This window comes from Mesocricetus auratus, unplaced genomic scaffold (assembly GCF_017639785.1).
Source record: "Mesocricetus auratus isolate SY011 unplaced genomic scaffold, BCM_Maur_2.0 Super-Scaffold_100004, whole genome shotgun sequence".
NCBI classification, from domain to species: Eukaryota; Metazoa; Chordata; class Mammalia; order Rodentia; family Cricetidae; genus Mesocricetus; species Mesocricetus auratus.
Window position 1 is genome coordinate 3,446,661 of NW_024429189.1, and position 71,305 is coordinate 3,517,965.

The 71,305-nt window shown below is 50.0% G+C and overlaps 2 long non-coding RNA genes across 3 annotated transcripts in view; both read left to right on the top strand.

Moving 5' to 3' along the window:
- Positions 1-13,274: 13,274 nt before the first annotated feature.
- On the top strand, positions 13,275-56,482 carry LOC121140157. Of its 2 annotated transcripts, none has more exons than XR_005876964.1 (4): positions 13,275-13,316; positions 18,865-19,033; positions 51,119-51,278; positions 55,759-56,482. It is a non-coding gene; the product is annotated as an uncharacterized LOC121140157 (long non-coding RNA). The 2 variants fall into 2 exon arrangements; XR_005876965.1 differs by having other exon boundaries at positions 51,155-51,278.
- A 10,310-nt stretch (positions 56,483-66,792) lies between these two features.
- The window catches only part of LOC121140312, a 15,897-nt gene continuing 11,384 nt past the window's right edge, over positions 66,793-71,305 (top strand). Inside the window, exon 1 of the long non-coding RNA XR_005877090.1 lies at positions 66,793-67,681. This is a non-coding gene — a long non-coding RNA (uncharacterized LOC121140312). The remainder of the gene's footprint in view (positions 67,682-71,305) is intronic.

Sequence of the window (71,305 nt, forward strand, 5' to 3'; positions counted from 1 at the left end):
ATCCTGTCAGCACTGAATCAGTACAACTCCTAGGGTCTGGAGTGACAGCTGGCACCCCCAGACTAGAAACCTAAGAAGCATCAGCTCCCAAAGAATTTTAGGGGAAAATATTTGAGAAAAAAATGGAGTTTATGGGAATGATCACTTCTGTCCCATGTGTTACTGAAAAAGTGGATCTAAAAACTGCCAAGAGAATTACCAATATTATGAGACAGAAGAGAGTGTGCAGGCTGAGCTGTCCCAAAGTCCTTGCTGAGTGAGACTGTCCCCATGGGCTTTTGACTTATCTGGCGACCCATTGGGCAAGCACTCATGCACTGATCCCAAACTAGGCCTCATGGCTCTCACAGTCATACCTGACTGGCAGGAATATACTAGGGATTTGGGGAGTCCACGTGGGTCATAGCCCACTGACCCAGGATCTGCCTGGTTTGCTTTTCCACCAGAATTTCTCCACTGCTAGGGTGTGTGGGTATCTGAAGGGCCACACCCTGTAGAGTCCTGGGGAGATGAGATGCAATCCTCCCTCAGGCACAATCTATCTATAGGTCCTGTTGTTAATATAAATTGTCAGCTTGCCTGAAGTTAGAATTACCTGGAAGAAGGGCCTCTGGGTATACCTATTGGGGACTGTTGTGATTTCTTTGAGCTTGGAAGAGTTGTCTGCTGTGGGTGGCATTATTCCCTAGTCAGGGGATCCTGGACAGTATAGGAGTGGAGAAATCTGGGCACTTGCATTAATTCATTGCTCTCTTCTGACTATGGATGTAGTGTGATCAGCTTCTCCAGGCTTCTACTTGCTTTGACTTCCCCTCCATGATGGGCTGTACCCCAAAAACTGTGAGTGAATGTACACTGTTTCTCCCTTGGGTCGTTGTAGCCAGAGTGTTTTATCATAGCAACAGGAAAAGAAACCAAGGCAGCCTTAGAGACAGGCAAGTCTTCTCACTGCAGACAAACAAATGATGTAGGTGAAGCATAAACTTGGAGTTTAAAACAGCAAGTGGGTTCAGGCGTGTGGGACTGGGCATGAAAAGTAGTCCCGACTCGGCAGTGTGTCGGGGAGGTGTAGCCCTACAGGGCAGGCAGGCCCTGTGCCTCTCCAGAGGGAGCTAAGTTGGCTTTGCCCTTTCCTGATAGAGATAGCTGATTGAAGAGGCCACCACTGTCATCATCTGTCTCTGGACATGGCCTCTGCTACAGATTTGTCACACTGTTTCCTGATATCTGGGACAGGGAGGAATCTTCCAGCAATGGAGGGTGTGTGTGTCCAGAACCAGGGACTAAACCAGACTTTCTCAGTTTAGAGGTGATAGAGGTGATCAGGGTGGGGTAGAGGTAGGAGGAAGGGAGAGAGAGAGAGAGAGAGAGAGAGAGAGAGAGAGAGAGAGAGAGAGAGAGAGAGAGAGAGAGAGAGAGAGAGAGAGAGCAAACCTCTTCACTTATAAAGTCTGAGGTGGAATGTGCACATGGGTGGGTTAGGATACATGGGAAGGTATTGCCCATACTCTCAAATGTCCACACTCCCTGTCATGGCCCCTAGCCTTGGAGTGAGGGGAGGACTTGTGGGCGGGGCATTTTGAATCCAAGGGAGTGGCTAGGAAGTCCTAGAAGGGAGGCCAGCTGGGTCTCAAAAAGGCACAACCGGTGGTCCAAAGGACCTCTAGCTCTTCACTGTGTTGTCACACACGGCTGCCCTTTCTGTCCTCTCTGTCCTTGATGCTCCCCACTGCCTGTTTCTGTGTTGTTCCTCTCTCCTTCTGGGGTGCTTTGTTGGTAAACTCTGTCCTAGTGAGGTTCAGGCCTCAGTCAGTCCTGCTGCCCCTTCAGGCCTCTCTGAGCATCACATTCAGAATTTATGGTCAGGGCTCTCAGATTGGGTGCAGGGAGCCATGAGTCCTAAACCAGATATGTAACACAGTAGGTGTGCAAGAATAAATACCTAACTGGGGTAGTGTCACACGCCTTTAATCTGAGTCTCAGGAAGCAGAGGCAGGCAGATTTCTGTGAGTTTGAGACCAGCCTGGTCTACATAGTTCCAGGACATTTAGAGCTACATAGTGAGAATCTGTTGTGAAAATAACCAACTAACCAACCAACCAACCAACCAACCAACCAACCAACCAACCAACCAACCAAAGACAACAAACAAAACCTCAACCCAACCAAACGGAGCATAAAAGAAATAGATAACCCAATAAAGGAGAGCCCATGGATTCGACTCTGGTCCCCAAAGGCTCCAGGTTCAAATACACTCTATCCCTGCCCAGTCCTGCCTAGGAATTTAGAAGTAGGGGTACAGAAAGATAAAGCTTCGGGGGATACAAGGCTGCCCAGAGGACATGAAACTCTCCATCTCCAGGCTCTGCTCTTCTCTGTTGTCCTCCTCTGTCCTACGGAGTCCTGCTGTGTCCCACCCTTCCCTGTGATGTTCTGTATTGTCTCGTTAGATACCCTGGGAGTAACAGGTGCGCCTGTCAGAGAGAGCGTGAAATGGATGTGGGCTCTCCAGGGGGACACACAGTGCCACTCGCAGAGCTGACCCTCACCAGGTTCTCCATCACTTTAACATGATTCTTTAGTAGTGGACTCTCTTGGGACGGATCAGACCTTCCAGACTCTAGGGGTCCCCACTCCAAGGTGCCTCTCTCATCCCTCCATGGGGCAGGAGTGAGCATTGGACAGGGGTGGGGTGGGATGGGAAGAGGACTGTGTGGCTTTCACAGCAGAGTGCTAACCTCCACAAGGAAAGGAGAGGGCTTTGGGAAGGAAGAGCTGGATGGTCACAACGCACGTCTTTCCTGCGGACTGGTCTCTTGCAGGGCAAAATGGAGTCCGCACCCGTCTCTTCTCATTCTCTCCACGTCCAGCGGCATGGGTAGGTTGGAATGAAGTGGCCTGGCCTCCACAGGCTCAGGACTGACCCCTGCTCTGTAACCCCCATGGCCCAGCCCCCCACTGTGACCATCAGGGTCTCAGATGTGTGATCTTTCGGGACATTCTCTCCCTTCAACAGGCTCTCTGCTCACAGAGAGCCTCCATGACCTTGCTGTCCCATTTGGTGGCCTCCAGAGTCATCACAGTTTGCAAGAGAGAAGACTCCTTCAGCCCCGTCCTCACGGAACTTCCAGGCAGAGCTACTTGACAACTCTGGAGGGACTTGGGGACCTTAGCAGTTCACTCCTTCTTGATGCTGATGAGATGTCTCTCTAGGGGTGCCCAATCTCTCTAGGGGTGCCTAATCAATCCAGGGGCACCCAGTCTTTTCTAAGGGTGCCTAATCTCTCTAAGGGCAACCAATCTTGCGGCAGCCCTTCCTTCCCACCCCTGGCAGCTTCGAGACAGTAATGAGGGAGTTGGGTCTTGTGGCTATGATCATATCCAGCGGGTTACTGTATGACTCAGAAAGACCCTCACCCCCAAGCCTCAGTTTCCCTTCTGAGAAAAGGGTAAAACCCTCATGTGGGTGCCCTGGGACCTCTTTGGGTAGGGCACCTTTGGCTGCACTGGCTGCTCCCGCTCTTGGTGCAGGGGCTTCTCTAAAGGACAGACCAGCAATTAGTGTGTCCTGTGAGGATGGTATATATGACAGCTGCTGGCTGCTGGCCGGGCGCTGCTTGCGGCTTCTTAAAGGTCCCGGTGATCTTGTCTGGCTGCTCATTTGCAGGGTCTGTAGAGAAAGCAAATGCCAGCCTCTGCCGGCTTAGGCAGGCTGATCACAAAGTCCTAATTAGCAGTGTCTGAAATAATGAGGTTTCCCTGTGTTCTCATTACATGGAAATTACTTCTGGAAAGCAACTTGGAAGGGCATGGAGGTGTGAGGCAGTCTTTTCCAGAGGCCATTGGTCACTGGACCAGTGGCCAAGCGCTCTGCCTTGAAGGCCACCAGTGGAGAAGCCCTGAACTGAGGGGAAGTACCCACACCTCGGCCCTGGGGATGACCGCAGTGGGAGGAGACTGAAGGAGGGATATGGGTAAAGGAGGCCTGAGAAGTCCAAGTTTGGGAGACACCCCCCTTCTTCCTGCATTGTCTCACTTTGGAGGGTAGTGACTGGAGTGCCCAGTCATAGGAGGAAGGAGGCGAGAGGAACAGCAGGTCCTATGACACAGCCCCAGCTCTAGCCCGGAAGCAGTACTGCTTGCCTGCCAGTCAAAACGACGCTCTTTGGCAGACAGCAGGATGTCTTTAAAATTTCATGGGCTCCCCTTGGTGGAGGCCTGTTGTCCACAGCCTCGAGCCAGGCCTGTTCAGTGTCCACACGTGCCGCCCCTTGGCAAGCCTGTCTCCTTGAGTCGTGGAGATGAGCGATGGCTCTATGGCCGGTGGACAGGTTGGCGGGGGCCCCGCCTCTTGCTGGCTGGGAAGCTGTCATATTGAATTCACTTTCCAATAATGCATTGTTAACATGACTATTAAATGCTTGGGACGCTTTTTTGTCTCTAAATGGTGTTTTAGGGCCAGGCTTTGCCAGTGGCTGTGTGTATTTCATCAGAAAGTGAGCTCTTGCTGTGCCTGCATGTCTCTAGTCACTAAGGCCGAGCTAGGTGACGGCCTGGCTAACTGATGGAGTACAGGGATCCACCGCAGGCGTGATCTAGCCCTGGTGGCCAGGAGACTTCCAGTGGGCTTGCTGGGCTGCAGAGTGTGTTTGTGATCTGTAGCATAGGCTGCTGTCTACTTTGCCTGAAGCAGTTCTGAGCTGTGCACACAGACAGATAGATATATGCATGGAACCAGACTCTTCCCCACAACAAGTATGTCCAGTCACCCCAGAGGGTCCCAGTTGCGCTGGAAGGTCTGTCCCTACGCATCATGAGTAATCGCCAGGGTTAGGTGTGCTTGGAATCCATTAGCACAGTGTGTGGTCCCTGAACACCTGAAAACACGTATGGATGGGAGAAAATAACAGGTGGACAAATGTGAATTAGTGAATTAAGGGTCCCTGCATGATGGCTTGGTCTCTGCCCCTCAAGAGGCTGCTGGCTCCTATGAGGGTGGGTGAAGGAGGTTACTTACCCCTCAGCGGGGCTGGGGGCTCCACAAGTGACATAGTCTTTCCTCAGCCCCATTACCCATAGGACAGGTGGCTCAGTGGGGTGGACGGATCTACCTGCTGATCTTGTAGGCTCAAGAGTCCAGCCTCTCTCTTGGGGGAGTGGCTGACCCTGGACATTGACAAAGGAAGGGGCGTGAGGTGGGCAGTGAGCCTGTCTGCAGGGCTGGAGGGCTTCCTGGAGGAGGAGCTATCTCAGTGAAGATTGGTAGACAGATGACTTGGCTGGGTATCAGTGAAAGAAGGGGCAGAAATGTGCTGGAGAGCTTTCTTGGGACACAGACCAGTAGGAATTCATTGGGGGTGGGTGTTGTAGTATGTTCTGGAACATAGGGGCTACTTCATGCTCTGAAAAGTCAGGCTTATTGTTCACTGTCCCCGACTGGATACCACTGGAACCATTGGATAGTTCCATGAGAGTGTGTTGGAGCAGGTCTACCATGGACTTGGACTGCTGGTAGGTGATGATCAGGTTCCCTGGGTTTGTTCCAGATGGCACGACTCGAGCTGTTGACAGCATTAACTGGCGAGGGAGACTGTCCTGGATTTGGCCCTAAGTGGTCAGGACCAGGATGCCACAGGTGTTCCCAGCAGCCAGTCAGGGTGGGAAGCTTCTTGACATACTCAGAAGTCATGTTTCAGCTGTGCTTATGAGATCTGGGGACGTCGAAGGGCCAGCGAGAGAGTTCAGTAGGTAAAAGTGCTTGCCACAAAGCCTGACAACCTGAGTTTGATGCGTGGAAACTCCATGGTGAAAGGGAAGATTCAGGGTCACTGAGACACCCAGCCAAAGAACTGTATGGAGGGGGAGCCTTGAGGGCTGGAACGGATGGAGCCAAGCCTCACAGGATTGTTGCAAAATATTTGCTTAACTATGCAAAGATGTGTTGCATTTGTTTAACTCTGTAAAGATGGATCTTATTTGTTCAATTTTGTAAAGATGTGTTGCTGTTTTACCTTGCCTGCCTAAGGCACCTGATTGGTCTAATACAAAGCTGAATGGCCAATAGTGAGGGAGGAGGTATAGGCAGGACTTCAGGCAGGGAGAGTAGGAGGAAAAATTTAGGTTGGGGTGGGGAAGAAGGAAGAAAAAGAGACACCAGGGGCCAGCCAGCCAGACATGGAAGAAGCATGAAAGTAGGTCATACAGAATGCAAGAAAGGTAAAAATCCCCGAGGCAAAAAGTATATGAGTAGAAACAGTTTAAATTAAATAAAAAGATCCAGTGGAGCAAGCCTAAGCTAAGACCAAGTATCCATAACTAGCAAGTCTCTGTGCCATTGTTTGGGAGCTGGTTGGTGGCCCAAAGAAGATTTCAACTACACAGGATCAAGGACCAGCTTTATTCAGGGTAGAGACTCAGGGTTCTTGCAGGCACCAGCATCAATACCATGCCATGACTTAGGTCTCGGTGGTTAGTGTGGGAAATTGGTGAACTCCCGCGGGCTCTGGGAGCCTGTACACCCACAGTCACCTGGCGCCCTGACTCCAGTGCCACCCTAGGCCCTTAGGATCTTAGGTTCTGTCTGGGCCTTTCAGACCTTAATTTACATAGCCTTTATTGTCTTTTTCTTTTAAGGTTAAAAGTTACACTCTAAAACAGGCTGTAGCTAACTGGTGGGAGCAGTGTGGTTGGCAGTTTGTTAGCTTCTGGGGGTCAGGCTCCACCTATTCTCAGTGCAGCTGTGCTGGAGTCCAGGGAGGGCAGCCTCACTGAAGCTTGCTGTCAGATTCTGTGGATGCTCCTCTGCCTTGGACCCAGCCACAGACGACCCAGCCCCCCTCCAACTGCCCCTCCTTCCACCCCCACTCTTATTTTCCTGTAAAACCCAGAGGAGAGTGGAATGAAGGAGACCATGTTGCTTAACACAGCTCTCCGTGGCCTCATCTCCTCCCTCAAGGTTCCCAGGAGGCAGGTCAGGGTTGCCTCATTTTAAAAGGAAGCTCCAAGGGCCCAGTCCTCGACACTGGGTGAAGGGTATCCTGTGCGCTCTCCTGTGCGTAGCAGTGCTTTGATTCGGCTGCAAACAGCGCAGACAGGACCTCATTTGCCAGGACTCCTTGCTGTGCTGTTTTGCCCATGCGGAGGGCATTTGGGGGGAGTCATTTCATCTTTTCAAAAGGGACCTAGTGCAGGAAGCAGAAGGCAAGGGTGGGTTCAGGGCTCCCCTCCCCAGCAGCCCTGACTTCCTGTGCCTGGTAGCAGCTCCAATTAGCAGAAGCTTACAGTGTGTCCAGGAGAGCCCCGGCGATTAGAAGGTCATTTCTGAGCTCCTTTTCATTACGCTCTGATGGCAGTACAGCTACAGCCAGGGACCATCTCTGGCCTTCGGGAATACATCCGTGTGGCCAAGAGAGAATTTGTATGCACGTGGCCCTGATGTAGGCACGGCCCACTCTCCTGCCACATGGCTAGATGCATCCGTCTAGCAGCTGCCCAAGGAAGGCGCTGTGTAGCCCCTTGAAGCTTTTCCTATGCCTTCCAGTGACTGTCCATCCAGGCCCTGTTTGCAAACAGGGAGCCTAGCCCTGAGCTGTGAGGAGCATGGAGGAGTTCTTCCTGAGGGGTACAATGGTTCGTGAGTCAGCATTGCACCTGCATAGTGGTGTTACCATGGAGAAAAAGCTTGCTGACATGGGTGATGTTATCCCCACCTGTACTCAACTTCCAAAGACTTGGCATCTTAGAGCTGGGTGTGATGGTGCATGCCTTAATCCCAGCACTCGGGAGGCAGAGGCAGGTGAATCTCTGTGATTGCAAGGCCAGCCTGGTCTACAGAGGAAGTTCCAGGACAGCCAAGGATACACAGAGAAACCCTGTCTCACCCCTGCCCCAAAGTGGTATCTTGGTTTGGTTCCTGGAGGTCTGCTTATCCTTGGATGCCTAGCTGGTGACAGGAAAGGGAGAGGGTGGAATCTAGGTGACTTCCAAAGTGGCTACGGCATGCAGAAAAAAAACCTACCCTTGGGAGTGGAGAGGTTGTTTAATTCCAAGGTCTACAGTGTACTTTACTGTTTGTGGATCTTGGTCCAGGAGGGTCCTACCCTGAGAGTCCTGGTTGATGATCCTGGGAGAACTGTTGGGTTCCAGCCTTAATTAAACTCTTCCATGGAAAAGAACTCATCAAACGCTCCTCAAGTTGAGGTGTGTGGATGGCTGTAAGAGGGAAGAAACTAGAACTTGAGCCTTTGGTCACAGACTTGATGTCAGAACACAGGGGGTCAACAGGCAGTAGCATAGGGGCAACGGCTCACTCAGATAGGGTTTGGCAGGGCCCAGACATCAAACTCCAAGTGAGCATTCCTGTCAGAGTCTGGAAAGGTGGTGTGGGGCATATTTTTTGGGGGGGAGGAGGGTACTATCAGATCCACAACAGCAGGCAACAAGTGGGACAAGCTCTTTTGAGGCTCTCCTGCCTGTGCTCCAAAGACAACCATCCCCCACAATCCTATAGCAGCCCCTCTTGTGGGCCTGTGGCTCACTGCCTCCCTACTTTATTTGAATTCTCCATGGTTACTGCCGTGTGGACTTTTGTCCCTAGAGGGCAGTTGTTCATCCTATTTTCTACAGACATGCCCAGAGCACAGTCCAGTTCATGACTGGGGTCAGTTAGACCAAGACCAGGGAGAAAGGTCAAAGTCAGCAAGCCTGACCCACTTCCTTAGTGCTGTGGTAGCTTCCTGGGACCAGTAGTCTCACACCTGCTGTGTCAGCAACACTGGGCAGAGCCCTGTAGCTCCAGGGTTCATTAGCTCTCTTCTCTGCTTGCTTGTCCTCTCTCTGCTTGCTGCAGATTACTGAGCAAACAGTGGACACTCCAACCCTCCTGAATCTGTGAATTCCAACAGCATTTCTGTCATAGCTGATGGGTAGCAGATACCTCTCTTATGGCTTCTAGGGAAACGTAAGTAATTTGCAATAGAGAAATAACTATTGATCAAGGCAAGAAGTTACTGCACCGTTCCATCTCTTGTTCTCAGTCTCCACCTGGCTCCCCTCCCTGCCCCCTGCTGCCCCACGTGGAGGCTCCTGGGAACTTCCCACTTAGTAGACATTTCTTGGCCGCTAATTGGCAGAGCTTGTACCAATTCCACTTTCCAGCTACAGAAACAAGGTCAAGTGGCTTCATGCTGCCTTGCCCCGCCTACATCTTAGGTCTTCCAGCTCAGAAGGCAACTGATGTACATAGACCTCAGTATGAGGTAGTTTCACTGAGGCTTTGACCATCATGGTTGACAAGGAAGGTCGGACACACATGTAAATGTGCATACTACAAACTGTTGGGGGAGACAAATGCACAGTGGGTGATGCCTATTGCTGATGGGTTTGTAGGTCTGTAGTCTTATATCGCCCGCCCAGGCTGCTTTGGAGCTCAGTGACTTCCCTGTGGATAGGTGTGGGGAAGAAGCTTGCTTTCTGCCCAGCTGGGGTGGCCCTAGTCAGTGCATCATAAAGGGGAAAACACTTGTTTTAAAGATGCAATGTGCTGGCCCAGCAGGGCGGACTCTGAAAGGAGGAGCTCCTGGTAAGGGACTAGGGGGTCTGTCACCATGTGCTTTGAGAATTCCTTCCTTGGGGAGATATATGCAATGTCTATCTACCCCTTCCTCCTAAGTTCCCAATGACAAACAAAGGCATGATTCCACCAAAATTCATCCTGGGGAACCAATGAGTTTATGGGGCTTCTTACAGAGCATAGGTAAGTGGTTAACTGTGGAAGTGTGGGTGACCCCACAACAGCCACATTGTGGTCTCCATCCAGTATGGAGATGGTTTCCCCATAGCCACATGGAGGGGCTCCCCTCTTCAATTAACCTGTCCAGTTTATACACTTTAGCACAGGGTTCTCAACCTTCCTAATGCTTTAGTTCTTCCTGTTGTGGTGACTCCCCAACCATAACATTATTTCTTTGCTCCTTCATAGTTAAATCCCCATGTTGAGAACCACTGCTCTAGGACCTCCCAACCACTTAGACCGTGTGTCCTTAGGGCAGAATTGCATATAAATGGCTGAGTGAAGGTGTTGGAATCTCAAATGAGGGTCCAGTGACCCTCACCATCCCTCTTTCTATGGGGGGGATGTTAGTCTAAAGGCCCGATGATGGTGAACATTTGCACAGAGGCTCAGCTGATCTGATGAGGGTGGCAACTGTTTTGTTCAAAGGGCAGAGTTCTGCAACATCTTGGATGCCAGCGAGGGCATGGGGGTGACTCAGTCCTTCAAATGCACCAGGAGAGAGTAGGGTTCTCAGGTGCACACAGGCTCTGCGGTGTGGCAACCACTCCAGGAAGTCCAGGAGCCACAGGGGCTTGTCTCCTGCATTGAGAGCTGGGGAACTCGCTTTGGCCCTAGGTGTGACAGGGCTGATGTGGAGTCTGCTGGCTCCTGACCCCCTACCCCTGTCCTGCAGTGAACTGTGCTGCCCAAACAGCCACTCTTGCTGCACACACCCTCAGGCACTAAGACTGCAGGGATGCAGATGCCTGGGCTCCTAGTGTCAGTTTTAGACAGTTTGGGGAACCATCTTGTATAAACAGACAATATCACTGTTCCACAGTATGGTTAAGGGGGAGGTTTTTTTATTGTAGATTTGGAGAGAGAACACCCAGAGGCATCTGAAAGAGTCCAGAGCAGAGAGAGAAAGTAGACTGAACATGGCCAGCAGATTCTGAGAGACAGAATAGCAGGGGATAGAGAACGGAGAAAACATTGAGGAAAGCAGGTGCTCAACGGGGAGGGATAGAGAGAAGAGAGGTAGAGAGACAGACACAGAGAGAAAGACAGACAGAGAGAGACAGAGAGAGAGAGAGACACAGAGAGACAGAGAGACAGAGAGAGAGACAGAGAGACAGAGAGAGAGACACACAGAGAGAGGAAACAGCAAGAATAACAGGGTTATAAGGCTACCGAGTATTTGGGAATTGGGGGAGGGAAGCCCATGAGCTGGAGGGAGTTTAGAATAGGGGAAGACGGGAGAAGGGCTAGGATGCTAGCCTGGACTTTGAAATGTGTAACAGGTATTTGTGATACTGGGGGAACCTGGAGGCCAGCTTGCATTTTGACAAGCTGATAGGTGCCACAGGTAGCCATATGTCCCTTCTGCCAGAGGCAAGGGAAATGACTCCTTTTTTCTTTTTCGCAGCTGAGAAGCAGTTTCACAAGTTCCTGAGGAATGCTGGCTTTTATCTAACCATTGGAAATCCTCCTACAGTCCAGGTTGTACTCATGGGACTGCCTTTTGGAGTCTGGAGAATTGGAGTTTCCTTTGGACCTAACACATCTTAGCTTGAAGCTGCCACCCTTACTCTGTCTCAGCTGCTGCACATTCCTGGAGGGCCGGGAGTTCTTTTGCCTGAACTGGTTTTCCTCAGCATTCATGGGCCCCAGCTCCATACAGGCCTGAGCACTGGGTAGTCCTCCTGAGATTGTAACCGCCATCATCAAGGACGGGCCAGATGCTTTGAAACTTTAGCTCAAAAGCCTCCCTTTCAAGAATCCCTTGCCAGGGACGCCAGGTGACCCCTGTTCTCTTCCAGGCCTGCCCAGACCCCGCCCACCTACTGTTTAGGCTTGCCTGCCTCCTGGGCCTGCTTGTTCTGGGACACAAGATGTGCGTGTGGTGGCGGGCACGACCCAGCTTCCTCCTTGTCTCCCTGGTGGGAAGGAGAGCCTGAGGCTTGACTCTCACGCCATCTGGAATCCTGTGGCCCAGGCAAGTCCACTCAGTTCTGAACTCATTACCTTCACAGGCACCTTAGAGCCCAGCATCTGGATTCAGATATCTTGGTGCCCTGTTCATGGGTTAGCTAGGCCGGAACAGTTGCCATCCTGAGTCCCGGACCTTCTCTGTAAAGGAGGGCTAGCCTGGGCTTTATGTGAAGGGTGTGCCAGGTTCTCACCATCTCTGTGGCCACTTCACAGCCTATGCACCTGTCCTGGGGGTGTCTGGGCGGCAGGCCTGATTTTCAGTCTTACTACCACCGCTCCAGGCTGGGCCAGCACAGAGAGGTGGGGGCGGGGGGGGGCTACAGGCTGGGCTGGGGCGTCGCCACCTCCCCTTGCTTGGGCTGTGAGCGTTCATAGGGATCTGTGCCAGGCTCCGAGCACTTCTTGCTGCTCAGAAGCAAACAGATGGGGCTGTCAGCTCTGCTTACACCCTGTCTTCCCAAACTCAGTCAAGCATGCTCAGAACAGGGGAGAGGCTCCTGTGAGCAGCTGGTGGCATTCAGGGCCAGCATCCCTCGGGGTGTGTGACGCTGATTAGCAGGAAATAATGAGAAAGCCAAGGGAGCAAGCCCTCAGGCAACCTCCTGGCCACTGCTGTGTCCCTAAGAGACTGTGCAATGAGCATCCAAGGCAACTTCCACACCCATGCCCAGCCGCCAGTCAGGGAGCCAGGACTGTGAGGGGAACTTTTTGATTACATTTTCTGTAAGAAGGAGGCTCTGAGAGGACCACTCCCTCTCCTCTCTGGCACCAGGGGCCTCTTCTGATCTGTGCTGGGGTGAGGGGGACACACTGCTTTCTTCTTAAAAACAGGGGTTAAGGTGTACATTACTGCACCTGATAAAACTGTTAAAAAAAGCATTTGGCTGAACAAATCACTCAGGCCACGTTAGAAAGACCAGCGAATCCTCAGAACTGAGAAAAGAGAAGGGGGAGGGGAGGGAAAGATTCACTATCTCTGGATTGGGAAGCAGTCCCAGTGATAACTTACTGTCCACCCCTCCACACAAGCAAGGCATGCGTCACTGTGTAACATTCGTACTTGCTGTGGGTGACCTTAATTTCACTGAACAATGTGTCGTGAACACTTGGATATGTCAGCAAATGCACCTCTACCCCAGCATCATATGTCACTGTCTAGAGTGTTCCATTGCACTCAGGCAACAGGATTAATTCAAACCTCTTTCGTTGGACAGCTGTGTGTGTGTGTGTGTGTGTGTGTGTGTGTGTGTGTGTGCTCATTTAGAGGTCAGAGGACAACTTGTAGGAGTAAGTTCTATCTTATCATATGGATCCAGAGATTGAACTCAGGTTGTCAGGCTTGGCTTCAAGTACCTTTACCTACTTGAGCAGTCTCTCCAGCCCTAATGTGTGCTGATGGGGGAAGTCCTGTGTATATGTCAATAAAGCACTGTTGGCCAATAGGGAAGCAAGATAGGTGGGACTAGGAGTCCAGGAGGACTCTGGGTAGGAGAAACACAGGAAGTCAAGATGTAACTGCCATAGGGGTAAGAAGCCTGGAAACTTTGCTCCGGTAAGAGAAATACTTAGATTAACAATTATGGGGTAAATACTTAAGTCAGAGCTAGCCAGTAAGAAACAAGCAAGGCCACCAGCTTCATAATTAACATAGCCTCCTGTGTGTTTATTTGGGACTGATGTGGCTCTGGAACCAGGCTGGCGGGAAGGCTTCTCTTTACAGTGTGCATTTTGAAGACATCCAGTACATGTCGCCACACAAGGTGCCTCTCCTCTCTCACACAAGCTGAGAGTGACCGCTTTGGTAGGTTGAGTGAGTCTCTAGTGGACAATGCTATTGACTCTGAGGGGGCATCTGTGTTGGGAAGGGGTGGACTGATGTGAAAGGTGTTAGAGATGACCACAGCTCCTGAAAGGGAGATGGCGACGGCCAGGCTGTCAGGGCAGTCTTGAAAGAATCTTCAAACAAGAGTAATTAGGATTTATCCTAACAGAAAAAGCAACAACATGGAGCCTCTTTCAAGATTGCTGTCAGAAAAAAATTGACGTCAGTCTCATAAAATCTAACACACAAAAAGAGCTGATACGTTTACAAAGGTGTGGTTGCTATAGCAACATGGGAAAAGGCTATTAATATTTATCACACGGGGGGAGGGCTCAGAATCTGACTCCCCTTCTTAGGTGATCCCTTGTGTCCAACTGGCTCAAGAGAGCTGGCCCTCCTCCCGTGGGCTCACAGTAACCTCAGCTCTTGATCCCCAGTGCCTGGGGTTTTACCCTCTGCCTGTCTTGTCCAAGGTCACCCTAGCCAGCCTTCCTCTTGACTAGGGATCCTGGTTTGCCCTGCACAACTCATCTCCAGCCTCCTGCTCAGACCTGACATTCTATTGGGTTCTACTGAAGATTGAAGTACTAAGATTCAAGTCACAGCCCCAGCACAGGCTCTGAGCTGGTTTCCATGTATCCTTCTCACCTTGTTCCAGGCAGGAAGCAAGGCTTGAGCAGGGACAGAAGCAACCCCAGGCTAGGATGCAGGCCTCAGCTGAGTTCGTTCTACCCCGGATCACCATCACCTCTAGGAAGGCAGGCGTTGTAGAGAGGAGCTGCAAATCCCGGGAGGCCAGTCCATGATAGAGGATTGAGCTGTTAAAGACACTGCTGAGATAGAGAGGGCATCCAACACTGGTCCAGGGAGAAGAGGCAGGACCTGGCTCAGAGATACTTTGGGGGTCTTGAGGACTTTGTTCCAAGGTATGGAACACTAGATTAACATTCATCCAAGTTTAAAGATCCTGGAGGCCCTGGGATGAGCAGTCCAGATGGAGACCAGCTGAATGTCAACTAAAAGGTAGATCTGAAGCCCCCAGCAGGCTTCAGGCATCATACAAGTTGAAACCCCCCAAAAGGGCTGGGGCTGAACTCCCTATACATAGGGATTTCTAGAAATGCAGCAAGAAAAGTGTCACACATGTCACCAAACACCACTCCTGCCCCCACGGTACACAGTATATCACCACGATACAGAGCTGGTCTAAGGACCTCCCTGCAAGGGGGTGCGTCTTTAGTTGTGGCTGAGGGCCACAGCCCCTGGATGAGTCTGTGGCTTGTCCCTGGAGAAAGGCCCCATCTGACATTTGGTCATATAAGAAGAGGTCAGAAGCAACCTCTTGCCTTCTAGTCCGGGCTTGGGTGCCATTAATATTTCATATCCAAAGACAGCATTGACATTTTTGCTGGATGGCTTCAATTAGCTAAGAGCCTCCTTCTCAGGCTAATAACCAGCCTGCTTATCCTAATGGTTTATTAATCTACTTCGCAGCATGAAGGCAGCGGGCACACACAGATACCGCCTGCTGCTGCCTTGATTGGGTAGAAATGACTCAGGCCTATGATTGTGTTCATTATAGGGGTTGAGTCCTTGCAGGGCTCAAGGATAGGGGGTAGGGAGGAGGCTTCCAGGTCTAGCTCTCTGAGAGAGCCCTTCCGTTGAGAGCATAGACCCTCAGGGGATGGGATGGCGTGTGAGGTCTCTTGCTTCCTCTGGACATCACTCCTTTGTCAACTTTACTGGAGGTGGCAGAGACACTACTGCCAGTTTCAAAATAACTTTTCAAAAGGAATTTTGATGTGGAGTTAGGCAGCAAGTTAGGTGATGGATGGTAGGCTCGAGGGGTTATTGTTAGTTTTTTTTTTGTAAAGGTATTTTTTTTAATGCCTGGGTGCCCATCTCTATATTCTATAGCCTTCTATCTGGGCCAGGAGTGACAGCCATTGAGGGATTTACTAACGGCTATGAGTTGGCCTAGTGATACAGCACAAATCGGCAGGTTCTTCCTGCCTTACCCCAGCTGTGGTTTTTATGTCATGTGGTGTACAGAGTTGGGAACTGGTGGAGGGTATGGTAAGGGAAGGAATCATAGACAACAGAAGAGGTGGCCTCAGCGGGTGGTTGACAACCTGCTGCTTTGTGTCATGTGAGTGCCAGCTCTGAACAGTGCCTCTCCGGTGGCCATGGCCACTCCCAAGAGCTGTCCTCAGTTTCACATTCCTAGCCTGTTGTAGGCAGGTGATCCCCGAGGCGCTCTGCTACTTGGAAAGAGAAACAGCAAACTTGCCATGCTACCTGCACCTCTCCGGCTGGGTTTTGCCATTCCCAGCAGGTGTATGTCCCTTGGGGCTTGCTGGCCTCCCCAGATGCTCTCACCGTGTCCTTTTGTTTGCCATCTCTCTTATTCCCTGGTGGTCTGCTTTTGTTTGGGACCACCGTTCAGCACTTCAAGTTTCACAGCACCCCCAGTCAATAGGGTTGGGGAGGCTGGATCCTCACCTGCTCTTGTTCAAAGATGAGAGTCCAACTGTTGCTGTGGTCCTACTGAGAGCAGTGGTCAGGACATCCCTGTGGGAGTTTTTTGTCAAGTTATAGGCGCAGAGAGGGTTTGTTTGCTGATGGTGACAGAGCTCTTTCCTGTTTCCATTTGGTGCCACTCGTGGGAGGAAGGGCATCAGGGCTGCATGGGTCGTCTGCGTGTGGGATGGCAGAGCTGAACAATGTTGGCTGCAGCAGAGCCTGGCCTGCAAATGTGGCCAAGGAGGGTAACCTGTAATTTAGTGTAGTTTCAACACAGACTGGAAAGTTTCAAAATAGGACAGAAATTTTCTGCATATGCTTTACCCAACGTCTCCTGCACAGCCAATCACAGCACAGATATGCAAAGTGAGCTGTTGGCACACTTTGCTGGGATTCTAGTTTCCACTTGTGGTTTCTCATGTTCCAGGATCCTACCCAGAGGCCACGCTGTGCTTGGTGACTAGGCCTTCCTAGCTTCCACCCTGTGACATCTCCTCTTCCTTGGGATAGTACTGGTCCCTTATTCCGTAGAATGTCTCTTGCTTTGGGTACACAAAGTGTTCTTTTTCTTTGTGTGTGTGTGAGTGTGTGTGTGCGTGCGTGCGTGTTCAGGTGTGGAGGCCACAGGTCAACCTCGGGTGTCACTCCTCAGGTGCCTTCCACCTTGTTTTTGTTTATTTTATGTGTGTGTATGTCTGTGTGCCAGGTTGCATACATGTGCATACATGCAATGCCCTTAGAGCCCAGAAAGAGGTGTCAGATCCCTTAGAACTGAAATTGCAGATGATGGCTAGCTGCCATATGGTGCTTGGAATTGAACACCAGCCCTCTGCAAGAACAGAAGTGCTCTGAATTACTGAGCTTTGTCTCCAATGCCTTCCACCTTGTTTTTTGAGACAAGGTCTCTCACAAGGACCTGGATCTCACAGATTAAGCAAGGCTGGTCTGATCAAAGAGATCAGCCTGTCTGTACCTCTCCAGTGCTGGGATTATAAACACATGCCACTAAACCTCCCTAAGCTTCATTTTATCTGTCCTGGTGTTTCACCCACACCTATGCCACTGCACCTCATGTACAGCAGGTGCTTATGGAGGCCGGAAGAGAGCGTCAGATCCTCTGAGATAGTTACAGGTGGTCGTGAGTCACCTTGTGGGTGCTGGGAAGCAAACCCGGGCCTTCTGAAAGGGCTGTCAATGCTCCTAACCACTGAGTCATCTCTCCAGCCCTTGACACTCAGCTTTTTGCACAGGTCTCGGGGCTTAAACTTGGCAAGCCCTTTACTGTCTGAACTATGTCCTCAGTCCCAGGCATTTTTCATAATTAGACTGAATATAAAGGTTTTGAGGAGGGCTTCAGAGAATCCTGTGGACGTTCATAATGAGGGCGGTCTTAGAGAAGTTAACCTTGGTGATTGACCGCAGCTGGTGCCTACAGAGCCTCTTTTCTGTAGAGTTACTATTTTTTCCTTTGGAATTAATAAATATCTTGCAGGAGATACTTTGTGACTATGCAAATATACTGTTCCTCCTCAAGCTTGCTCTCATTAATTCCTGCCTCCTCGGTGGTGGTTGTCGCTGGCAGCGATGACTTCTGTGGCATTCTAATGGTGGCATTTTATTTCCCTCAATCCTTCTATACTCATTAATTAGGATTCTTCTCAAAGACGCCCCTCTTTCCCATTTAATGATTTGCTCATTTATTTATACAGTGTGGGCTCATGGACATTTATGTGGTGTTTATTACTGCCTCTTGCTTTGGTCGTGGGAACCCTCTAGGTTAGCTCCCATGCCTTTGACGTGCCAGATGCACTCCAAGCCTTTCCCACTCCCTGATACAGCTGGAGGCTTGGCTGTCCATTGCCAGCACTACCCTGAGGGACATGCTTCTCCAAGAGACAGGCTTGCCTGAAGACGGCACCTGAGTCTTCCCCCGTGGTGGCTTTGTCATCGGACAGAAATAAGACCTGGCTCTCCAGGAGGATGGAAGCATTAAGGGGTGACAGGGTGGCAGTCCAAGCTTGTCCCTGAATAGTCTCAGATATAATAGAAGACATAAACAAAGAACGTCCCTTGGGCCCGGTGGCGGTGGTGGTAGCACACACCTTTAATCCCAGCACTTGAGGCAAAGACAGGCAAATCTCAGTAAGTTTGAGGCCAACCTGATCTACAAAGCAAGTTCTAGGACTGTTTCCAGAGAAACCCTGTCTCGACACACTCCCACCAAAAAAAAAAAGAAAAAAAAAAAGATTGTCCTTTGGGTTTAAAGAATTCTGCATTGTCAGAGAGGATGTGGTGGGCCTGAACCTAAAAGTCCCTAGCTAGAACTGAAGGCACTAGGGTCTGGGTCACAGAGCTGGGTCTCACTTGAGTCACTCCAGCCTCAGTAGCAAAGGGGGGAGTGGGGAGCACCGAGGGGGCAAAGGATAGAGTTTTAGGGGCTTCTGCACTCTCGGGCCAGGAAATGGCTTTGCCTCTTCCTTCCATCTGTGAGCTTCCCACCTTCCTGCCTTGAAGAAGGTGTGAGTGTCCTATGGAGGACCATTGGCAGGAGCCCAGAGCCCAGACACCTATTATTAGAGGTATCTCCCTCATGCCCAGTACATGATTCCAGGGCTTACAGGTGTGCAATCCAGGCAAGGGGCAACCCGGGTGAGGCCCTGGGGTGGGTCCTGAGGATAGGCAGGACAGGTGTGGTGGCTCTTGCTTGACCTCAGTGACCTCTGAGACCTGGCTTCCTGCCTCTGCTCCTATCCAGTGTTCTTACAAGACATCTCACTGAGAGGCCCGGAACCAGCAGCATCAGTGGCTCTGGGGGATTTGCTAGAGACGCATTCTCCATGGAGTCAGGACCTTGAAGGACCCAGCACCTGCCCATGCTGACCCCTAAGCTCTTCTGAGCACCACTCTGCTGCTTGGCTTCCCAGGTAACTCACGGGTTCTAGCTCCCCATGGGCTTCCCTGGCAGGAAGGGCAGCAGGGGTATTTACCAGAGCTTATGGAGTTGGGTGTGTGTGTGGCATCTGTTCAGGGGCTGGTAAAAATTCCTGAGAGTAACAAATGAACTCTATGTGTTTCTGCTTCCCCAGAGACAGAGCCAATGGTGAAGCTGCCTTTGCTTTGTGTACCCCACGGCATCCTTAGGGCTCCAAGGCAGAGAGAGCAGAGCTTACTGGGTATCCTCTGCTGCAAAGAACTGGTGGCCCCCCCTTCTGCCCCTGCGCCAACTCTCACCCGTGTGTCGCAGGATGATGGGTTTAGGGCTGCGTTCTGTCTCCCCACAAAGCCTGCAGAGACAGCCCCACACCATCTCCTTGATGTTGCAGGCATTTAAATTGCCATTTTATTTAAATTTATGTCCGGAGATACAGGCGGAGAAAGGGCCATTTCAAAGTCAGTTTCTGCTTTATGGCTTTATGGGGATTGTGGCCAGCAGCTGTCAGAAATATCTTCTGTTCTGCTCCCAGATGGCAGAGAGGCACGTAGGCACACGACTGACTGTTTCAAGAAGGGATTTGCCTCTTGGCCATCTAGGAACTCTTGCTTAATACCCCAATACCAGGCTGAGCCCTGATGCTAGTCATGGGCCAAGTCTTGTCTTGGCTTCAGGTTGAGCCTTGAGCAACCCTGACATGGGCTACTGTTGCTTACAAGGATGTCAGGTTCATCTGGACTCCTACAGTCTCAAAGTGTCTTTGGGTGGATCTGCCCAATACGTAAAAAAACACACACCATGGCCCTAGGCAGCTGGTCTTCCCAGCTGGAGGAACATCTGTTCACCTGCCCCAGCTGATGGGGTAGCAATAGAAGGCTTCTCCCAACATCCTCATCAGACAGCAACAGTTTCAGTCCAGATCACCCCTGTATGGCTCCTGGAACCCCAAATAGCCCAATTTCTAGCTGTGACCTTAACCAAGACTCCTAATTCAGTTTAGGTATCTCTTTATCATGAGGCTGGGTTGCTCCAGCCTTGTAACATGGTTTGGAGGCTGGCTGAAACCCTGAGTGGAAAGGCACTTTGGGCTTTCCACTGGGGCTTCCAAGGTGGAGAGCCCATTTTGGGGAGTTGTTAGACAGGACTATCCTGTTGAGCCAGATGGCTGGCATCTTCATGAGTTCAGCTGCACTTGTTTGCAAAAGGTCCCACATGGCCTTGTTGACAGTTGACATTCCCTCATAGAAGGAGGGGTAAGGAAGGACATAGGACCCTTATCTGAGTATCCAGCTATTCGTTCTAAACAGTTGCATGCAATTCTGCATGGGCCTTGTGACATCAGAGTCTTGCGGGGGAGGTTCAGCATATAGGCTGGAGAAGATTCGGGGAAGGAGGTTCCTCTTATGGGGAAGCCATCATCCATGACCAGACCGGGAAGAGGGGCCAGAGGGTGACGGGCTCAGCAAGCATGCTGTGAAGTGAAGACTTCAGTGCATTTGCTTGTGGTGGTGATGAGGTCCCCAAACTCCTGTCAGTAGTCAATACCCATGCTTTGTAAGCAAGCCCAATGGACTCATTGGTGCCTCATGAAGAACACTGGGGGACTTGAACTTTGGTTTGTCACTGGTATCTGAGAAGTAGGGGGAATCATCTGGGGTCAGTGTGGTAGGATGTGGCCAGCATCCACGTAGGTGGTCACATGTTGGAACTCAGCTGGTTCTGGCCATTCCTGGAGAAGGCATAACGTTTTGAAGGGGTTCACCTTATTGCCCCTATCTTAAACTGATCAAGGCCTGGGAAGATTTATCACTGGCTTCTGTGGTCCCCATAGCCATCCAGTCCTTTCCTTTAGTTTTTGCAGATAGACTGAGCGTCTCTTTAGTGCAGGACCATGAAGAGAGGAGATTTCAGGACAAGAAACAAGGAAAGAAAAAAAAAAAAGGAATCAATAAAGGAGATGACTTGTGAAGGACAAGACAGGGTGATATGCAAAAGGCTTGCCCCCCTGGTGGGCGGGTGCTGTTCCCCAGGGTTGAGTCCCAGTGCCTTTGCAGTGTGATGTTGGAGTTAAGAGTTGAGCAGTAAAAAGTTTCCTGGGGGGGAGTGTTCCAGGCAAAGAGAAGAAAGGCTGAGGGCAGGCTAAGACCTCCCCTCTGTGCTTGCTGCCTCTTATATGAGGAATTAAGGGTTTCAGAGGCCAAGGTGCCGGGGACGTATGTCCTAGAGGTCTAGGCTGGCTGCAAAACCAATGAGAGCCTCCTGGGAGCAGCCAGCACTGCCTGACAGCACAGGTGTCCGTCATTCCTGATGTCTGCTTTGACTCTCCCATTGCAGACATCTCCTCCACGATTGCTCGTCAAGAACAAGCCAAGGCCTCTTCAGCTGGGAGTCTGGCCCTTTTGGTGGGGGTGGGGTGGGGGTGGGGGTGGGGTGGGGGTGGGGGTGGGGGTGGGGTGGGGGTGGGGATGAGGATGGGGGAAGGAGTGGGGGTTCATGCAACTTGTTCATTCAGGGGAGGGATCCCTACAGTATCATCTTATGCTATTCATGGGACAGTAATCCCAACTCTCCCAAACCTCTGTTCCAAGAACCCTGGACTGGCGGCCATGCCAGGAGCCCTCTTCAGGGAGGGGACTGTGGTTGACATTGCAAGGAGATGATGTGGGCCCCCTAGTGGAGACATGGTGAGTTGTGCTTGATGAACTGCAAACACAGGTCACCAAAGCTCCCAGGGGCTGTGACACTGGGAGCCCGGAGCCGGTAGAAAGCCAGGCAGCTGTGTCCTCTAGAGGGCGGGCACACGCTGGGGACTTCCAGTGGGTCTGTAGGGTGACAACATACATGGGGAGGTGGGAGTGGAGACGGAGCTGTCAGCTGGAGTGGGCCCCAGAGGAAGGCTGGTGGTTTCGTGGCGGTGGAGTGAGAGGCTCCCCAGTTCAGACAGGGTACCAGAGTGGCTCAGGACTGGGATAAGAGTTGGGGCCCTGGGCTGGGAGGCCTTATGTCACTCCGTACAGACAGCGAGGTGGCCAGACCGGGAAGAGGGGCCAGAGGGTGCTGTCCAAGCTCACACAGACACGGCTTCTGGAAGGGAGTGGCCAGCAGCTATCTTGGGTTGCAGAGGCGTGGAGTGAGATGTACACCAGGCTCCGGTGGTCCTGAGGAGCCGCGGGTGGAGAACGCTTTGGCTTTGGGCGCCAGATTGGAGGAGGCTGTGGAGCTTGTGGGAGGTGAGAAATGGAGACAGTGGGTGCCACTGCTGCTTCCAGCCTCCCCTCCCTGTGTTCTACTGATTTATTTACACAACCTGTGCGGAGAATGTTCTAGAATGCCAGCTTAAATCCTCAAATGGAACATGAATGTAAGAGACCAAATGCACTTATGAAGCAAATAACCCTGCAGGGTCACCACAGGCAGCCAAGTTCGTGGAGCACACCGGCTGCACGGGAACTCCCAAACTCAGGGTAGTGGTTCCAAAACCCAAGCGACTAGTAATAAATTGGTCCCACTCCAGACATGTCCAGGGCCATCTTCTGAGATCACTCAACAAGGAGTGATGTCACAAATGCACCAGCTGTGCATGGGGGTTGCTACTTAGCCCTGTGGAGGGAGGAGGGGGCAGAGTGGGTGTGGAATGCAGAAGTGTGGTAGCACTTGAACTCTGACTGAAAGACGAGGTCCAAGCTAGGTGCTGGTCTCGGCAGGAGAAAATATCTGCCTCCCTCACCTGGATGTCTGCAGCGTCACTGTCCCCACAGATGCCTTGGTGTCCCGCTCAGGGCAGGTTCCCCCACTCAGGGCTTAGCTCTGCAGTGCCCAAGTCAACTTGGAATCGGAAGCTGTGTTTGCAGGTTTGACTGTGATCTGGGACTTCCACCTGCTCTAGAGTGGGATAGGACTGTGACTCAGTTCCCACAGGTACAAACAGCCATTGTCTGGAGCTATTCAGGCATTCACATGTATGCACACACATACATATCTATACTCAGGCACACTGTGTGCCAAATGCTTGTCTATGCTCACCTATCATGCATATGTGCACACCTCCCAAACACACCCAAATAACACCAACACACTTACGCCAAAACCAACACTGACCAAGTATACGTTCACCCCCCCCCACATGCACACCCACTAAGTACATAGGCATACCCACAAGGCACACATACACAGCTACCAAGTACACTCACACATATATGCATACCCATTAGACACAAAGTCACACCCATCTTGCACACGCATATCCAGAGACATGCACACTCATAGGCACCCCCCACATACATGCACACTCACCATACATGTACTCTGACTCACTAAGCACACAGGCATACCTGTCACGCACAGAAGCACTCCTGCTAGGCACACCTATCACACACACACACACACACACACACATATGTACATCCACCATATCACATGCCTGTTCCCAAGCATGTATGCACAGGTACCACACATGTTCATACCCACTATACACACCCACACACCACCCACACACATACCATCATGCACATGGAAGCACCCCTTACTTGCACACGTATAAACACTGTCTAAGAGGCCTTGAGCCCAGCCAGCCCTTCCTCTTCCTCAGATTCAGGCAGGGGAAGCCATGCGAAGCAGAGCCCAGCTTCTGAACCCCAAGCCCATGAGTAAGCGGGTGATGTGTGAAGCATCACCTCAGAGCCCTGAGTGGAGATGAGATTGAAGACGAAAAGGAGCAGGATTTGATTTTTCTCTGCTGAAAGGGTGCTGCCTTCCCTGGCCCTACTGGGGTTTCAGATGTGAGGGAGTCTGGGGCCAGGTAGACTCTCTTGATGGTTAGTACCACTGCCTTGCTCTCCTGCGACCTGCAGTTTCTGTCAGCTGATAGCAGAGACCACCCGCCCCTCACATCTTCCGGCCGGTGCACCGAGGTACTGACAAGTCTCTTTGTCTTTGTCTATGGCGTGGTCCCAAGTTCCTCATCCACTGTTGGGCTGCAAGACCCGGAGAGCCCATCGTTGTGGGAAAAGAACAGTGTTCAGGGGCCCGTAGCACTGCAGCCCCTGGGCCGGGAGCTGCTGAGTCAGGGTAACCCTCTGTGGAGGTTCTCGTCCCGCCCAATCAATGGGTGGTATAGGGCTTTGTCCACAGGCTGTCATCTGCACTGAGTAAACGGGAGCTTTTTCTTCACCCACCAAGGGACTAGGAGCTGTGTCAGGCTACAGCCGAGGAAGTAGACACGGTGTGTCTTCCACTAAATGTTGGAGTCAGGGAGAAGACAAGGATTGGGAAAGGTCTTCACACATTAGAGAAATGTCTCAGTCTATTCCTCACAGAAAAGCTCTCAATGACTCTGTAGAACAGCTGACCAGCCTTGGGCTCTGCTGCTGGCCTGGGTGGGGTGGGGGGTGGGGTGTCTGAAGTCCAGGGTCTTCCTCAGGACCCTGGAGGACTGACCAGCTCTGTCCAGTTCATGCTGTAGCCTCCACTGCCCACTAGATGGTGCTGCCTCCTACCTGTGTCCTGGGGACTGGTCCCAGGGACTGAGTTCAAGGAGTGTCAAAGGCCCTTGTGTCAGTAGAGGAGGGGGTCAGGGCAGCCTGGGGCATGTGGGATCAGCTCACCTCTGGGTTTAGCATGAAGAAGATAGGCTGTTCATTCGTTTCAGGAGAAGTGTCTTGAGACAAGAAATGTCCTCTTTGTGGAGCCAAGGCTTGTGAGCGGAGATCCAGCACAGACTGTAAAAGGGACATGAGGTGACAATGTTCAGTGGTCACTGAACTTTGCTAGGCCCAGCTCGTTACAGGTGCTGAGTCCTGTGTCCTCGGCAGACACTGAGGCTCCTCCTCTTGAGACCTTTGGCTGTGCCACTGGGAGATTTGTGTATCTCCTGCTTGCCAGACAGTTCCTCTCTAGACACAGCCAGGTGTAGGTCCCACCAGCAACGCAATGGTCCTTCATGGGATATGGCCTCAGCAGGCGCTGCCTCAGGGTCCTTGTCAGCAGATTTCTCGTCATGCTGTGTCAGCCCCTGATGCCATCCAGAGGCTGAAGGAAGCCTTCATGACACAAGAGCAACGATTCCTTAGGCCCATTACCAGGCACAGACCCCTGGTTGGCCACCGGGTTCCCAAGAGGATGCCCTTGAGTGGGAGGCTGGCAACTTGACCCTGGGCAAAGTGCCCTGCCCTGGAGCAGATATAACCTCTGACACCAGGACTCGGTGGGTGTCTGGAGTCTTCCTTGTAGTGCCCTAGTCATACTGATGAGAGCACACAGGTGATTCCCGAGAAAGGGATGGGGCTGTGCCCAGCTGCCTCTGGGCTCCTTTCTGACTTCAAGTCTCCTGTCTTGGAAAGGAGGCCCTGGAGGTTCCTGTGGGCCTGGCTCCACACTGTATGTTTGTCCTGCCCTGTTGCCTAGTTTGGCCTGTATCTTTGCAGACCTGCTTGGAAGGGAGTGAGGGTTTGGGAGAATATTTGCCCCATGTGGATGGCTGGGAGATGGTCAACTTCACAGAGGCCACGTCAGCAGCTGTGGCACGGGTCCAGGGCTAGTTGTCCCTTTGCTGTCTAGGGAAGACACAGCACATGTCTTTGGGTGCCAGGGAGAGAGGGGATCCCGACATCAGCCAGGAATACTTCATCTCAGGACAAGGGCCCTTTCCTGACCTGTGTGGAGGCATCATGGGGCTTTGGGAGTTCCTTCTGCTCTCTAGGGCTCTAGGACCAGAGCTGTGGGCTGCCATTAGCAGACACTTGACTTGCACCCTTCTGTAGTGCTTTGGCTTCCAGGAGAACTAGGCAACACAGAGCCATTGTCCCCAACCCTGAGCATACTGTCTATATCTGGAAAGAAGAGAGCAGTGGGTAGATCTGGCGACATTGGTTACTGCAGAGCACTGCCCTGGTAGTGTCCCCTGAAGGCCATGTGGACTTCGGATTTTGGTTATCAAATTTTCTAGAAGAGTGGAGAGATGTGATTGCAACCAGCCCACCAGTTAGGACCAGCTTGGCCAGCCTTTGTCTGCAGGCACAAGAAGAGAGAGTGGCCATCTTCCCTAAAGTGTCAGATTGGGGAGCTCTGGGTCTGGGTGGTCCTGATCCTCAGGGCCCTGCCTGAGCCCTTACAGGCTCATGCACATATCCACATCTTCCCTGAGTGCAAGAAGTGTATACCACATTCCCCAGAGCTTCCTGGGCAGGCAAGACTCTTGCCTTCAGCTGTTCCCAGGGAAGAAAACTAGACCAGTCTGTGCTGAGGTCACCATGGTCTTCCCCAGGGCAGCCTGGGAGCACTCTACAGGCACTGTCCTGTGCAAGAACTCAGAGGACAGATTAAGTTGGTGCTGCAGAGGGAGAAACAGCACCGCCCACCACTCCATCAAGCTTCATCCTCAGACCTCCTCTAGGAGTCAGGCTCCAGATTCCCGTCCTTCATGGCATTCAGAATACACTCCCTTCTTCCCCCATCATACCCATGGTCGCTTACTGTTTTCTTCCCAGTTTCTAAGTCTTTTCCAACCCAATGACTCAAAGCCGGCTAACATGGCTGTGATGCTTGAAGGGGGTGGGTTTTAGCATCCACTAAGGCTTCAGTGTGTCCAGGCTTCGCCAGAGCTGCAGACGCCTTCACTTCCTTTCCAGTTAAAAAAAAAATAAATAAAAACCTACAAGGCTGTTCCCTGTGGCTTTGAAATCCAAACAGTGTAAATTTCAAAGATTAAAGGGATCTGGGCCCCCCAGCGAGATCCCCTTTTTCCCTGGTGCTAAGAATCAGGGCCTTTAATTGCATTTCCTGTTTGCAACTGGTGAATAAAATATTTAGGCAGCCTCTGCTGAAGGCTCCAGGCAAAGCCCTGCCTGCAGCTGCACTGTTCCCCAAAATGAAGGCACACAAACAAAAAATATTAAAATTAAATGAATGTCAGATATATGCAGATGTATCTTTTTAACAATTCATAAGCCCTTTATGCAATTATTTTGGATGCAATTTATTTTGGCTAACTAGTGTAGTCATTAACCTATCTAACTAACTAGAGAGAGTAGATTGAAGCAGGATTTTTCTAGAAATCTCATAGGATAGTTTCCCAGTGAGTGTAGTGACTCAGTAGATTCCAGGAATGGAGGTCTCCAAAGTCCCATCAGAGTCAAACAACATAACCAATAAGGGATTTTAGGATGAACCTGGGACCAGGCCCCCCCTCACACCACATCTGGGATCTGGGCAGCATCTTTGCTGGTGCCCGGCTGGAAAAGCCTTGGAAAACAACCTGGGATCTCGTTTCTCTATCCATTTGTACTCAGAGGTAGTCGGTGAGAAGTCCTTACACAACAGTGGTAGCCACACACTGCCCACATCTCTCTCTGCCTCTGTCTCTGTCTCTGTGTCTCTCTGTCTCTGTCTGTCTCTCTGTCTCTGTCTGTCTCTGTCTGTCTGTCTGTCTGTCTCTCTCTCCCTCTCTCTCTCTCTCTCTCACACACACAGAGCATGCTGGTATCCCAGAGGGCCCTGGGAGATTGGGTCTCCGTATGGCCCGACCACCCCCAGACAGAGGAAGGGGAGGTGGAACAAGTACCAAGCTGGCATCCCCAGCTGGGGTGCTGTTTGCCAAGTTCCTAGAATCTCTTCTTATTTTATAAAAAGGAACACTATATCAGCCCCAGGGGGGCAGCCAGGCAACCTATGTACCACCCTCCAAACCACACAAAGTGTGGAGGGTCAACCTCCAAACGGGTGATATCACCCACTCTACAAACTGTCAGAGCAGGAGCGTGTTCCCAGGAGACTTCAGGCTCTCAGCAGGAGAGCGCTGTCTCTCCATATTAAATGATGGAGGCCTATCTGTGTAGGAAGCTGTTGACAGAGAAGCAGTTATGAAACCTAATTTGGCACAGAAAGGCTCCATTGCGGTGGAAGGCTCTGGAAACTGGTTGCTGGTTTGGGGTGGGGGTAGACAGGGGAGGAAGTGAGAAATGTGGGACCCCAAGGGGGCAATGGGCACTTAGGGAGTCTAGGGACCAAGAGGGCATCCCACGGACACTTGTGAGAAGAACAATGGGATGAGACAGAGGAGCAATACCCACCCTGCCCGCACCCATCCGTACCCTCTTCCCTGGGCCCTCTGGCTGAGGCAAGGATCTGTGGAAGTGTGAGGAGGGACTGAGTGACAGGAGCAATGGCCTCCTTTCTTCTCTCTCCCTCCCACCTTGGAGTGGAAATCCTTGGGTGGCAGTGTACGAAATAAGAGCTGATGATTCAATTTCAAAGGCTCCTTGGGCCAGCTTAGGCCTAGCCATTAGACCCCTGCCAATGCCTGCCAGTCTCGCTGCTCCCAGCCACCCACCCAGACTCTGCTAAGCAACCTGCCCCCCCCCCCCCGTCATTCCCTAAACTATAATGTCAGAGTAGAACATTACTAACAGCCAAGCTTGGCTGCAAGGTCATATGCCCAATGAGCTCTGAAATAAAAACAGGATGTAAAATGTAGAGATGAAACCACCCGAGGTTCTGGTTGAGAGACAGATGCGGGCAGCCAAGGCGAGGGAAAGGGGAGGCCTGGAAAGAGTGCTCTCCACATGTGGAAACATGGAGCAGTGGATGGGAATCAGCAGGTGAGGAAAGGCAGGAGGGGTCATGCTTTAGGGTTATGAACTCTACTGTGCCACTCAGCCACTCCACCCGCCTGCCCCTCTAGGCGAATGCTTGGCCTGGAGAAGTCCTAAGATAAGCTGTCTGTTTGCCGCTCTGAGTTTCCAGTGCTTCAGGTGAGCCAATCCTGGATCTTGTTTCACGCCAGTGCACATAGATTTTCCTAAGGCTGCCTGGGGGTTGCTTCCGGCTCCTATAGTGCCCTAGAACCACTTCAGCAGACAGAGGGACAGAGCCTGGGGTGGACACCTTTCTGTTTCTCACTGGCCTGAGGCCTTGGGCGGTGTGGCGTTCTGTCTCTCGGGGTGAAGTGGAGGGGACTCTCTGCACTTTGGTGAGACTGGGAGTAGACACGGAACAGAAGGCTCTGTACCTGCCTGGCACTGGGAAGGATGGAGGTCTTGGCTGCCCAGTGCTTCTGGGAGGCTCTTGAGAAGTTGCGTTCCTTTGGTGGTGTTGAAGAACAGCCTTCACACCCATACCCACGGTGAAGATCCTGGGAAATGCACTCATGATGACAGAGGGAGGAAGAGTTGTCCCCTACTGTCCCATGACGTCAGGGTTGGTGAGAGTCCCTCTGCGCTTTTCCATTCATGTGATTCATGTTTGCAAGAACCCACTTACATACTTGCACCGCCCCACACTGCTGGGTGCATCTCCTGCATGTCCAACTCGGATGACACGCTCACTAATAGCACGATGCCCCTGTGTTGCAAGATAGCGCTGCCACTCACAACCCTCTGCTGTCAGAGGGAGGGGTGGGGTGGACGCTTCCCAGGCTTACCCGTAAGTCAGTGGATTGGCTGTACTGGTGGGTGCATTTGAATCTGCAAATCACACCAGACTTTGGGAAGCTTGGGGGAGATGCCTGGAGCGGTTCAGATGTGGGGTGGTGGAGACAGAGCTCCTCTCAGCCAAGGTGACTACAGGGGTTGGAAGGAGCTGTTCCCCGGGCTTCCATGGCAGTTCATTGCATTCCCCCAGAGGGTGCCATCTGTTAAGATATGAAGTCAAAAGTGTCCTTTGGAATTGAGCACCTAGGTGGCCCTGCTGGGAGAGCTGGGGGAGAATACCCCCTCCGCCCCCCTCCCCAGAGAATCTCGTGTTTGTGCTGCTGGGACTGTGAGCCTTGGAGAGGCAAGGTGCGACTGAGCCTCTACCCCAGGGTCTGGCTGCCGGCTTCTGCTTTTCTTCCCCCCGGAGGGTGTTGGTGGGTCTGAATGGAACTGGTTTTCATGAAGAGTCCTGGATACAAACCCCGCCTCATCGAAGACCTAGCCCTGGAAGACTCCCACTTTCCTTGTGCACCTTCCCCTTTTCGGGGGTGTCTATGGCTACTGCACCGTTGGCTGAGGGTTACTTTGTTCTGTCCTTGGGAACAGGAGCTCCCGGAGGCCTCCCTCTGCTGGGTGCCCACAGACACCTGACCCTGCAGGGCCTGCTTTGGAGTGGGGCAGGCTGTCAGAAGCACAGGTGTGCACCTACTGTTAACTCCTTTTCAACCCCGCCCGAATGTGGCTCACCGGGAGTGTGAAGATGAGGCTGCAAGGCTCTACTGAGCCTGATGGCTTTTCTTCCCTAGGTTGTAGCCTTCCAGAACGTGAGGTAAACCTATGTTCCATTTCTGGGGCTGCCCAAACTGAGCACACGCCCCAGATTCCTCAGATGCAGGAAACCAGAGATGCTCTGAACTGGATGCCAATGCCCCACCATTTTTAATTAAGCTGGGGAACATGGGGGAACGGTGCATCTGCTGTCTCAAACATGAGTTATGAAACCCACCCCTCCAGATGTTCCCTCAGCCGCTTACCCATGGGTTCCAGGCTTCAGTTGGTTTGTTTTTCTCTTAGTTTTTTTCCTATACAAGCAGTATTTCCTGGCTTCCTTTAGGAGGCTGGCCAGTTGGGTTTAAATCAAATCTTGGATCTCAGCATATACTGAGGGCCAAATGCTATATCACGGGCTGGTGGCGCTGGCACAGAAAATACCCGCTTCTACCCTTGTGGCTCTTGCAGGCTTGACAATGAATTTCTCAATGGTTCGCTCATTTGCTCATGAGGCTAGGGGTGTAAACATATTGGGTGCCAGGGTCTCTGTCCACTGCAGGGCTGGAAGAAGAAAGACCCTCCTGACCTTTGGAGTTCATCAGAAGGTCGAGCTCGCAAAGACCTGCACAGCTGGCACCTGGGAACTCCCTGGGGGAAACAAAAGCCTAGTAAACTGGGAGTGTGTCTTTATTACGTTATTTATTGATGCCTTTGTCCATGGCTAGGTTATTTGAGACAAAGAGGGAGGCTCATAGCTCAGGAAGGAAACACACACCTTATCATACTCACTCCATGGCCCTGCTCCACCCAAGACCCTCACCATCTCAATAACTGTACACTTCTTTTATTTTCTTTCTTTTTTTATTTTCCAGACAGGCTCTCACTCTGTAGACCAGGTTGGACTCACACTCACAGAGATCCACCTGCCTCAGCCTCCCAAGTGCTAGGATTAAAGGTGTGCCCACCATGCCCAGTCTAAAACTATGTATTCCTAAGTCTTCCATCAGTGCTATTGCCAACTTTGTGTAGAAGAGGCTTGGACTGCGTGTGTGGCAGAGAGAGAGAGATGGTCACATGACTTATGGTTATCCTAGGTCTTTTACTAGTCCACTCTTCCACCCATCTGCTCATTCATCCATTTATTCATCTCTCTACCCTTCAATACCTCTGTCCTTCCATCCATCCATCCATCCATCCATTTATCTATCCACCCATCTATTATCTGTCTATCTGTCATTTGTTCACCTACCCAGCCCGTCTTCCTCCCTCCCTCCCTCCCTCCCTCCCTTTCTTCCTTCCTTCCTTCCTTCCCCATCTATGTTGTGTGTAGATACATTTATCCACTCATCTATTCATCCATATTTTAAGTGGTCAGTTGAATTACTTATTCTCTTTAGCTCTAATTTTCTCATCTGTGAAAAAGAAATACGGCATTTCCTTTGCCTGCCACAATTGTTATGGTATTGTAGCCAGTTGTAAGGGCTTTAAAGGATTGGAGCAGTGCTTGGCATGGCAGTGGCTGTGGGCCTTGCCTTTAGAGGTGTCCATTATGGTAACAGAACTGGAGAAGATGGGCTGGATCTGCTTTTGGCTCTGGTGCCTGATAAGTAACCTTTGCTACACTTGATCCTCAGTACCCTGGCTGAGACCACTAAACTCAGGCATGAAGCTCTGGAGTCAGGAACTCTAGGTGTCCATGGAGGACTGCAGGCCATTTCATTCTCATCTCTATCATCATTGTTATATACTTGACAGACATTTGTGGGCTGTTCTGTGCTTAATTGTGTTCCTCCATCCCCATTTATCAGGGGGCATCCAGGACATTAGTGGGTGGTGGTGTTGGCTTCCATTATTAGAGAAATTCTTCAGGGACCGCTAAAACAGGTGATCTTTTCAGAATTTGTGGTTGACTATATCTTTGGCTGGGGTTGGGCTTCTGGCTGACTCCTGGTGAACACCCATAAGGGTGCCCTCAACAGGGCATCTCCAGATGGCCTTGGGTGAGGACCATGTGCACATCTTCTGAGTCCCTTCTGCAGGACTATAGACTGGCTTCTAGAATGATCTCCTTTATACGAGTGCACTGAGGAGCTGCGAGGTTTGTTCTTGGCTTTGGGAAGTCCAGGTGAGTGCCACTGGCCAGTCCCATACCTACTGAGGCCCAGTAAGCAGCCCCCGGTTTCCCTCTGAGCAACATCTTGGTGACTTGGTATCCTACTTTTGAGTTTGGGAACACTGTTTTCTTTGTCCAACCTCCTGTTATGAGTAAGTAGCATTTCCCCTCAGAACAAGAGGGAACTAGCAGCCCCTCAGGAGGCAGGGTCAAACCTTGAACAATGCACATTTTATGACTCCCCAGGGAGGTGTCGCAATGAGTGCTGGGCCTTTCGTGTGCCCAGCAGTGCAAGCATTTGTCAGGTACATACAATGAGTACCTATAGAATGTTCTCCCCCCAGTTCTGTGTATATAAAGCAGGCTTCTTTCTCAGTTTCTTTTCTATCTATTGGGGAGATGGTTAGGCAGGCATCAGGAGCCTTTTCCATTATGGGAGAAGCCCAGATCTGGGCTCAAGATCAGAAGAAGCAGAGGGTGATGCTCTGTAGAGGGAACCAGGGAGTGAGGCATCATGGGACAGCAAGAAGGCCTGCTCCCAGGCCTTGGTGTTTGAGGTATTGGGTTATGCAGCTTACCTGTGAGCTTTTGTAGGCAAGCACCCATCCCAGAACTCTGTAGTGGAATGCTACCACCCGGCCACCCCCATTTGGAAAGCCAGCCCTGGAGACTAGGCTGAGGTGGACACAGTCCGAGCATCTGAGGCACAGTAGGGACTGGGTTGTCAGGTTCCTTGTGACTTTAGTAGGGCATGTTCCACCATAATGAGTATGACAATCTTGGCCTATGACCTACCAGGCCAAGGGCAGAGTGACAGAGATGGAGGAGACACTTTGGACCAGGCTGAGACCTGTGTGTGCGGCAGGAAGTTCTCATGTGAGTCCCAGTCTGGGGACTGATACGGTCAAATTGAGGATGAGCAGGTGACACATAACTGGGGACTCACTGTGCTGGAGGCAGATGAACCCAGCTGGTGGCCAATGCAGGGGGAAAGGACTGACCTGGGGCCTTCCTTGCCATTACAGCCTGTGGGGAGACCTAGACTGGAGACTTGATCAGACAGTGACCCGGAGGCCTCACAGAATGGAAAGCCTGTTCCCTGGGAACACATGGAGCCTTAGAAAATGCATGTCCCTATCTAAGAACAGACCTTAATCACGTCCCAGATGACCTAGGATAAACAAGCAGGCCAGGCTTCCGTTCCCACTCACCCAGGGGGATAGTAAGCCACTTCTCCACCCATGGTCAAGAGCGTGGTAGCGTCACATCCCAACCCCATCTCTGGGAGCCTGTGGCCAGGTGTGGGGTGGTGGGGTCAGGGGTTTTTATAGCAAATGAGTCAGGGTCTTGGTGGGAAGTCTGGACCAGGAGTTGAGGCGGTCACCAAAAGAACCACAGAGGCTAAGGGTGTCAATTCCAGTGACTCTGACAGGAGGTTCCACTGTCTTGGAGAACATTTCAGAACAGTTCACAAGGGAAAAACACTCCCTTCCATGTCCAAATTCTGCTTGGCACTGTTTTCAGAAGTGAACTTTTTTATTTTTAAACTTTGTATTGAAAATGCAAACAACTGGTTCAAAATAATAATGGATGAAGCCCAGGCATGGTACCAAGAGCCTTGTTATCAGACAGGGTGTACTCCCTTTGTTATGGTAGTAAGTACTTTGTCCCAGACTAGATCAGAGGAGCAGTTCATATGTTTAAATACACACACACACACACACACACACACACACACACACACACACACGCATACATTCAGACACACATGCACAAACATATGCACACTCACACACACAAACACACATATATACACACACACATGCACACACATGCATACACATGCACACACATGCTAGGCCCCATGCACGGCTCTTCATGTTTTCCTCCCACTTGCTCATGAATGTACAATAAATTATTCAGCCAGAGCCTGCCGGAAGCCCCTGCAGCAGGCCGGCTGGTGAGCAGGTGGTGGGAAGCCTGCCTGACAGAGGCTGTAGGAGCCAGCGGGAGCAGAAAGGCAGAGCTCAGGGGTGTGTGGAGAGTGGGGATGGTGCCAGCTGGGCCTGTGGAGGGCCCCACTGGGGTGGACCTCAGCCCTGCCAACCCCAGTCGTCCTGTGCTCTGGGCGTTCTCATTAGCTGAGAACAAACTGCCAGCTCGTGAGGCCTTTTCACTGCGGTTAGGTGAGAGGCAATGCCAGAGGGATGCTTGGGAACCATCTGTGTCTCAAAGGGCTTGTGGGCTTCCAGGGGCTCACAGGAGGAGGCTGAGGAAGACAGAGGCACACACACCAGACCACCTGCTCAGGTCTGTCCTCTTCCTGCAGGTGTCAGGCTCTGCCATATTGGAGCACACACTGAACGGCCTCTGAGCCTGACCTTATGCTGTGTGTGACCTGAACTCACAGGTTCTCAGGCAAAGACTGGTGCTTTGTGCAACACTGTCACTGGACACCTAAGCCCTGAGGTGGGCAACCTGAGAGGATGCGTATGTACACACACACACACACACACACACACACACACACACACACACACACACATACACACACTCACACACACACTCACACACACATACACACACACACTCACACACACACACTCTCTCTTACTTCTCCTTCCCGGCTGTTCCTGGGTCAGTCAGCTTTGTCCCTGGCCCGAGGCAGGTTGCAGTCTGGTCTCCCTGACGTGGGCTCATGCTGCAGGGCTGACTGTACAAAGAGAAGCCCTTGAGGCAGGTGTGGTAGTCCACACTTGTCATTCCAGTGCTTGGGAAGCAGAGGCAGGAAGATTGCCAAAGCCCAGGCTACCCAGTAAGTTCCAGGGCAGCCAGGGCTACACAGCCTGATGCTGTTAGAAACAGACAGATACATATGTAGACAGAGATACCATGCATCTCAGCTCTTGCCATCCAAGGCCCTAAGCAGCCATTTATGTACATTCCTGTGTGACTTTGCTATTTCTGGGCACACACCCAGTGAATGGCCTTTGAGGTCTGGCTCTTTTCCCTCAACACAGGCTTTGAGGTGTGGCACTCACTTTATCCTCTGTGTGTGTATACCTTTGCTTCCCTGTCTACCTGTGGGGAGACACTGGCCATGTTCCTTTTTGGGTGGTTATCATGGTTGTTTTAAATTGTGTTTGTACGTATGTTTGCCTGCTGGTCTGTGCGTGCAGTACCCACAGAGACAAAAGGTGTCTGCACACTGGAATGATAGGTAGAACCACCTTATGTGGGTACTGGGGACCAAATCCAGTCCTCTGCAAGAGGGGCAAGAGATAACAGAGCCATCTCTCCAGCTGCCTTGGGTTAGTATGAAGGTGGCCCTGTGAACACTGGGATTGTAGTGGACATATGTCATCATTTTCCCTGGGCTCATGGTCGGATCAGTGTGCATGGACAGCATGGCGACTCTGCGTCGTTCTTTGAGGGGCTCAGCTCTTTGCAGACTGAGCTTCTGTGACAGCTCCTCTGCCGTTTTCTGTCTCATCAGCTCTGGCACAGGGCTCTGACTTTTCCTAATCAACTCCAACTGACCCTTCCTCTGCTGCACAGGCAATGAAGGACCTAACCTTGGCCCTTGCTGCCTCCCTCCTGCCAGCATAATTCCAAATGGCAGATGAGACGTAGTCTGTGCCTGGCCCCTTGGGTTCTGGCATGCTATAGCAGCCATGCCCCAGTAGTACCTCCAACCTTTCCAAACCTCTTCGCCCTTTAGTCCCCAGTACCAGGGCATATGCGGATTGCTTCCTCGCCTGAGAGGAGACAGGGCATCTCAGGCCAGCTGCTAGGAAGGAATAAAGCCAAGTCAACATTGAAGCCTACCCGGAAGCTCAACCCTTCTTCCTGCCTCAGGCAGCCCCGGAGAGCATTTTAGCTCCATCGGCAAGAAAAGGCCAGGCCAGGCACTTATTTTCTCTCTCTGCCAGAAGAGCCCTGTGTCTGTCACAGCCAAGCAAATTTATATTAGCAATGAAACTGACAGAACACACCGGGCCCCGGCGCCTTCACAGTCGCCCTCCCAGCTTTCGGTGATGCCTATATTACAAAAGCAGTAACCGCACGAGGCTCCTGACTTGCCCGGCTGTAGAAACTACACAGGACTGTGGTGCCAGAGACCACTGGTGCATACCCATCCATTTTAGACTTGCGTGCAGCTGGAGGGATTGATCAGAGATCTGTGTGCTCTATCAGTAGGACTAGTTCTAGAACCAAAACTGATACCACAACCCTGATGCTGGCATCTGTGACATCTAGTTGCAGGGCATCTGTCTGCACGTGATGTCTGATGGGAGGCCCTTTCTGGCCACCGCCACTTCTGTTTCCCCCCAGTGGCAGCTCTGCTTAGCCCTGGTCTCTACTCCTCTACTGGGAGTCTCCGTGGCTTGTTCTTCTGGGATCGTCTATAAAAGGAATCTTGTAGCCATGACCTTCAGGACCTGTCCTGTGGGATTGATCCAAACAGCACGGTTCTCTGTGGCTCCTGCAGTTTTCCATGGTGGGATTGCTAGTTGCTCATCTGTTGGGGGGGCACCCGGTTCCTGTTTGGAGACACGGCACCAGAAGCTGCTGGGGACATTTTTGTTTTAGTTTTGAGTGACCGTGTTTTCATGTCGCTGGGATAAATGCCCTAGAGTCCAATTGCTGGGGAATATTGTTGTGGATTTTGTTTTACAAAAAGTTGCCAGCCTGCTTTTCAGCGTGGTTAAAACCATCCCTGTCTCACCAGCAGGATATGAACTGTGCAATTTTTCTCACCCTTGACAGCCTTCGGTTCTTTCTTTATTTTTCGTTTTATTTGCCTTGTTAGTCCTGTTGTGATAGCTCACTGTGGGTCTAATTTGTGCTTCCCTATTGACTGGTGACACTGGACATCTTTTCATGGGTCTATTTACCATCTGCCTAACCCCCTTTGGAGAAATGTCTGCTCATGCTCTTGCTCGTTTTATAATTGCATTAGTTTTTTAATTTGAGGTTTGGGAATTCTTTACATGTTATAGATACTTGTCCTTTGTCACATTTGTGATCTATTGGGTTGGGAAGATGGCTTAGCTGATAGAGTGCTTGCTGAGCAAGGGTGAGGGCCTGAGTTCCAATCCCCACGCCAAAAAAAAATTAGGTGGAATAGCCCGTGTTTGTAATTCTAGTCCGGGGGAAACAGAGACAAGAGGGTCTCTGGGGCTCCCTGGTCAGTCAGTCCAGGTGAGTCGGTGAACTCCAGCTTCAGTGGGAGACCTTCTCAGCAAATAAGATGGAGAGTGATTGAGGAAGACAGATGTCAACCTCTGGCCTTCTCATGTATCACACACACACACACACACACACACACACACACACACACACACTCACACACAGAGGGGGAGGGGAGGGGAAGGGGGAGGGAGAAGGAGAGGGAGCAAGCGCAATATTTTCTATTCTCTCTAGCTTGTCTCATTTAAACTGATACATCTAAAAGCTCTGACCTTGGTCCTGAAGATTTGTCTTAGTTGTTCTCCTTCTGAAAGTCTTATAATTTACATTTTATACTTGATATGGTCGCTGTTGTGCCCGTGGGTGACCAGTCTCTCCCACATTAATGATTACAAATACTAAGCTTCCTGCTTCAAACTGCAGGCTTTCTCTTTGTCTCTGTTTTTTTTGTCTCTTTTTGTCTCTGTCATCCCCCCCACCCCGTGTGTGTGTGTGTGTGTGTGTGTGTGTGCGTGCGTGTGTGTGTGTGCGTGTGTGTGCGCGCGCGCGCGCGTGTGTGTGTGTGTGTGTGTGTGTGTGTGTGGTGTGTATTGGCCAGAGACTGATGCCAAGTATTCCCCTTAATGGTTTTTTACTTTACTTTTTTGTTTGTTTGTTTTTTTGAGACAGGGTTTCTCTGTATAACAGCTCTGAATGTCCTGAATCTCATTCTGTAGACCATGAATTCACAGAGACCTGCTTGTCTCTGCCTCCCAAGTGATGGAATTAAAGGCATGCACCACCACCGCTGGACTCTACCTTAGTTTTTTGAGGCAGGGTCTCTCACTGAACCTGGAACTCACTGGTTTGTCAAGACTAGTTGCCCAGCAAACTCCAGGAATCCTCCTGTTTCTGCCACCCTAGCCAAGAATTAGAGGGTTTACAGTCACATCTTGTTCTTTATGTGGTACTAGGGGTCACTTGGGTCATCATGCTATCAAAGACAGCACTTCACCAACGGATCCACCTCCCAGGCCCTCAAATCGCTTTTGAAGTTTTGTCTGTGAGGCTCAAATTCTGGGTTCTGCTTTGTCCCAATGACCTGTGATTCTATCTCTTGGTGTACCGCTGAGACCTGCTGCAATGCTTTAGGGTTGACATGACTCGGACGACAGGGAATGAAGAAATGACAGACACACAGAGAAAAGCTGGGGCAGGTGGGCCATGAGTTCTGATGGAAACACACCACAGGCTGGAAACTCAGCCCTTTATTATGCACAGCTGAAGGAGGAGGAGCTTAACTTACCTCAGCAGGGATCTGTCAAGGGGGACAGTCTCAGGCTGCAGCTGTCCTGGGAGGGGAAGCTGTGCTTGACAATTTCTGCACACACTGTGAACATCAGGACCAGATTTGGCAAAGGCCTTGCCATTCCCCTGAGCCTGACCCAGAAACAACCTTGGGGTATTGGGGTCTTTGACATGGCCATGTTCATATCATAAATGCTCCTTCACACAGGGATACACTTGTTCCCCACAGGCCATGACACACTGTCTTCATGACTGTAGCTGTGAGTGAATACACACATGGTGGAGAAAATGATTCCTCTTATTCTGCTCTTTTTCAGAATCACTTGAGCTGATGGTTCTTTTTATAAAGGTCATTTTCTTTTCCATATGCATGTTAGAATGAACATGGCTGTCAACCAAACCTAGCACATATTTGCCAGGAAGGATGCTAAGTCTACAGCTCAGCTGAGGGTGGAGTACCATGTATCCTAGCCTTCCCACCCATGGGCTCACAGTGCCTCCATCTAGGTAGAGTTACTTCTGTTGCATGCGTAGTTGTTCACAAGGGCCTGCAAGGACCCTACCTGGTCTGGGCTGGGTGAATAGGTTTAGGCATCAGGGTGAGAACAGGTTGGTTTATGTCACTTTCCCAAGCTTCCCCTAACGCTATAAAGTATCTGGGAAATTTGTTGAAAACTCTTCCTTTGCAAACTGACAGATGAGATCCACCACATATATTATTTACCTGTCTTTCTGCTCTATCTGAAACCTGGCAAAGCAGTTGGGATGTGCAGTCTGTCACAGTGGGGAAGGCACGATAGCAGGAGCATGAGGCATCTAATCGCATTGCGTCAGAGCGATGAGTGCTGATGCCCAAAGCACTTCCTCCTATTCAATCCACGCTCCAGTGCCACTGAGTCTCCAGGACCACTGAGCAGTATTGCCCACAGTTACAGTGAATCTTTCTATCTCAACTAACATAATCCAGAAAATCCCTTGCAGACATGCCCAGAGATGTGTTTCTATGATAATTTTATTATATTTTCTAATTTTATTTATTTATTATGTACAGGTTCTGCCTGCATGTATGCCTGCACACCAGAAGAGGGCACCACATTTCATTACAGACGGTTGTGAGCCACTGTGTGGTTGTTGGGAATTGAACTCAGGACCTCTGGAAGAGCAGCCAGTGCTCTTAACCTCTGAGCCATCTCTCCAGCCCCCATGATGATTTTAAACACGGCCATGTGGATGATCGAGATTAACCATCATATCGAGGCAGGTGACCCCAGAGTGAACCAGTGATGTCCTCACACTTGTGTTTTTTTTCTGGAAGAGTGTGTTGAGGACTGATGCAAAATTTTCTTTCCATGTTTGGTAGGATTCACTAGAGAAACCCTCAGGGTCTGATGCCTTCTTTTCCGGAAGGTTGTTACTTACTAGACACAGGCTTGTTCAGATTGTCTTTTCCTGTGTGGGAGTTTGGCTAGCGTCTGTCTTTGAAGGGCGGTTTTGTCCCAGCTGGATTGTCAAGTGACAACCTGCCATAAGTTTTGTGTAATAGAAACACGCACATGTACACTTTTGCCCAACATCACACCATGTGATTCCTTCATCTGTATTTTTCACAACTGTGCCACTTTCTGTTGTGTGATTAAATGTCACACTTTGTTCACCATGCAGGTTGTTGGCAGGTTTCATACATACAATATTAATTCATATGCATATGGTATCCACGGGCATTCCTGCTCATCTTCTTGTGGCCCACTATTTCTGTTGGGTGCTTACCTACAAGTAGAATTTCTGGATTCTGGAGCATGTTGAAGAGTTTTCTAGCATTTCTGCATATTCTTATTCTTATTCTTATTACTTTGCCAGCAGAACATGAAAATTTAGGTGTGTCCAGCCCATGGCCTGTAGGCCACACATGGTCACGAACAGCTATAAATGCTGTCCAACACAACATCACTAACTTATTTATTTATTTATTTATTTATTTATTTATTTTTGGTTTTTACGAGACAGGGTTTCTCTGTATTGTTTTGGAGGCTGTCGGTCCAGCCTGGCCTTGAAGTCACAGAGATCCGCCTGCCTCTGCCTCCCGAGTGCTGGGATTAAAGGCGTGCGCTACACTGCCCGGCACTAACTTATTTTATTTAAACATTATGAAGGTTTTTGTGATTTTTTTATAACTTGATGTGTGGTTCAGACAATGTGATTCAGAAAAGCCCAAAAGTTAGACACCCCTACAAGTGATTTCCAAACGTTTGCTAGCACTTACTATCATCTGCTTAGTTTTAGCCTGTCTGGTAGCTGGGTAGGAATGGCTCCCTGACCTCGGTTTGCATTTTTGGGGCTGATCGTGCTGGGCACCTTTGTGTGTGAACTGACCACATGTATGACTTCTGCTGATTAGTGTCTGTTTGGTCTCTTGCCAATTAAAATTTGAGCTATTTACACTTTTTGTATTGACTTGTGGGATCCATTATGTACTGTAGAGCCCGTGCCTAGGGGTCTGTGTTTTGAAATGTCTTTTTGTCAGTCTCTTGCCCTCCTATTCTTCTGACAAATGAAAGTTCTTAATTTGACTGAAGTCCCATACATCAAACTTTAATCTTGGGTTTTGTGTGTGTGTGTGTGAGTGTGTGTGTGCGAGCACACTATTTAAGCTATTTAGTGACTATGAAACCATTTTGTGTTTGTTCTAGAAGTTTTCATGTTTTTAATCTCTTGTCCTATTAGGGCCCACTTTGAATGGATTTCTGTGTTTGAGCATGAAGAAGGGGACAATCAGTCAACACAGTGCCATTGTGTTGGAAAAAGACTATTCCTCCACTGAGAGACAGAACATTGTCTAAATTTGGTTGCTTTGCGTGTGAATGAGAAAGACTTGCTGTGTGTGTGTGTGTGTGTGTGTGTGTGTGTGTGGTGTGTGATGAAATGCCTTCACAGGCTCATGTATCATGGTTCTGTCTGTATTAGCCCCATGCTACAGGGGCCATCTATTCTTGATTGATGTTTTTGGGGCTGAGATTGGAACCAGCCAAACAGTCCTGGTTCCAACCCTGAGTGGAGGAGTGTGGATAAGGGAAGGCCTAAAAGACCTTAAAGACCTTAAAGACTAGACAGAAACACCTGGTCATGTCAGGAGGGCTCCCGGTCAATACTGAAGGCCACGGTTTATTGAAGCATCATCTAAGTAACCATCCAAAAGCAGGGGTAATGGCAGAAGACATTTATTATCCCGTATAAAGAGCTGAATAGGAAATATTTCCTTTAATCCTAGAGACACTCCTAAGTAGCATGTTCTCAAGCCCTCAGACACTCCATACCAGCACATCTCACTAGGCTTCAGGGTGGGCATAGACTCCTGGGGAAATAGAAGCCCTTCCCCATGGAGGCCAGGCCATGAGGAGGTAATCAGCTGACACCTAAAATACAATAGAAGTTCTGAGCTCTTGGAGTTCTTGGCTGACTAGAGCATATTTCTGGAATATTACGTGGGCCCCCGACACCCATGTGTTTGAACACTTAATCCCCAGAAATTGGCACTAGTTTTGGAAGGTTGTGGAACCTTCGGGAGGCAGAGCCTCACTGGCAAAGTGGCTCACTGTGGTGGGAACAAGCCTTTTCCCGTCTGCACTGTGCTTCCTGACTGCTGAGAAGTGTTTCAAGCTCCAGCCACCAGCCTTCCCAGCATGGTGGACTGTATCTCTCAAACCGTGAGCCCAAAAAGACCCCTCTGCTCTGAAATTGCTTCTTCTCAGGTATTTTGTCACGGTGACAGGGAAAATAATGGATATAGTTTATGTATAAAAATGTGTGTGTGTATCTGAGCATGAGTGCGTATGTGTATATGTGCACATGTATAAGTGTGTTTGTGTATCTGAAAGAGTTTGAATGTGTGTATGCATGTGTGAAAGTATGTGTGAATCTGACAGTATGAGTGTGTGCGCATGTGCATATGCATCAGTGTGTATGCACATGTGTATGCATTACATGCATGAGTGTGTGTGTATGTCTTTGTGCATGTGTATGAGTTTGTGTGTACATATATGTATTTGTCCATGTATGTGTGCACATATGTATATGTTTGTGTGTGCATGTGTGTTCGTGTGTGCATATAGTTTCTGGGATCCCAGGAATGGCTCATCTGCTCCTGAGCCCAGGCCAATCAATTTACTCACCATGACCCCTAACACATTTCCATCTCAGGTAACAGGATCCTGTTCTGTCCACATTTTCAGGACCCTGGTGTTCTTTGACTCTTTGCATCTCCATATGTAATTTACAATCTGTTAATCAAGTTCCATGAAGCATGTTGTAACATGAAACAGATCAGTCTGGGGAGAAAAATATATACAGTTTCCCTTTTATGCAGAGCTGGGGACTAAGCTAGCCCCCAATCCCTACGCCTTGATATTTTTACAACATTAAGTCTTCCCATCCACGAATGGGGACTGAGCTCCACTTGCTCAGGTCCTCAGTTTCCCTCAGCAATGCTCTGTGGCTTTGAGTGCAGTGTTCCCACACATTTTCGTAGTGACTTTTTCTTAAGTAATTGGAACCATTTAAATGGCATTTAAAAGACTTCTTGTGTATTCGTTGCTACTATGTAGCAAACCAATTAGCTTTTGCTTGTTGCCTTTGGCCTTTACTCAGCAATCTCATAGAATTCAAATACTTTAGAGTTTCTCCTTTTCTGGATACATACACAATCGCATCAACTGAACAATGGCAGTTATGTTTCTACATTTGCATGTTTCCCTTTCTCGTGCCCAGCTCACTGGCTAGAATTCTTGGGTGTGCAACAGGCTGGGGCATCCTCTGGGTCTCCAGTAACTGTCCAAGGTGCTTCTTGGAGACTCTTGGACAATCTTTGCTTTTCTTGGCCTTTGCTAAGATTGTCAAGCCCCACTCACACCAAAGCTATCCAAGTCTTATTACTGAGTTTATAATGAAACTATAGGCCATACTGTGAATGGGGGAGGTTCGGGGCATTTGTGGAGTGTGGTTTGGGTATTGAGAATAATCTCTCCATTTTTCCACATAGCATCAAATGTCTTTTATTACTTTCTTCATAAAGGCCCAGAACATATTTTGCTATATTTTCTATATATGTGTATGTGAGTCTTTGTGTGTGTATAATATATATTAGTATATATTAATAATATATATAATACAATATATATATTCCTTAACATTTTCACTTTACATTTTGATTTAATTCTAGTTAGTATAAAGAAAAGCAATTGCTTTTTGTTGTGGTTGCTTGTTAGTTTTTGAGACAGACTGTCACTATGTAGCCTTGGCTTTCTTGGAACTCCCTGTGGGGACCAGGTGGCCGTTAACTCACAGAGATCTGCCTGTCTCTGCCATTAGAGAGCTGAGTCTAAAAGTGCACACTGCCACATTCCTTAAGCAGGTGTTTTTTCTTTATCAGTTTTGTGTGAACAACTACAGTTGTGAAAACTAGTATTTCCCCTGAATGTTGTTTAAAAATGTTATTTTTGATTTATTTTTTAATTTTATTTTAGGTATACAGGCATTTGTCTGCATGTATGTGTGTGCATCATGTCCATGCCTGGTGCCCATGGACTCTAGATGAGGGTGTATCAGATCTCCTGGAACTGGAGTTATGGATGGTTGTGAACCACCATGTGGTTGCTGGGAACTGAACCCTAGTCCTCTGCAAGAGAAGCCTGTGCTCTTAACCACTGAGCCATCTCCAGCTCCTGTGGAAGGCCAGTTAAACCATCCACACATCATGGTGACTCTAGAGCACCTTGTCCTGAGGCCGTGTGCACACTGAGTATGTGGTCAGAGCCACCTGTATATGTCTCTGAGCTTGAGAGAGGCCTCTGATGCTTCCAGGTTAATTATGAGTCCTTTCCCTTGTAATCCTTTGAAGCCAGCCTCCCTCAGATTTGTCGAGTTCTTCTCTGTATTTACTTTGTGAATGGCTTGATTTTATGATCATACACAAGTACTGAAATAAAACGTCACTGGTGTTTCTTTGATCTCAGTGAGGTGGAATGTGCGTTCTATTTTCTGAAGAACAACACATTTATTTTTATTCATTTAGCCTCATGGAATGTGCTGGGTACCTGGTCAAATGCTGATTGGATAAAATACTTTCAAAGGGTAACCATTTTAATTGTGGTTAAGGCTATATTATCAATTTTCCCTTCCTCATGCTCTTGATCAGCTGGGAAACTGCCCGAGGGCTCGAAGATGATCTCCTGCATTTATTCCCTGACTGTTCTATAATTTTACACTTTATGCTTAAAGCTGTGATCTTTTTGGTGACTTAATTTTTGGGGGCAAAGATGTGAACCTAAGATCAAAGTCAGACCTTTAAAATTTATGCGTGTTATATGTGCTTTTTTATCGTGTGTGTGTGTGTGTGTGTGTGTGTGTGTGTGTGTGTGTGCACATGCCATAGCATGCATATAGAGGTCACAAGACAGTTTTTGTGAGATGGTTCTCTGGTCCATCGGTATACAGTCCAGTAGAAACCTCTGTAAGCAACATCCTTTGTACTCCATGGAGTAGGCTTGTGTACTGTATGGAACAGGCTTGTGTACTGTATGGAGCAGGCTTTTGTACTGTATGGAGTAGGCTTGTGTACTGTATGGAGTAAGCTTGTGTATTGTATGGAGTAAGCTTGTGTGATGTATAAAGTAGGCTTGTGTACTATATGCAGTAGGCTTGTGTATTGTATGGAGCAGGCTTGTGTACTGTATGGAGTAGGCTTGCATGATGTATGGAGCAGGCTTGTGTACTGTATGGAGTAACCTTGTGTGATGTATAAAGTAGGCTTGTGTATTGTATGGAGTAAGGGTTATGTACTCCATGGAGTAGGCTTGTGTACTGTATGGAGTAGGCTTGTGTACTGTACGGAGCAGGCTTGTGTACTGTATGGAGTAGGCTTGTGTACTGTACGGAGCAGGCGTGTGTACTGTACGGAGCAGGCTTGTGTACTGTACGGAGTAGGCTTGTGTACTGTACGGAGTAAGGGTTATGTACTGTATGGAGTAAGGGTTATGTACTGTATGGAGTAGGCTTGTCTACTGTACGGAGCAGGCTTGTGTATTGTATGAAGTAGGCTTGTGTACTGTATGGAGTAGACTTGTGTACTGTATGGAGTAGACTTGTGTACTGTATGGAGTAGACTTGTGTATTGTATGAAGTAGGCTTGTGTACTATATGAAGTAGGCTTGTGTACTGTATGGAGCAGGCTTGTGTACTGTATGAAGTAGGCTTGTGTACTGTATGGAGTAGACTTGTGTACTGTATGGAGTAGACTTGTGTACTGTATGGAGTAGGCTTGTGTACTCCTTAGCTGTCAGTTGGGCATGATGGTTTGGTGGTCTCCCATATTGGTTCTGGCAGTCAATCTGTCATACTTTGACTCCACATTCTTTAACATGCTTTTACCTGTGATAGGAGCCAGTTTCTGTCTTTCTATTACCTGTGTCCTTCAATATGCACTATGAAATAAACCGGTCTGACCCACCAAGCATGCCCAGAGTGCTGGAGAGATAGCTCAGTGGTTAAGAGCACTTAGTCTTTTCCCAGAGGACTCAGGCTTGATTCCAAGCACCCACAAGATGGCTCACAACTGCCTGTAACCCCCCCCCCCGCTCTGTGTTAACCCTTTACACATTTTATTAAGTTTATGCCTAAGTATCTTACCTGCTTTGTAAGTGGATCGTATTTGTGACTTAGATTTTCATGTATTCATTTTCATGCATACAAATGCACTTGGGTTTTGTGTGTTGATTTTGTATGATTTTTCTGGCCTTGTTTAAGCTTAGATTCTTACAAATTCCGTTTGGTTTCCTAGAAAGACAATAATTTTTCATTTCCATCTGCGTGTTTTCTCTTTTTTTCTTGATTGTGGCCTTCTAGAACTTCATGTACTGTGTTGAGTAACAGTGCTATGTCCCCAATCTTACCACCTTTAAAAATTTTTATTTGATTAGTGTATTTTGAGACAGATCTATCTATGCAGCTATGCCTGGATTGGAATTCACAATTCTCCACCTGGAATTCACTAAACTGGTCTTCCAAAACCACCAATTCTTCTCTTGACTGTGTCTATTCTACTTTTGTGCTCAATCTTGAATTATTTCATCTTCCTGTACTAATTACGTATTTTCAACTTAAGTATATATGTATTCCTATTCTCAAATTGCTCATCAGTGCCCCTTCTCTCCTTGATAATCTTTATCTGAGTTACTTACAGGCCACATGGTATGATTGGATAGGAAATATGTCCCCAAAGGCTCAGGTGTGGAAGGCTTGGTTCCCAGGGCGATAGCTGGAGATGGGGCAAGTGACTGTCTTAGACGGGCTCAGGGGCTGCTTTGATGGCATTATTGAGAGGTGGTGGCCTAATTGTAGGACACCATTCACTGTGGGCATGCCTTTGGAAGCTCCATCACGTCCTCTGTTCCTCCGCCTGAGTCCTTCCTGGCTACTCTGGAGTGAGCAGCTTCCTCCCACACATTCTGATTCATTGTGCATGGGCCTGGAAGCTACAGAGTCCAGTGACCATGGACTGAAACCTCAGAAGACATGAGCAACAATAGATCTTCTCTTCTGCTAAGTTGTTTACTTCAGTTTTTTGTCACGCTGACAAAAACCTAAGATGCTACATCCGATGACTTTAATATCTGGAGTTCCCACAGGCCTCTTTCTATTGTTCATTTCATTTCCTCTTGATCTGTCTCTCAGGTCGACTGGTAATATTTGACTCAGTGCCAGACCTTGTGGATGACAACGTGTCAGCGCTCTGGCTGGGGCTGTGTTCCTTAAGGCAGGGCTGTTTAAAAACCCTTCCAATGTTTACAGTAACAGCAGAACTGTGGCCGGCTCCCTCTTGAGTCCCAGGCGTCGTCTTCAGGCTTTCCCTGGAGCTTTCCTTAGTGCGCCCTGAACCCCCCCTTGTATCCACCCTCCCCTGCTCTCTTCCTGTTTCCTTCCTTTCTTCTTTCTCATGCGCAGCATACACACATGTGCATGTTCATAGGTCTTGAGAGTTGAGTGTCTTCTTCAATTGCTCATTTATTTTCATTTATTCTTTTCTCAAGATTTATTTTCATTTTGAATACTCACCATTTTGTTTTGCTTGCATGTACACACATCACCGTATGCAGCGCAATGACATCATGCTAGAAGAAAATAGCAGAAACCCATAGACGCCTATAGACAGTCCTGAGCCACCCCGTGGGTGCTGGGGACCCAGGTCCTTTGTAAGAGCAGCAAGTGCCCTTGACCACTGAGCGATCTCTCCACTCCCCCCCCCCCCCATTTTTTGAGACAGTGTTTATCACTGAGCATGGAACTCACCAATTTGTAGAGATGAGGTATGCAGGTTCAGGAATCTGCTGTTTCCACCCTCTCAGCACTGGCATCGCCGTCATATACCACCGTGTCTTCTTTAATATGGGCGTTGGTATCGGAACTCAAGTCTCCATGCTTGTTTGACAATTACTTCATTTACTGAGCCATCTGCCCAGCTCTCCATTTTTTATTTTCTCACATTGTTGAGACTTACGTGCTTGGCCTAGTCTTTTCTTGAGTTCTGTGTCACAGTGGCCAACTGCCTTGAGGAGGAAGGCCAGCACGCAGCCCGCTCACGCTTTCCACTCTTCCTTCTTGCCAGTGTCATGGGCCCTCCAGTCCAGACTTCTTTGCCAGCTCCTGGAACAACCCCACAGCTGTTTCTGAGCTGTGTATGTCAGCTGGGCATGATACTGTGTGGAATTTTGCATCTTCGTGGTCATTTTTTTTCCTCCTGGGATGGATGGATAGCTGCAGCTAATGCTCTGGCTTCAGGCAAGAGTCTGGCTGTTGACTTCCATCAAACACTTGGAGAGAGTGTACAAAAGAAGTTAACAGATGCTTGCCTGAGTGCCTCCTTTAGCTTATTAATGCTGTCAATAACATTAATTTCCCGTGTTAAGCTGGCCTTGTGCTTCAAGAGTGAACTTGGACATGAGGTGCTGGCTCTTTCCATGTTGTTAGAGTTGATTGATTGGTTGAGTGAGATTGGTCATGCCTTTTATTTCTTGTTCTGTCTTTGTCAGGGTGGGTGTCAGGCAACACTGTTCTTTCCAGTGAGCTTTGGAGTTTCTCTCACTGTCTGATCTCTGATGTGGTAGGCAGGTCTTCTAGTTTCATTTATGTTGCTGTGACAAGCTCCATGACCAAAAGCAACTTAGGGGAAGAAAAGATTTATTTGGCTTACAATTCCAGGCACAATCCATCACTGAGGAAAGGAATTGAAGGCTGGAACCTGAAGGCAGACCTACCAGCTATTATGCAGCATTCCATCCAACAGGAACTGACTCACAGCCAAGCAAGTACAGCAGAAGCCATGGAGGAACGCTGCGTGATGGCTTGCTAACAAAATTGTACTTACCTAGCTTTTGTAATACAGCTTAGTGCCACCTGTCTTGGGAATGGTGGTTCCCACAGTGGGCTGGGCCCTCCGAGATTAATTAGCAATCAAGACAATCCCCTCCAGACAGTCCAATAGGCCAGTATGATCTAGGCAGTCCCTAAGTTGAGACTTTCCTTCTTAGGTGACTCTAGGATGTATCAAGTTGACAACTAGGACACCAAAGTTCTCTAGAGGAACAGAACTAATGTGATGTAAATATCTATAGCTACTTCTCTCTGTGTGTATGTGTAATAGAAGGGAATTAACAGCTATATGTAGTGACTCAGGCTTTTAATCCCAGCACCCAGGAGGCAGAAGCAGGTGGCTCTCTGTGTTGGAGGCCAGCCTGGGCTACATAGTGAGTTTCAGAACAGCCAGAACTACATAGTGAGACCCCATATCAAACAAACAATCAAGCAAGCAAACAAACAAGAACAGAAGAGGGAGTTTATGAGACTTCCCCAGTATGGTTTATATAGTCCAAGAATGGCCAACTGCACTCAGGACGGGCCCACTATCTGGCAACTGCTCAGTTCATGAAAGTGGGTGTCCTAATCTGGCACTGGAGACCCGGCTCTCCCTGGAGAGTCACTGGTGTTGAAGCCTGTATGTGAAGGCCAAAGAAGCTGGAGTCATTGATGTCAGCAGAGGATGGTGGCAGTGGTGGTGGCTGTGGCAGCAGCAGCAGTGGTGACAGTTGGTACACTCCCCCGGGAAGAAGAGATGGCAGGCAGGCAGCACTGCCTTTTCCTCCGATCTCTATGCCGGGGTTGCTCCTTGGAAGGTGTCCCCCACTTTGGAGGTGAGCTTTCCCTTCTCTGTTAATCTCTGAAAGCACCATCACAAATATGCCCACAGGTGTGTCTCCCAGGTGACTCCAAATCTGTCAGGTTGACAGGTCTAACTGCTGCAGTCAAACAGACTTTCACAATCCTAGCTATCCTTTGTTGGATGTTTAATGATGAAATTTCCTGAGGCTAGTGTTTCACTGGGCAGAAGATGGTAAGTTATGACTTCAATTTAGGACTTATCATATTTTCTATTACTGTGTTGGAAGGCATTTTCCTGGGTGTTTGTCAATTCATTTAAAAATTTAAATATATGAAATAAAACTATGTATTTGTATCATACTATCATATAACCATTAACTTGTGGATGCACATGGAAGCATGTTAATTGATCTACTGTTATTAACGGTGTGTGTTAAGTTTCTTCATGCTATATGTATACTGCGGATGTGTGGGTGCCTGAGAAACCAGAGGAGGGGAATCCCCTGGACCTGGTGTTACATGTGGTTGTGAGCCATCTGAAGAAGTTGTTGGGGGCCTAAATCGGACCCTCTGCAAGAGCAGTAAAGCATCTCTCTAGTCTTTGGGGATGTTCTTTGAGACACCGTCTCACACCACGTGCAGCTCTAGCTGATCTGGAGCCCAAAATGTAGCTGAGGCTGGCTTTGAACTTGTGTCAAATCACCTGCCACTGCCACCCAACTTGTCTCCAACATTTAAATTTGTTGTTATGTTTCTTTTTGTTTGTGAATAATATATCCAAAACATGGGAATTCAGTTTCTCCTCTGTGAACTGGTTTAGGGTTTGTCTGTGTTTTCTGAGTGTTTCGTCCTCATTCATTATTTTCATGGCTGTGTGTTAGCCTGTTTCTCTCTTGCATATTTTTAGATAAGTTCACACATTTGAGTTTTTCCAAAATAATTGTTTAGCACTTTAAATTTCCTTGTATACATATTGTTTTAGTTTCATTTCTCAAGTCTTGACACATTATATCCTTTTTAAAAATATTTTTATTCATTTATTTTTATTTATGTGTGTGTGTGTGTTTGTATATATGTGTATCTTATGTGTCCCTGTGGAGTTCAGAAGGAAGTACTGGATCCCCTGGCACTTGTGTTACAGACTTGTGAGCCTCCATATGACTACAGGAATTGACCTGGGTCTTTGTGAAGAGCAGCCAGACTCATAACCACTGTTTCTCCAGTGCCAAACGTGCAGTGGGCAGCATTCTTTACTGCCATTTAGGGTAAGTACGTTTCAGTTTCTACTGTGAAGCTTGAACCCGGGTCAGGATCGTTTTTCTTGATCCCCCAGCAGTGTCTTTCTAGTTTTCCCTCGGTGCTCACAGGACCTGACCTGGGAATTGCCAAGGCTCGTAGAGTACTGGAGACACGTTTTAGCCCAGCATGCAATCCACTTTAAAAACATTGCCTTTTGCATGATAAGGAGTGTGTATACTTGTTAATTTTGTTATTCAAATTTCCCATGTCCCTACTTGACTTAGTGAGAGCCGTTTTGCCTGGGTGTGACATGACCATGACTGTCTTGAAGCTGAGTGGTTGTGGGTGACTTAAAGACCTTGGTCATAGCATGACAATAGAATAAGCAGAAAGACAGGTGGACAGTGACTGTAGTGATGGGGCTTCCCTGTGGAAGGAACAGGGACCATCAAGGGACCTCAGCTGAGACCCCATCACACTCCCTACTGCTCCAGCTGCCCAAGGTCTTGGGGGTGCTAGTTTACAGTGAGTGATGATGGGCTGAGGGTGTACTCGGGGTAGACTAGACTCTTCAGTGGTACAGAGTTTTCAGTGCAGCCCGTGCTGAGAGCAGGACTTGTTGGTTATACACTTGCCTCTGAGTCACCTATGCCCTGGTATAATTGATGCCTGACTCTGAAAAAAATGTGGTTTGAGTGAGAGTGGTGTGTGTGTGTGTGTGTGTGTGTGTGTGTTCCAGTGGAGGCTGGGGGAGGGTGTCAGATCCCCTGGAGCTGGAGTTACAGGTGGTTTGAGATGCCCAGTGTGGGTGCTGGGAGTTGAACCTGGGTCCTCTGTAGGAGCAGCACACACTCTTATCTGCTGAGCTTGCTGTGGTCTTATTAAAATAAACAAACAAGCATTTAGGTTCCTCCCTTGAGTTCCTGCTCTGACTTCCTTGAATGATGGACTGCGATGTGGAACTGCAAGATTAAATTAACCTTTTGCTTCCCAACTTCATCATGGAGTTTTATCACAGCAACAGAAACCCTAACAAAGACACAGACACATAATTTACCCCCCCCAAAAAAAACCCAGCAACGAAACTCTTGCCAAAACTCATGCCTGGTACCATGTTACCATGTTTCTTCTTTCTCTATTCTTGCCCTGCCCTATATTTCTCTTGGCTTGAGTTTTCCCAGCACATTCTCACTCCCACCCAAGCTTGGATATCTACAATCTATCTTCCATTCTTTTGGCACTTATTCAGTTTGGACATTTTTACACATAACTCTTTGAGACGGAGCCAGCCAAGGTCTGCAGTGGCCTCTGGAGCAGCCCATGCACTAGAGAGCACATTGCTCCTTCGTCCTGCCTTCCAATCTTCATTTTGCCTGCATTGGTCCAGCTCCAGAAGGCCACCACTATTGCTGTTATCCCTGGGTGTTTGGGATTCCACCCCAACTTCCCCCACTGAGCAGTTCCCTTGCTGTTCAGTCCCTTCTAGGATGGGAGAGGAAGACAGTGGAAGGATATTGGTGTTAAAAGACACCCGTTTGTTCTCTGAGCTTTCTGGTTCTCATCCTGTGACCCCCAAACAAGATATTGAGGGCCTGCTGATTTCTCAGCTCACAGAGCTTGGTGCCTACAGGATGACTCCACACCAACTTCCTCAGTTCCAACAAAGCCTTGGCTGCATGAGGCCATGGCTGCCGTGTCTCATGGTGACTCCAGCCTTGTCGATGCTGACCTGAGACCTTCACACGGCCAGAAGCCTCTCCTGCTTCTGCCTGACCTCCCTTTCTAAGCCTTAAAAAGGTTTCTGATTGCAGACTGCGTCTTCTGTGACTCAGAAGACGCCTCTCCAGGTTGTTAGAGCCCTTGCCTTGAAATGTGACCATGATAAGGACCCAGTTTAAGGAACACAGACATGGCAGGGTAGGACAGACAAGCTGCCTGTGGCATCTGCGAGAGCAGCGCTTGGTTCTCTTCTCCTCTCCACCTCACCCGAGTCCTGTACTATCTTCTCTGTCACCACCTCTAAAACACTGACACCTGCACACAGCGCTGTCACCTGTATCAGAGTCACCCAGTGCATCTGTTTTCACTGCTTTAAATAATGTTTATATGAGACTGTCTTGGGCAGACCTGAGGCTCAGTTGGTTTCAACCTTGGGCCAGTGAGGAAATGTTCCAGTGGCCTCTTGTGAGGATGGTTCTGGGATATTATTCTTTAGGTCCCTGCTTGGTTCCTCTGCACTGCCTCATTCTTGGGTAGTAGCCCATCATGGACATTCTCCTGGGCTCCGTGTGTCCTGTATTAGTGTACCTTCTCCAAAACAATCCTGCTTTCAAGGTGGTAACAGTAGGGCTGCTGTATGAAGTGGCATATGTAATGCATCTATCTGTCATCTAACTACCCAATTTTCCATCCATCCATCCATCCATCCATCCATCCATCCATCCATCCATCCATCTATCCATGTATATGTCATCCACTCAAATTTTCATACAAACACCATCTACCTGTCATTTATTCAACCATTATTCATCCAACTAATTTTCTATCCATCCATGCTCCCATCCATCCATCCATCCATCCATCCATCCATCCATCCATCCATCAATACAATATTCTGCCCATTACCCATCCTTTCCATTCACACAGCATCCATCACTATCCACCTGTCATTCATCTATCCATTATCTGCCTGCTTTGTACTTACCACCCACCCATCCATCCATCCATCCTTCCATCCATCCATCCATCCATCCATCCATCCATCCATCCATCCACTTATATTCATTAATCAGCATTCACCTACCATTCTTCTGCCGTACACTATCCAGCATTCTTTTTTTTTTTTTTTTTGGTTTTTATGAGACAGGGTTTCTTTGTATTGTTTTGGAGGCTGTCGGTCCAGCCTGGTCTGGAACTCACAGAGATCCGCCTGCCTCTGCCTCCCGAGTGCTGGGATTAAAGGCATGTGCCACCACCACCCGGCTCCAGCATTCATTTTAATTCATTCATCCAACCCTCTTATCTACCCTATGAGACAGCTTGCCATCTTCTTGGGGTTTGAGGTGTGCATACATGTAGGAGGCCAGACAAACAAGAAATACAGCAGATACAGGAACGCATTGGAAGGAATGAGCCTGGATGTTGACTTGCATTGGTGAAGAGTGAGTGACTCCTTATCATGCCTCCCACCTCCCACTCAACCACACATGGGCTATCTGTGGGCCTGGGGATTTCAACAACATATAATAGCATAGCTACTAGCACTTGTTTTTGAGATTTTAAACATAGTTTTTAATTTTAAGATTTATTTTTGTGTATAAGTGTTTTGCCTGCATGTATGTATGTTCTCCACAGATGGTTGTGATCCACTCTGTGGGTGCTGGGAACCAGGCCTGGGTCCTCTCCAAGAAGAGCAAGTGCTCTTAACTACTGAGCCACCTCCAAACCCAGCCATGTAGCAATGAGTTTTGAGCAAATTCATGAGATAGACAGCAGGGTCAATCCCCTCATTTCAGCCTATGTAGGTTGAAACCCAGTAACAGAGTCCATATCTGGGCACGTGCACCCTTTGGAGGGGTAAGAACAGGCTGTGACTTTGGGTAGAGAGGAGCCGATGGTGGTCCAGCTGTGAATTCTTGACCCTGTGCTATGTGAGGAACAGCTGTGATGAACTTCCCCAAAACATCATCAGAAAGGGGGACCGCTCCGCTCCCTAGTTGAAAGTGCAGTGCTGAGCTTTGGAAGACAAAGGTGTCCCTGCTAGGAGGGATGCACCTGGCCTGGATCCCACATCTACCTGTTACTCTGAGATGCCTCACCGGTGCTCAGAACAAACTTACTCCAAACCTGGGGTTGGAGAGCCCACACACCAGCTGTCTCCAGGTAGGATGGCTTCTAGCTGGGGAAAAGTGCTGGGTAGCTACACCTTAGGGAGCTTTAGAGCTAGACCTCACCTGTGCAAGCTCAGGCTTTGTAATAGGTGACTGGTGTGTGTGTGTGGGGGGGGGCGCACGCATGCATGTCCCAGATAATAAGTGTATGTCCAGGGTAATTTTAACTCCTCTCACCCTCAAGCATCAATGCTCTGAAAATTTAGGAGATATAATAAAACACTTTTTAATGTATGTGTTGGGGGCTGGAGAGATGGCTCAGCACTGACTGCTCTTCCAGAGAACTTGGGTTCAATTCCTAGCATCCACATGGCAGCTCACAAATTGTCTGTAATTCCAGCTCCAAGGGACCCAACACCTATGGCAAAATACCAATGCACATAAAATAAAAATAAGTAAATTGAAGTGTATGTCACGTGTGTGGGTGCTTGTGGGCATCAGAACCCTTGTAACTGGAGGGACAGGGAGGTGTGAACTGTTCCATATGGTTAGTGGAAGCTGAACTTGAGCTCCCTGAAGAGTAGCAAGTCCTCAACCACCCCAGCTATTATTTCTCCAATCCTGAAGTGAAACATTGTCACAAGTAGTCACCGGGACTCTTTATTGTGTTCCATAGCACCCTCCCCAGCCTCTACATGCTTACAGCCTGCGCGTTGGAGGATGCTGAGGGTACAGCCTGCCTGTTGGAGGATGCTGAGGCCGGACTTTCTTCCTGGCCACAAGCCACGCTTGTTGAGGTCTCCTTGGCTGGTCACCAGGGCTGCGCTGGGGCTGACAGCTGTTGAACATCCTCAAGCCCTTCATAGAAGAGGCGCCTGAGCTTTGCCTCCAATGTTGCTGCTATGGACTGCTGACTGTCAGCTCTGAAGTCCCATGCTTTCTCAGCCCCCCCCCCACCGCGCTCCTCTGCTGTTTCCACATCTGTGGAGGAGAGTGAGTGCAGTGATGGAGGGTCCTCAGTGGGCACCCAGGGCCGTGCCTGGCCATCACTCAGCTGCTAGCCAGGCACGCCCTTGGCCCAGACCATCTCCAGCCCCTGTGGGCTTCCTAGTCTGTGCTCAGATAACCCCCAGGGAGGCCTGGGCTGGGCACACTTTGCATTCCTGTCCACTGAAGTTTGAGGTGGGAACCTGTGTGCAGAATAGGGCTTGTTTGTTTTCACAGGTGGGAGAGTGGGGGGTCGGGTTAGCTCTGTTCTCAGTGAGTACCAATCACATAGCACCGAGCAATCAAGCCACCTCATGGAGGAAAACAATCAATCTTTCATGAGGCTCTCACACCCGCCCTCGAATGACAAACACTTTAATTCCAAATTAAATACAGCAACACAGCTCTGATGAGGCCGTTGTTCCAAAGCACCGTCATTTTCCATCTCTTTTGGAGTCGATTAAATTAGTCCTAATTAGAGGGAGGTAAACAGCTCTGGAGGACATGCCTTTGCTGCTGAGGTTGACTGCTGCCTGAGAAAGGGACCTATTTGTGCACCCTTGGTCCTGAGCTTCCTGAATCCGCATGTGATGAATGTGATCTGGGGTTTTGGGCACTCCTGGCAGTCAGAGCAGGGATGGATGATCCCCGGACACCTCCTTGTTCCAACTTCACACTTCACATGGAAAAGAGGACCGTGTGTCGTGTTAGTGGCCGGATCCAGCTGAGAATGAGTTTGACTGCATGCATCTATCTCTTCCGGGTCACAGAACAAAAAACGGTTGGATAAGCAAATGCTTGCCCAAGGCCTCAGTCTCACTGGTCTGTGAATGGAATGTTGCCTGTCGTGTGTCTGCCACAGGGTGCAGCCTGGTGGGTAATGACACCATCAAGAGCAGAAGCAGCTCTTAGCCTGTCCTGTACACCTAAGCCAGGCACAGCAAGACACCTTCCAGCTGCTTGGGAAGCTGCTGCCAGACAGGCCTGATGTTTGCTAATTAGCTGTTGGATGTGGGACTCGACTGCTCCCTAGGCGACGCCTCTATGACAGCTTCCACCTTGTATGACTGTGTGTATATACGTGTGGCCCTGTCTATATCCCCACTGTGCCATCCTTGTGCTCTCTGCTTGGCAAGGCTGATATCAGCGAGGTTCTTGGAATGGGGCCCTGGTGTTCTCCCTTTGACAAGGCCAAGGCATTGGTAGAATTCAGTCTGATGCCTTCTCTTCCAAAGGAGTACCCAGGACTTTCCATCTACCTAAGAGAGAGAGGTTCTGTCTTCAGTGTTGACCTAGTTCTCCACCTCTGTATCACATCATTGAAGCAGCTGGTTTCACTGTCTCTCACCTGTTCTTTATGTTGTATGTTTCTGTCCCATACTGGGTGTCAGGAACAGAGAGCATGGCTTAATGGGGAGCACTGACCAGAATGATAATGAAGAAGTGTGTGTGTGTGTGTGTGTGTGTGTGTGTGTGTGTGACAAATATTAGGTCGCATGTTGCTTTGTGTGTTTATATTTTGGATCTTCCTATACGGTGTCCAACCAGGCTTTCAGACTTGAGACTTGCCCCGTTCCAAGGAGCTCTGTGGGAAGATCAGAAATCTGGGGGTACGTCCTTCTCCATTACAGATCCAGAATTCTGGGAGCCAGAAGCTGTACTACTCCTGCCTGAGGTCTCTTGGGAGTATGGAAGTGTTAGTGCCTGGTTTTGCTGTTCTGTTTGTCCTGCTGCCAAGTGTCTGATGCTGTCTTTTGGCAATAAAACTGTCAAAACCCAGCTGAGTGAGCTGAGTATCAAGCACTTGTAAACAAATCCTAAGTGGCCGGTCTCAGTCAGTTCTAACACCTCCCCTCCTTGCCCATCAGCCTCACACACAGCTCATCAGGGTAAGCGAAGGAAGCACTGCATTTGGGCTGCGCTGTATTTTGTTATCTGTTTGCTCGCCTCTAAAACTCCAGTGAATAGACCAGATGCCGTTTCCATGGCAACCGCCTCTCTTCCAGCCCTGGATGCTCAGAAAGTGAGTATCCAGCATAATCTTCCCAGGGTCTCCCGGCTCCAGGGGGCTGTTTAGCAGAATGGGAGCTGTGGTGGGTGGCCCTGCCTGTGCCTGACATGGTCACCTGTCTTTCGGGGGCCCCAGGAGTCAGGTTTTGGCGAGGCTGCTTTGCTTCCTGAGTGAGTGGCCGATTTAAAAGATCGATGATGGGGGAGAGGCCTGAGAATGAACTGCAAATCAATCGGTCCTCCTTCCCTTCAAGGACCAATTAGTTTTCAAAACTTTATGGGGGGGACTGTGACTAGTCACCTTTGTTATGCAGAGGGACAAAAGGGACATGGTTTAGTGAGGGGCTCAGTTAGAACTGAACTCGGCTCATGTTGATCCCCATGGGTGACTCTGCCAGGCTGTGTCCTGCAGCTTCTCGAGACCCAGGCAGGGTCAAACTGTGGACTCTCAGGTGGCTACCTGCAGAAGGCCTGACCTGGTCACAGCTCTCACAGGCCTGCTGTTTTGGACAGTTTTTGCAGATCGCTCACCAACCTGTAATCACACTGACGGAGGTTAGTCCGACATGGTCATCAGGTCTACCAGGTCCTCTTTGAACCTTAATCGGTCCAGGTTCAATTCAGCTTGAAATTCAGTATACAATAGCAACATTCACAGACCCCCAAGCCGGGAGTGACTGATTTATGACAACACGCATTGGTGATTTAGAGTCTTTGCACCAATATGGGGATTTCTGCTGAGCAGCAGGGCTCTGATGCGTTAGTCTGGAAGATTCTGTTGGACAGCCCTAGCTCAGATGTTCATGGCACGGTTCATAGACCTACTGTGAGAACAGAGAAGGAAACTGCAATTAGAGGCAGCTATCTCTCAGGCAGAGCTGGATGCTGTGCACCCCCTCCCCCGCCCCCGGCTCTGTGCCAGCCTCCTTATCTGTGACCTGGCAATGGCAGATCCTCCTGGACACACCTGTGAGGCTCTATCCAGACCATTCAGTTCCATCTCTGTCTTTCCAGCTCTTTGGAGAGGTTGCTCTTCCTTCCCTTCTAAAGGAAAGGAAATAGCGGCTCAGAGATGTCAAGGGACTTGCTGCAGGCACCCAGCTGCCACCGGCACTTGAGACCGTCTGCGCCTAAGACTCATGTGGTCTGACCATGCTGCCAGAGCACAGGGCGTGATGGGTCACACGGCTCAGAGCCTCACACATCAAGCTGAGTCTTGCCTTCTCCATTCTTTTTCCCGCCCTGTGGTTGCTTCCTGTGGTCAAGATACAATTCTCACCACATCTCTCAGGGTCCTAGGAGTCCCTTGGGAGTCCACAGGGCGCCCAGTGCTTCTCCATAAGGAGCATTGTGCTGTTGGTAGCCCTTGGCCCCGAGACATGTCACCAGGGAGTTTCCAGGAAGCACACATGATCACAGAGAACCAGTGTTGGGGGATAAACCTCCCTCTTCTGTATTCTACCAGTTGTGACCCTGGCCCTGGAAGTGCCATTCTGTCATCTGCACAAGGAACAGATGACGTCAGTTGTCACTTAAGGGCACAGTTTTTCTGGACTCCCAAGGCCCTGGCTCTGTGTGCATTGTAGGGAGGTAACTCTAAGTGTTCTCGATGCCTCTGTCTCAGAGGGAGTGGCTGGATGCCACCCTGGCTTTGTCACCTCACCATGTCCATCACTTGTATGCTCCCTAGAAGACTCACCATAGCTGCCACAGTAAGTCTCAAGCTGTCCTTGCCTTTTCCACCTCCTTGCCTTCCCGACCCTCAGTGTCCTTGTCTGTGAAATGGGTGATGACACTGCACCAGCCTTGACTTGTTGTCAGCGTTACCTGTGCTTCTTCTGCTAGGCCCTCCACTCCTCCACATACTAGGATGCATGGAGAGCATGGGTAGGCCGGGCAATGGTCTTTTTGAAGATGTCCTTTTTATGTGCGGGCTACTTGAAGACATTTTGAGTTCCCCATAAAGGTTCTGTGGAAGGGCTTGATCCCCAGCTGGTGGTGTGACTGGGAGGTGATTGCATCACTAGGGTGCTAACTCAGCCATGGGCTGATCCTTAGGTGGGTTCATGGGTGGGTTGGAAGTAGGTCACCAGAGGTGTGTCTTTGAAGGATGCATCTTGTCCCCAGGCCCTTTCTGTGTCTGTCTCTTGTCCACCAAGTGCTCCTTGCCGTGGGCTCAAGAGGAACAGAGCCAGGACTGACCATAGACTGAAGGCGTTGAAACCCTGAGATGAACCTTTCCTCCTTATCTTCTTTTTTTAGAGATTTATTTATTTATTTAATGTATGAGTGCTCTGTCTGCATGTATGACCTTATGCCAGAAGAGGGCACCAGATCTCACCGCAGATAGCTGTGAGCCACCATGTGGTTGCTGGGAATTGAACTCAGGACCTACAGAAGAGCAGCCAGTGCTCTTAACCGCTGAGCCATCTCTCCAGTTTCTTGAGCGGATTGTCTAAAGTGTTTATCCCGGTGACAGTGACTAACACAGGCTCCCTTCTCCCAAGAAGGTCCAAACTTTTGGCAGATGGCCAGAAGTTCTCAGGTTCCCACTGGCAGTGTCTAACTTGTATCTGCAGAGTCAAGCTAGAATCCCTTACATCTGTTCAGATGGATTTGGCCCCACAGGGGTCACCTGTGGCAGTTCAGATGGGTTGTGCTCGTGGCTTCAGCAAGTAATTTCCTAGGTGCTGGTTCTCCAATTAAATGCCCTGGCCCGATTGAAAGAAATAGTCAAGAAAGGGAAGGCTGGCTCAGTGGCTCCAGAGTGTTACAGAATGTGGTCCTTTTAGTGAAACAGCCACCATCTCCATCAGAGTATTATGAGTCAACCTGCTGATGGCGCTGTCTGAGAGAAGGAGGGGCTTGGGGTCATTGGACCCTCACTTAAGGCCTCAGTGTCTCCCTCCTGCACCTACCAGCCATTTGTAGGCAATTCTGCCCTGGCTGAGGTTTCAGGAGGTGCTAGATGTGTAGGCTGAGGGAGGTTAGCTGAAGGGGAATTCTGTCTGCGGCTGTGGGGAAGCTGGATGAAGACTTCCCAGTGAGGCATCTTTGGGGTCACCTACCCTCCTGTAGGCATCCCTTCACACATACTTTGTAAGTAGACCCAATAAATCATTGGTTCCCCAGGTTGAATTTGGTGGGAAATCATACCTTTGTTTGCCATTGGGACCTTATAAAGACGGCACAGACATTACTCAGGTCTCCCAAGGGAGGGAATTCTCAAAGCACAGAGCCCACACTTTCAGCCAACGGAGTCCAGATGATGAGAGAGGGTGTCGTGAATAAAACCGAGTTTGGGAGCTCCGTGAAAACCCAAGGAAAGGTTTCTGAGCACAGACTTGTGCTGTCTGTGACTTTCTCTGTCCTAAGGCCATTTCCACCCCTGCCCTTCCCCCAGCTCTAGTCCCTGCAGCAACTCCAAGCACGCTCATGCCCACGTCCCTTGCTCCCTCAACCTCCACCTTCCTGAGGGCTCTCCTGACCCCCTACTGCTCCTGGTGATACAAACCGGTTCTCTTCTGCCCCCGGCACATGGTGGGGGCTCGCTCAGGAGCTGTGGTTGTGCACACGCTCTGGCAGACATCAATGCTAACAGTGGAACTATGCGGAAAGGAAGATGCTGTTGGGATGTACGAAACCACAGCCTGTCTTGTGATGAAAGCAGTTTCTCCTTTTACCCTGGCCAAGAAACACAGTGGAATCTGCACATCGATCTCTGATGTTATTTCTCAGTGACTAACGTGGCAAAGAGAGGGCCTTTCACCCCAGTGATGGGAAATACAATTTTTAGGCCAATAGCACAATTGCAAAACCCTCTTTGAAGTCACCAAGAGCTTTTGTGCCCAACAGAACGCTGTCCCGCTGACACTCAGCGGCTGGGCACAAAGCAGCTGTGCTGGCAGCGGGGGAGGAGCTGGCTTCCCCATCCACCGCTCTGGTGCTGAGCAGCCTCAGTACTCCAGAGGGAAGAGAACCAGGTCAGACGCGGGGCCTGTGAAGCCTGGGTGAGCTAAGGGGACCTTCAGTGGGTGACAACGTGCTGCCCAGCGTCACAGGCTGGAGGAAGTGATTATTTCCCTGTGAGACAGACCCGTCGGATCCTCCAAACAGATGCCACCTCCTTGGCTTCTGCGAGTGCCCTGGCCAGGTGACACCCCCCCCCCGCCAGGGGTTTACTGGTGGTCACTTAGGGTCAGGCAGTAGTGTGGCCAGACGCTTACGACAGCGTGGTCTGGCATGCCAGAGGGGAAGGTCTTACTCTGCTTGCCTGTGTAGGGTGAATCCTGCTGTGACAAAGGTCTCCATGCCGTGGGAGACATAGTGTCTCTTACCAGGTCCTTGGCTGGTGTTTTTTTTTTTTTTTTTTTTTTTGGCTCCTGATCCCATAGCTGTAACTATGGAAATGTCATGTCTGCTGGGCAGGGAGAGTGATCAGCACAGGGTCTGTCAAACAGCAGATTGAGTCCTGGCTTCCAACAATCTCCTTTCCCAGCATTCTTGTGCCTCTTTTTCCCTGTCTGTGAAATGGGCCCATTCTGGGGCTACTTCCTGTACCACCACTGCCATTGTGGTTGATATCTTAAAGGCTGTTGTTGGGACCACACTGAGGTCCCTGCCAGCTGGTCCCCCCAAGCATCATGGGATAGATCTTCAGATGTCCTTCCAGCCCCACACTATGGAGCAGAGTGATCTTTTTAGCATCTCTTTAAAAATTTAAGCTGTGTGATATAGTCCTGCTCGTGGGCATAGGGCTCAGGCCACAGCACAGGCTTTCAAGACTTAATTGTAATATTTTGTTGGGAGAACATTGACCCTGAGAGAAGCCAAAACTTTTAAGGTGAAGTGAGCTTGGCCAGGCCTTGTGCAGGTCTGCTTAGGGGAGAGGGCAGTCCACTTCTTGAGTCTCCTGGCTGGCACTCTGTGTGGCTATGGGTGACCTCATGGACACTGTCAAGAGCCTGTAACTTAGGGCCATGGCAATCCAGGGGGCCAAGTAGACCCTCTATGGGGGAGAGAGAGGGAGAGCCAGCAAGGATGGCAGTTTTCCTGCAGTAACGTCCGCATTCTTTTGGTCTGGTGGCATGGGGTCAGCCCTGAGGACACTTGGCCCTGAGGACACAGTGAGACAGGGTTGCTCTTCAAGGGGGGAGAACCTATCCATAGGAAGGTTCTCATTGTGCCATGGGCTCCTCAAGGCAAGATTCATGCCCCAAGGAGGACTGACAGATGGCTGGGCACCTAGCATTCACCTTTGTCTCCACTGCCACACCCAGGGACAGATGACATACGCTGTCTGCAACTGAAGCCTGCCTTGTCAACCGCCCCCGCTGCAGTGTGGGTCCCACAATATGTCAAGGCTTAGGACAGGTGCTGGGGTGTGGGTAGGGGTGCCTCATTTCTGCTTCTCTCGATAGCTTGGCATCCTGGCAGGCTGCTTGGGCCCCTGGCTAACTGTTTTCCTAGGTAAAAATGGGGGTTTGGCTAATAGCCTCTGGTGAAATCCTCACCAAGAGCGAGGTGAGTCGTGCAAAGAAACTAGTTGGGAATTAGGATGACAGGATGTGTGGTGACAGGGCAGTCCACAGAAGGCAGCCCAAGTGCCCCTGAAGCAGCAGCTGCTGAGGTCTCCATTTCCGAGCCATCTGAACCTTGAAACAGAGGGTGGCCTCCAGAGCCACTTCAAGCAACAGGCTCGCTAAATGGGGTTGTTTAAGAAAGGGCTCTGGGTCAAGGTTGACGTTTCCTTAGCAAATCATTTCCCCAGATGCCACCAAGTCACTCTGCTTGTGTGTTCACTGGGATAAGGGCAAAAACAGCTCAGAATGAAGTGTCTCCCAGAACACGTAGGAATGCCCGATGAAACTGCGTTATCGCTTGTGCGCTAATTTCAAGTCTCCATTAATTAAGAAACGGGGAGGCGCTGAGGGGGACCCTTCAGGAGAGCAGCAGATACCACAGTGTTAGACTGGCTCCCGGTTTGGGGCTCCCAGCTGCACAGAGTAGGGTTCTCTGAACATCCCTGAGTCTGAGAACACAAGCTGCTGGCAAGCCAGGAGCTGGGCCCTGCCTTAATAAGATGGTTGGTTTGGTCTGTAAGCGGATTGTACAGCTAACTAATGTGCCTGTACCTTGCAATTATTCATGGCCTATGATTGCTCTGCCTGAGTTTTCAATACATTATTCATATACCGAAGACATTTTTTTTTTCTGGAGCTCAGAGCAGGGATGAAAAGGCAAGCCTACGGCCAAGGCTACATGGGAATTTAGTGGGTGATTTAGTCTGGAACACAGGCTGGGCAGTGGGGCGAGGTCGGGAAGCTGAAAGAGCCTATGAGGAGTCTCCTGCAACTTGGGGCCCAACCTAGTCTCTTGGAAGAGGAGCTTTCTCATCCTGGACTCTGGGTCCTTCTTCATGAGCAAGGGTGGCTTCCCACCCAGAACAGTTCTCAACACGGGGAACAAGGCCCAAATCAGGAGAGAGCATGATTAGATTCAGGAGGCATGCACACCTGTGAATCCTGCCAGGCCTTGGAGATGCCCCCGCTGGGAGACCTCTGACGCCTGGAGACCTCCCTTGTTCTCAAGTTGCCCTCTCCGAGGCAAGCGCGGGAATGGAGGGATCAGCATATGCATTCTGGAAGGCCTTATAGTCCCACGAGCATACAGCGATCAAGATGGGTAAAAAAGTATCCCAAAGAGCCATCTAAGGAGGAAGGAAGCTTTGAGCAGAGCCTGTGCTGGGCGGTCAAGAAGCCTCATTTCGGAAGGTTTTCTGGAAGTGGGAGGTACGCTGCTCACCCTCTACGATAAAAGCTGCCGAGTCCCCAGGCGGTTACCTTGGGTCTGGGCTGTAAATACCCAAGCCTGTTGTTGGTATTCATTCTTGTAAAACCTCGGTCTCAGAAGGACAGCGGCTGCCCGCCGCCACTCTGTAAGGATGTGAGCAATGATATTAGGGATGAAAAGGATGTGACTCAGCTGGGGAGGGTGGGGTGTGCGGGGAGCAGAACACACAGAATACTAAAGGCTTGTGGAAGCTCCAGGGCCCCACTGAAGAGTCATGGGAGCTGCGATGTTGCACTCTGCCAAGACATCTTAATCAGGACTCATTTTTTTTCCTCCACAGGTGAATGAACTGGGAGGCGGGCAGAGGATGAGCACAATGCCTTATAACAAGAAGTGTGCGTATGGCCTGTGTGACTGTGTGAGCCCTGTGTGTATGTGTATACTGGGTATATGATGTGTGTGTATGTGTCTATGCTATGTGCATGTGTGATAGGTACGTGCGCGAGGACGTGTCTTCAGGGGCCTGTATATACAGTGCATGTGTGGGTACATGTGTTGCTTGCTTGCATGTGTGCATGAAAATGCACTCTGGTGCACAGAGAAACACGTGAACATGCTATGCGCCACGTGTAAGCACATGTTTAAACACATGTGCATGACACACATGTATATTATGCAGCAAGTGTGCATATGTGTGGCACATGTGGCTGTGTGCAGACATCCATGTGAGTGCATGTGATGGGTCCAGGTACGTGCATGCCTGTATGTGTGATGGGTACATGTGTGTGTGATGGATATATGTGTATGTGGGCCGGAGGGGTACATATGTGTGCATGCCTCTGTGTGTCTGTGGTGTGTGCATATGTATGCACTTGTGTATATATGCTGGTAAGATAGTGGAGACACCTTTGTGCCTTCAGACCACTGGTCTTGGGCATTCACACTGGGCACCACAGGTGCTACGGTCTCAAGTTTCTAACCCATTGCTTGTTGGTCAGAGGCCATTGCTCACAGGTGAGCTTTCCCCCAGTGGACCATGTATGTGCCCAGGGAGGACCCTCCCACACTGAACCGTCGCGCAGCAGGTACTGTGACTCTGCAGAGGAGTGCTGCTTCTGGGCCTCTTGAGAGCCACTTCCTCCCTCTGCTCTACTGAAGGTGTCCTGACCGTGGTACTTTGGATGTTTTGAGTTGGATAATCCACCATCGGAGCTGACCTGAGCATTGTCAGGTGTTTCCTGGTGCCCCCTGGCCTCCACACACTATACCCAGAAGCAGGGTCTTCACTGTCACAGTCTCAAATTCCTTCAGATGGAACAAGTGTCACGGAGGCTTAACTGCTCCTAGCTGAACCTTCTCTTAGGCAACCCCAGGCCCTGGACACAGGCCCGTATCAGGCAATACTGGAGCTAGGTCTGTCTTTGGTGAGCAGAGACATGCAGGCCACCAAGGTGTCTGGTACTGTGCTGGGGCACCATCTTCTGTGTGTGTGTACATGTTCATATTTGGCTCAAGTGTGTGTGTGTGTGTGTGTGTGTGTGTGTGTGTGTGCACGCATAGGCCAGAGGATATCTTTGAGTGCCATTCCTCAGGTGCCAGCCATCTTGGCATTTACTAAGTAGACTGAGCAGCAAGCCCAGGACTCTGCCTTAGCACTGAGATTACAGGTGTGCCACCACATCTGGCTCTCTTATGTGGGCTCTAGGGATCGAACTCAAGTACATCATGCTTGCCAGGCAAGTACTTTACTAACTAAGCCATCTTAGCCCCTGGGGCAACACATTTGAGGCCACAGGTCGTTAGATGATGGAAACCAGCCCAGGCCAGCCTTTGAGGTTGAGGATAGGAGGCTAGGCCCTACTCATCATTCACCATGCCCTCCATTTCTGAGGGCCAGTCTTTTTCCACATCCGTTAGCCCAGAGACCAATCTTGGTTTCCGAGCCAATCTTCCATCCCTTTCCCTTGCTCCAAATCTCCTCAGGTCTTTGATTCTCTCCCCTGGGCCCATCTGCTCCCATAGGAAGACTCAAGCCTGGCCTCCATCTTCTCCTGTCGGTCCTCAAGTCTAGTCACAGGTATTCCGTCTATTTTTGGGGTCTCCCAGGAGTCCACAGATCAGTTATATGCCCTGACCTAACCTTCATGTTATCTTTGGTATCCCATTGGATCCCTAATTGCCCCTGTGTCTCGAAGGAAACCATGGTTTCTATGGAGGTGTAGACAAGGCCCCTAATATTCTTTGGTCCCTCTGCAGTCTGGCAGCTGTCTGCCTACTAGGTAGCCAGTGGCCCCTCGTCAGGACTCCTGCCAGATGGCGTCCTCCTAAAGCAGATGGCTTGGGGAAGTGCTCGGGTTTGTCCCCACAGGGAGGGGGTCTGTGGTCCCCACACTGGACTCCCCCGGGTGGACCCTGGTAGGGGTGTCAGGCAGCGTGATGGACATCAGTGTGGCACTCCTGCGTGTGTGGGAAGATTGGGATGGGAGTGTCCAAACTCTCACTGAGTGGTCAGGTGATTCAGGCTGTGCGTCCCTGTGGTTCTGCAGTCAATATAACCATGATGTGTTTCAGCAGGACCAGCCGGAGCTGAGGTTCCCTTGGGTGCCCTGAGAACCCATCTTGCCCCTTCACAGCTTGGCAGGGCTGACCCTGTGACCTCCCCAGACAGTGGATGCTGAGACTATGCTGACTGTAGCCACAGGATCGCTGTGAGGGGCCTAGAGGGGGCCAGGTGGTGAGGCAACTCCACAGAGAAACACAGACCCCCAGTCTCCACAACTCGTTTCCGTGCTAATTTCCCCTGGAGCCCGGTGAGTTGAGCAAAGATGTCGGTAGTTAATTCAATAATTAAAAACAAACACGGCTTTATTTGAGAAGATCCTGTTCTTGCTGGCCGCCAAGCTGGGACTCAGGCTGTTGGCGGATTGTGCTGCTTGGTGCCAGCCGGGCTTCAAGTGAAATGTTTATTTCAGGGAAACAGCCGCTGGGGTCCTGTCAGAGTAAGGAGGGAATAGGGAGACTTGCAGCCTGAGCTTGAATCAGTCTTGTAATCATTCCACTGGTGAGACTTTTGTCTGCTACTAGGAGTCCCAAGGCAGGTGGAGATAGCTGTTCTGACCCAGAAATGGGGACCCCTGCTATGTCACCGAAGCACCCCACAGATGCCCAGCTGGGCTCCAGGCATCTTCCTCAGAGCAAGCTAAACCTTGAGTCGTGTGGGGGCCTGACCCACCCACTCATAACTCAGGACACCTGCCCTCTCTGACCACGCTCACTGACACTGGCTCAGTATTATCACAGGAAGAGCTGGGAGGAGTTTGGCCTGCTTTCTAGCCACATCCAAGACAGCTAGCTCCCTGAAGGCTCCAGGCCTCAAGGAGTGGGTAAGGAGGCACCCAAAGTCAAATCCATTTCCTTGGATTAGATCTGAATTATGTCAGGTCTGCTCGCATAGTTATCATCCGATGCCCAAGTGGGCAATCTGCCAACTGTTTAATTAACCATCATGGGCGTTGTGGAGGTCAGGGCTGGGTTGTGAGGCAGGTGGTGGGGAAGGAAATGGTACAGTCAGTGCTGACGTCATGGACACAGCTACAAACTGCAGGAGGATGTGAATAATTCACGTGTCTCCACAGGCTGTCGATGCCTCCTGTGGGAAGCGGGTGAGGCTTGAGGCCTCTCAAAGGGTTCGACCCCAGAACCTGCTTTCTGTGTAGCTCCAGGCAGAGGCCACCTCCTTGGTTCTAAAGTGCAGCTTTGTAGAGTTAGAGAGACCATGGGGACAAAGGATGGGGTGGTTTTCTGAGAATTATCTGTGCAAGCAAAATGTCAGAGCCTCGATTCCTGAGGCAGAGCCAGTGGGGTGTAGCTGACAAGGCACAGAACAGAGCCGGGGATGTGTGTTTTTAGGTCACTCTCCACTGTGACTGGAGGAACCTCAGCTTCTGTGTCCACAAACTGAGTCCTGGGGGGGGGGTGTCTTCTGATGAGGGATGAGGTTGGGGGAGGGAAGGGAGCAGCAGCTGCAAAGAGAGGAGGCTGGAGGCCCGGTAAGGTGCAACCAAGGGTCTTTCTGCTTGGCGGGGTGTGCAGGATCAGGGTGGTGCTTGTCTCCACTCTGGGAAGTGAACCTTGCATCAAGCCTGCCCTGCAAGCTGGGTGAGACTGGGCGTGAGCTGGTGGGCACCCTCCCTCGAGTTGCCCTGGTCAGAAGCAGCCATGTAGATTTGTGACGAGTGTGAGTGTGTCCTTGTTCAGTTCTTGACGTGACAATGTTTATTAAGTCTCCAACGCGCACACGGTCCTTACGATCCTTATGGGGCTGGTGGGGGCAGGACCGATGGGGGAGGGGAGCTGTGCTCTGAATGCAGAAACACAGACAGGCAGTAAACCTGAGGTTGAGCATCTCAATTCAGGGTGGCCAGCGCCTTCTGAGGGAGGGAGAGGGTGGGAACCAGCCTCAGGGACAGAGAGGACCCTATCCAGAAGGGGATCCCAGGAGGAGGCAGGGATAAAGGTGCACCAAAACGGAAGAAGGTTCTGGGGATTGAATCAAGCACTGTGGTTTCTCAGGGTGGCTGCAGTCATCCATGGCTGTGGACCCTGGACCCTGCCTTCAGTGGGACTGCCCGGAGGTGCTACTTCCAGGCCAGGAACTCTTCTTTCTTGTTCTTGAGGACTTGTCACCAAGTCCCTCAGTCTACACTACCCTAGGCACCACCTGCTAGGCTCTAGGGGTGAGCCTGCCTTGTGTGGGTGATGGGAGTGGAGTTGTGAGCATGAGTTTGTACTTAGATGTGTGGTATATACCCACATATGCTTTTATGAGTGTGCACACATAAGTGTGTATACCTTCATGCTGATGCATGTGTGTTTGTAGATGTGTGTGCTATGTACAGGTGTGCATACATGTACAAATATATATGTATATGAGTGTGTGTATGTGCTTCTGTGTGCCTGTCTGCATGCATACAGGCACACATGTGAAAATGTGTACATGTACATGCTACTGTGAGTGTATGTGTGCTTGCATGTACACAGGCATGCACAATGAGAGGAAGTCAGATTTCCAGGAGAGCAGTTATAGCTTGTGGCCATGCTCTACCAAAGTACCAGTCTTCTCATGCCTGCCTCTAGCAGGGGGACTTATAGAGCAAGGGAGGACGGCCAAGAGAAACCACTTGAGGTCTGTCCAGTGTTCCCATTCCTTTCTCCTGTGGGTGAGAGTTGATGGGGAGGACAGATAGAGCTTCCCAAGGCCCACCCAGTGGACAATTACCCAAGACAAGCCCGTGTGATGGGACCACCTTGTCATATCCAGTCTTTTCATTGATGGACAAGGAAGAGACATTTGATAATTGGCACATTTGTGAGTGTCGAGTAGTCAAGTGGGGGGACCTTGTTTCAGGGGTAGGCGAGTCCTTGAGAGAGCTCTTTGTGTATATGTTCATGCCCTGGACTCCTCCATAGACAGAGCTCTTTGTGTATGCATGCATGCTCTGGACTCCTCCACAGAGGACTTTGCTGGAGACCCATGAGGATGAAGCTGGCATTCTGTCATCAGCACGAGCATCTCAGTGTGGTCATGTTCTGGCTTGCCTTCCATCCATGCACTGCCATGTGCTGAGGCTTGTCTGGAATCCCCAGAGAGAAGGTCCAGAAAGGCCCTGAATCTGTGCCTATAGTGAGTGCTGCTGAGGGTGACATCCTTGTAATGGTAGCAACAGCATGCTTGACCAAGTATCAGATTTAGGCTAGCTGAGCATGGCATTCCTCTGCACAGTCTAGCAAGGTGGGCTACAGCCCGCACACAGCGGCTCACTCAGGCCACTACAGTAAGTGGCCAGAAGGCTAGAAGCACAGAGTGACAGACGACAGAAAGTGTTCTCTTCGGGTATCTGAGATCCTGGTGACACAGGCCACGCCCTCCCAAGGCTCCAGAGGAGGGCCTTTTGGTTTGGTCCAGCTGTACACCTTGGCTGATGGCAACATCCCCCCTCCCATGCATGTGCACCTTGACTGGGTATCTCCCAGAGGGACTGGTGATGGTGTAGCCAGGTACCTGTCAGGTGGGAGCACAGCCTGGGTGCCCATCATGCTGCAAGCTCCCTGTGAGCTGACTGTGGCTGGGGACTGACACCACTCAGCAGGAGATGCTGCTAAACGGCCACTTCTTCAGTATACGTCTCCCCAGCTGCTTCCGTCCACCTGGAGCTTAGGGTAATTATAATAATAGGAAGACTTCCTTGCTGCTGCTGGTGCCTGACTCCTTACCCATATGACCTCTGTCTGTCCCGGAAGCAGGAGGGAGGGATGAGAAACAACAGGCAGGCATAGGTTTCTGCCCTTCTACCACAGCTTCCTAGACAGGTAGAGGACAGGTAGAGCACAACCAGGCAAAGCGTAGCTCACAGAGTGGCAAGGGCATCATGTAT